This window comes from Tursiops truncatus, chromosome 5 (assembly GCF_011762595.2).
Source record: "Tursiops truncatus isolate mTurTru1 chromosome 5, mTurTru1.mat.Y, whole genome shotgun sequence".
NCBI lineage: Eukaryota > Metazoa > Chordata > Mammalia > Artiodactyla > Delphinidae > Tursiops > Tursiops truncatus.
The window spans coordinates 92,543,379-92,615,467 of NC_047038.1; the positions used below are offsets into that span (position 1 = coordinate 92,543,379).

At 39.8% G+C, this 72,089-nt stretch overlaps 1 pseudogene; it reads right to left on the reverse strand.

Moving 5' to 3' along the window:
• Window positions 1-29,236: 29,236 nt before the first annotated feature.
• On the reverse strand, window positions 29,237-30,315 carry LOC101316823 (solute carrier family 25 member 16 pseudogene; annotated as a pseudogene).
• Window positions 30,316-72,089: the final 41,774 nt, after the last annotated feature.

The window sequence follows — 72,089 nt, forward strand, 5'->3', positions numbered from 1 at the left end:
AAGCAAAATTTTGGAAGTCTGAGGTCTTCTGCCAGCATTCAGTAGGTGTTCTGTAGGAGCTGTTCCACATGTAGATGTATTTCTGATGTATTTGTGGGGAGGAAGGTGATCTCCACATCTTACTCCTCTGCCATCTTGAAGGTCCTTGAAATGCCAACCTTGGTTCTGTCAGTCTCTGTCCTTTCTTGTCTTGCTGACACATTGAGAAAACTCACAGGATAGAAGGGCTGAAATACCAGGGGCAGCTCTGATCTCTGCTGAGTAGGGATGGTTGACCAGAAGGAGAGCACAGCAGCAGCCCCACCTGCTGCCCATCAGCATTTTGTCCGATCCACGTGGCCAATTTCTCTGGCACATGATGTTCAGGATCCAGGGGTGAGCCAGGAGCTTCTTATAGTGCAGCGCAGGCTCCTGGTGGGCGACCCCGAGGGCGGGCAGGGCTTCAGCTGGAGGGGTGCCTCCCGAGCAAGGCGGCGGTGTGGCCTTGGGCAGGGTTGGGGGTTGCACTCGGAAGGAAATTTCTTCAAATAGAAACAACATATGCCAAACAGAGGATTAGCTAACTGAAGTCATGGTTATTAACACTAGCCCTTGGGCTAGCATTGGTCATATAGAGTTGCCCAGGGTACCAGTCAGCCTGGATTCAGTGAGCCTCCATCCAAAGAAACAGATCTGAGTCCTGGCCTCCCTGGTCAGTCTGGGTCCTTCCAGCCGCTTAAATTTCAGATGGTCAGTGATCTACCTCTTTTTGAGGCAGGATAAGGATATTGATGGCTGCCACTAGTCGATAGCTACATCTGGGATGGTAGTAAGTTCATGGGGGTCAATAGAAGAATGAAGTGGCATATGGTGGAACGTGAAGACAAGGACAGAGGAATCCAAAAGATTTGGACCCAAGAACAGTGAGGTGGAAATTCAGTAAATAGTTCTCCTGTCTCCTAATCCTTATTCTTGACTAACTTTGGGACAAGAGGTATCCTTATCTCAGGCATCCCATCAATATGGGATAAATGAAAATCCATAGTAATGCAGTAACTCAGGAGTTACTGCCACCTCCTCTGCCCTGGATGGTCATTGTCCTCTGAATGGAGTACCTTTGTGGTATCTTCAGGCATAATATATTCAGATATAGAGGTTTCTTTAATGTGGTGCTTAGGATTTGTGGTGAGATCTGAAAGGGGGGTTTGCATTCTCTGACGTGCCAGTGCCGAGATGGGATGAATGTTTAAGAAATCTTCTGTGGTGTGAAACAGGCCAGCAAAGGAAATTTAGAGGGAACTGGAGTATCTGGAGGTACCATAACCACAATGCTGGTCTAACCCTTGAAGGTAAGAAGGTAGAATTGTTGGATAGGAAGTGAGATAGACTGTGGTGCAATACTAAGTGTCTTGGCGTGGTCAATGGAAACTAAGAGACCAGAAATCACCCCTCAGGATAACCCAGGTCTCCCAGGAATGGTCCTTCCCCAATGTCCCTACTGCACTTAGTTGTTGGTTGGAAACAGCCCGTGGGAGGTATGGCTCTAATGGTCACCACAGTTCCCCTTGTGCTCACATATCCACTTCTCTACCCAGGTTCCCAGGGGCCTCACTTTCAGAGGATGTGAGTGGAGTGAAATACAGCTCCTCTTGCTGGAGTTGGGCATCAGTTGTGACACAAGATCATCTTAGGGGTAAATACACAGCTGAGTGTATATTCCGTGGGTTCATGTTTTGGGATGTTTATAGCAAACAACTACCAGAACAGAAGAGCTTTTCTTGGCCTCCTGGATTCATGTAATATTTCTCAGGTGGGGAGGATAACTGATCAAGCACAGCAAATGAAACAATTTGAGCATGAGATGTGGACCTTGTGAGGAAACTCCGAGAAGACCACAGCTCATCACCATCCCCCGGTACACTTGTGTGCAGCTGAACTTGCTGGTGTCACCCACAGGTTCATTGTATTGGGTTGGCAATTTGTACACTGCCACTTGAGTAGTGACATTTTGCGAATCATTGTAACAAATTACATATGGGAAGTTCAGATGGCAAGGAATATTTAACTTGTCTTCAAAATGTTCTGAATTTTGGGGTTTTCCAGGGAAGCTGAATATTCAGGTAGAACATTAGTTAAAATGCTGTTTCTGTCAAGACAGTTCTTATAAAATCCTATGTTTCTGACTACCTTAGGGCTCTAGTCTCTTACCACATCTGGAAGTTATGGGTGGACATCTTAGGTAATTCAGCTTGGGTTTTCGACTAGGTATAAAACCCAGTTCTGACTCAATCTAGTAGATTTTCTAGACACCATTAAACTTACATGAGCAGAGAATGCCTCTACATCATTTTTAGGTCTCCTGGGAGAGATAGTAGTACAGAGTTTCAATTTCTGAATGTTCTAGTGATGGAACATGGAAATATAGTAACTCACTTCCCTCTACTGGTGGTGACTGTATTGGGATCCTCCCTGGAATGAAAGAACGTGTACAGCCAGTTCTTGAACTCTATCGAGACCATTGGATGGCCCTTGAATGTACTATAAGTCTAGGAGGAAGACCAACTTAGCTTTTTAGACATCTGTGTTTAGATAGACACATAGAATAGGCACAGTGTACAGATGAAAGAATAGGTGAGGAGATAACGTATCAGAGGATACAGTTGGACCCTAGGCCTGCTAAAATGTGTAAGACTTGTCATGTCATTAGAAATTAGAGGAGTCTGGAAATCATGGTATGTTCTAGAGATGCCAGAACTGGGCAGATCCCCTCATTTGACAGGGTGTAGATTGGGAAGGACTTTGACTAGATGACCAGGCATCGGGCTAGGAAGAGTAGAATCATGTTTCTCTGTGTCCCTCTTATCCCCTGTTGTAGGATGGATTGTTCAGAATTGGATATTGAGGTGGAATTTGGCATGAAGAGCCCTTCTTAGAGATGAAATCCTGTGAAAGGAGTGGGAAAGGAAGTGGGATTAGGAAGTGGTTGCAGTTCAGTCTAGGCACAGCAGAGCCGTGTCCAGGCCAATGGGAGCATTGGCATGTGTATGGCTGTCCAGGGTTGCTCGATGGTGGCCTGATGGCTGGCTGCTCTATGGCTTCTGCAGTCAGTTAGTGGGTGTGGGCTGCCACGGAAGGGCATGGCTTTGCAGCAGAGACAAACTCGGGAGGAGGGGACAGCCAACAGCACTCCCAGGAACTGGAGCAAAAAGACCTTCCTTGAAGTGAGTTTTGGAAGGCTATACCAGGTCATCCATATCCAGTGACATTGTGAACTTGACTATTCTGTGTCAGGCCTGCTATTACACATGGATGTGCTCAGAACAGTTTCCTCCTGAGGGTGACTGCCTTTCCTACAGAGTCTCCTAAATGAAATCTGAGCTTTAGTTACTGGATTCTTGGCAAGTGAGACAGAAGCCATGGGGGAGTATAGTTGGTGCAGTTTCACTTCCTACTTAGAATAGAACTAGGGACAAGAATAGAACTAGGGACAAGAATAGAACTAGGGACAAGTAGTACTTGAACTTCCTTTCTTCATGCCTAGAAAATAATGTAGGAAAATGTAGTTCATAAGATTCTAACTCGGGACTGTCCTAGAGCACATATGGGAGGAATAGTCTGTGTGTCTCAAGTGTAACCTCTAACTTGTACAAAATGAGATAGTTCAAATGCTGTTTTCTGAGTCCCCTGTGGTTTGGACCACATAGAAGATTTGTTTCCCTGCCCAGGCCAAATGGTTCAAGGTCCTAGACCCTTTGGTAGAAGGCAATGTGCAATGGTTACCCTGTGTGTGTCAGTGGAAGAACCTTTCCAATGAAGAGAAGCAAGGTAGAAGCCTTTGTGTGCCTTGTGTTAACAAGTCTTCAACTTAAAGCCTGAACTGTAACAGAAGAGAAGAACAGGAGGAGGAGATTTATAAGGGCTCCTATTGTAAGTTTGGGGGCCATGTGAGTTGTGCATAAGTACCAGTGATTTCTTAAAAGACCAGTGACTCTTTATGGTCGCAGCTCCCTGGACACAAATCTTTTTGTTTATAATGACATTGTAAAGAGATGGGACATCCTGGAAGCTGCGTTTAAACGCAAGGTGGAAAAACCACCTCCTGACCCATGTCCTGAGTAGTGCCAGCCCTCATTTTCTACGGTTCATCACTTTCAATGGACTCTCCTTATAGTTCATCAATGCAGGATAAAGTCTATTTGTACCGAGATAGGCTGGTTGCCTTAATCAGCTGAGAAATTTTGACATTGTTTTTTGAAAATGGGTTGGGGGAAAGTGGGAATAATATAGAGAACCTTCCAGGGAGCAGAGCAGAATGACAAAGACGCAGGCAGGCCAGGGCCTTGCTAGAGCATTCTCTGCCTGAGATGACCATCCTCTGTACTGCCATAGAGATCTCCTCCTAAACTTAGGAACTATTCACTTAGCGCAGAGAGCTACCTGCTATTATCCCTCAGGGCAGAGCTGTCCAATAGATAATGTGAGCCACATATATTAAATTCTCCAGGGGCCACAATAAAAAATGGAGTAAAATTTACAAATTCTTGCATTTAGTTAGACTTGCAATCAAGTCTTAACTACTCCCACTTGCTTGTTAGAATTGTGGGATTCACTGAGAATCTTGTGGCCCGGGTACCACTTCCCTGCTTACTGCTAGAGGAATTGTCCTATAGGCTTTTGACAATTGGCCCATGAAAGACCCGTGCCTCCTAAAACTTTCTAATTCTTAGGGAACTTGGTAAGTGTTCTAAAAGGCAGAGTGAACTCTAAGTGCACCCATTCTAGAGGCTTAGAGGGTTTTTTCTGGCCCAGAGGAGGTAGCATTCATTTTAGGTTGGCATAAAGTTGACACTTGGTGGAGGTTATACCTCTTGGTTGAAGAAAAATAGTAGCTCTTCAGAGAATGTTTTAGAGGTGACAGCAGGTATCGTGTCAGCTGTGGCAGGCTCCAGTGCCCACATAGGGACCACAGCAGAATAGCAGCAGTGTCCACCGAGGTGAGGGCCCACTGGGTAGGAGGTGTAATCAGCAGAATCTGGTGGGTTTGGCAAGTGTGGGGAAATTAATTGATGGAACTCCTGGGTTTCCTTGCAGGGAACCTTGGGGAATGATGGTGTTCTATAGCAGGAGGGGATCTGCTCTCTGTGCAAAGACAGCTATTTTCCAAAGTAAAACCACTTGACAATAGAGACTCCTATAGAGAGAAGGATTCACTTTACAGTACTTGATTGGATGAGATGTAAACTGAACTGCTATTGGTTACTTTGCCAAGACTGGATTCCCACTCTCAGGGAAGCGTCTTCACCTCCTTCATGTCACTAGGTCCTCTTCTTTGCTAGAATAGTTCTCTGGAGTTGAGAGATCTGTTTTACTACTGTAGCAGCATAGTGACTGGTATGATTGTGTAACCTTTGAATGAGTGTCCTTGTGTTTGTCTCTGAGAGACTGTATCTCATCTCCCTTATATCTGGGTGACTATTTGAAGGAATTAGAGCCAAATGTTCAAAATCAGGTCCAAGTCCATCCATGTTGTTGCAAATGGCAAAATTTCATTCTTTTTTATGCCTTGGTAGTATTCTATTACATATATATACACACCACATCTTCTTTATCCATTCATCTATTGATGGACACCTAGGTTGCTTCCTTATCTTAGCGATTGTAAATAATGTTGCATGTATCTTTTCAAATTAGTGTTTTTATTTTTTCGGATACATACCCAGGAGTGCAATTGCTGGATCATATGGTAATCCTATTTTTGGTTTTTTTTGGAGAAAACTTCATGCTGTTTTCCACAGTGGCTGCACCAATTTACATTCCCACCAACAGTGTACGAGAGTTCCCATTTCTCTGCATCCTTGCCAATGTTTGTTATTTGTGGTCTTTTTGATGATAGCCATTCTGACAGGTGTGAGGTGATATCTCATTGTGGTTTTGATTTGCAGTTTCCCTGATTAGCAATTTGTGTTTGGTTTTAGATAGTTTTACTGTGTCTTGGAAAAGATTATTTTGGATGGAAATTTTGAGGTGACCTGTTGGTTTTATGCTTGGATGTCTAAATCTCTTCCCAGATTTGGGAAGTTCTGAGCCATTATTTAAATAAGCTTTCTACTCTTTTTTGCCTCTGGGACCCAATGATATGGGAACCATCAAAGGAAATAATATACATAAGTCCCATAGGCTTTCTTTACTCCTTTTCATTCTTTTTGCTCCTCTGATTGGATAATTTTTTTTTTTTTTTTTTTTTGTGGTACGCGGGCCTCTCACTGTTGTGGCCTCTCCCGTTGCGGAGCACAGGCTCCGGACGCACAGGCTCAGCAGCCATGGGTCACGGAGCCAACTGCTCCACGGCATGTGGGATCTTCCCGGACCGGGGCATGAACCCGTGTCCCCTGCATCGGCAGGCGGATTCTCAACCACTGTGCCACCAGGGAAGCCCTGATTGGATAATTTTAATTGATCTTTCTTCTGGCTTACTACTTGTTCAAGTCTGCCATGAAACTCCCTATTGAATTCTTCAGTTTAATCATTGTATTCTTCAGCTCTGAAACATTTTTGGTTCTTTTTTATTCTTTCTCTTTGAACTTTTCAATTTGCTCTTGTTTTCCTAATACCATTAAATTGTGTTCTCTTGTAGTTCTCTGAGCATCTGTAGAAAAATTATTTGGGATTCTCTGTCTGCCACTTCTGGGGTCTGCATTACTTTGGGGCCTGTTACTGGAATTTTACTGTATTCCTTTGAGGGAGACATGTTTCCCAGATTCTTAGTGATCCCTGTAGCTTTGAATAGGTGTCTGCACCTTGGAAAAAGCAATCACCTCTTCCAGACTTAATGGTCTTTGGTAAGGGAAGCTTTCACTTGCAGGTGGGATAGGTTGGATCATGTTATGTCCCTGGGTCTAGTGGTGCAGGGTACAATGGGGGGTATGCGGTGGCACCAGATCTGGGGGGGCCATGATCTCTCTTTGGTTTAGGCTGCTGGGGTCCTTGGCAAGCACTGCAGGGGATCTCTGTGGCTGCAGAGATCTAAGGGGACACTTCTACATCTGCTAGCTAGGGACCAGGGTAGGCAACTCTGATGGCTAGAGACAGTAGTTAGTACATTCTTGGCTGTGGGGACCAGCTGAATGTGCCTATGTAGTGGCAGAGGCCAATTGCAGGCCTTTAAACCTCTATCTTAAAAACAAACCATAGTGATGGGGGCCAGAGCAGGCAGCAAGTGTTGGGACCAACTATGGGCTCACTGGCGGCTGCCGGGGCCCCGGCTGTCAGCTTAGTCTTCCCTGGGGCATGCACACTGCAGTGAAGGCTGCTGTGTGTTGGGCTGGGGAGGTGCAGGTGCACAGCTGGAGCGGCTAGCTACAGGTGGGTGTGGTGATGCCAGCTGGTTACAGAAGGCAAGGCCTGATCCAGACCCACAAGCAGCTCAGGAGGCTCTGGCTCTCAGTACACTCACCTGTGGCTGTACACGCTCTGAACCACGGCATGCACACAGCAGTGGAGGCTGATTACAGGTGTCAGGGCGGTGGCGTTCAGGAGCACAGCTGGAGGGCTCACCCTGAGTGTGGGCATGGCAGTAGGGCAGCAGGGGCCATCCTGGGGGGGCCCTAGGTTGGCTTCTTGCATTCACACAAGTGCAGCAGCCCGAGCTGACTGCTGGGCTCCAATGAGGGCAGGGAGGAACTCAGGCAGCTGGAGTTTTATACTTGTGTGGCTGCAGAGAGTTTGGTTGGCTACCAGTGTGGGTCCTGGCCTCCCGCAGGGGAGCAGGGAGGGACTCAGGTGGCTGGCGTGAGCAAACAAGACTACTTGTGGGGCAAAAGTGGGTGGAATCTGCAGGGGCTCTGTAATGGCTGCTGACTGTTGGTTTCTTCAGTGGTGAAATCAGCTGGGTTTGTCTGCAGAGCAGGTCGCTGAGAACGCCGGTGCTCCTGCCGCATGGCTGCTGTAGATAGCCCTCGCTTTACTTTGTTCCTAGCCATCTCTATGTCTCACCTTTGCTGGTCTCTGGGTGGAGTGGAACTGAAGTGAGACCCTCAGGCAGCGCCCCAAAGGCTTGAGAAGCTGATGGCTCACCCTGCTTTCCTTTCCCAGCAGTGGGAACTCTTTCTAGTTGAGGAGTTAGCTCTTAGTGCTGAGCAACGCCTGCCTGGGGGAGGGATGAGGGAGGCATCCTTCTCTTGTGTAGTTTTTCCTGGGGTTTTTATTCTACTGTATTGCTAAAGCTGCCTAAGTAGACTCCAGAGCTCTCCCAGAGCTGTTTCTGTTCATGGAGAGCTGTCTAATAGTTGATCTTTGTTGGGGGACAGAGAGTGGAGTTTCCTGTGTTGCCATTTTGGTGATGTCACTCAAGATTAAGTACGGTTTAAAGTGATGTACAGTTGACCCTTGAACCACACAGGTTTGAACAGTGCAGGTCCACTTATATGCAGATTTCTTTCACTAAATACATACTACAGCACTAAACGATCTCCAGTTAGTTGCATCTGCAGATGCAGAACTGCAGCATAGAGGGCCAGTTGTAAAGTTATATGTGAATTTTTGACTGGTGGAGCGTTGATGCCCCTAATCCCCATGTTGCTCAAGGGTCAACTGTATGTGTGCCAAGTTGACAAGGGGTGGACACACTTTTGGTGTGTCAACTTGGCCAGGCTACAGTCCCCAGTTATTCAGTCAAACATTAGTCTAGATCTTTCTGTGAAGTTATTTATGGATGTAGTTAAAGTCCATAGTCAGTTGTCTGTAAGTGAGGAAGATTATGTTAGATAATCTTATGGGGCTGATTGAACCAGTTGAAAAGATTTGAGAGCAGAGCTGAGGCTTCTCTGAAGATGAAACTCTGTGGACAAGTTTCATCCATACCTAACAGTTCCAGCCTACTCTTCCTGACAGCCTGCCCTAAAGATTCTGGATTTGCCTTACTACCACTGTATAACTCATTTCCTTGCAATCAGTATCTTAATATATATCTCCTACCGGTTCTGTTTCTCTGGTTGAACCCTAACTAACACATCCTCTTAAGTATATGATATAACTTCCAAGATTAAAAAAATTTTCCCATAACAGTAATTCCAACCACACGGGGGAGAATGAAATGACTTACATAATCTTACAGGTATGAGCCTTTGACGTCAGCTGTCCCACGATTAATCCCTTTCTGCCATCTTGTGGTGATACTTGAAAGGTTACAGTGATGACTTCTTAAGGAATACTCCTGAAAATCCTTAAGCAATTCTGCTGAGTCACCATCTCATAGGAAAATAGGGAATGACGCCAAGATTACAGTCAGGTGACTTACATTTCTCTGTTTTACCAATAATGGGAGTTGAGTATCTAAACACACAATGTTACCTTCCTAGCTGAAAACAAAATACTTTATAGAATGTGAACATCTGTGGCAGCAGTCAGAATAAATATTTTTTTATATCAAAAGTTCAGACTTAGAAAAGCAATACCTTCTCTGCAGAAAAGCTTAATATATTTCTCAAAGTTCAAAGTCCCTCCTTTCTCCCTATCCACCTGAAAAAACAGGTGTTTGAGTGAACACTCAACAGGTGTTCACTGTCAAAAGGTCATGCTGGGCTTCCCTGGTGGCGCAGTGGTTGGGGGTCCGCCTGCCGATGCAGGGGACATGGGTTCGTGGCCCGGTCTGGGAGGATCCCACATGCCACGGAGCGTCTGGGCCCATGAGCCATGGCCGCTGAGCCTGCGCGTCCGGAGCCTGTGCTCTGCGGCGGGAGAGGCCACAGCAGTGAGAGGCCCACGTACTGCAAAAAAAAAAAAAAAAAGGTCATGCTTCAGAAGACTGAGCAAATGCAAATGAACATAAAGGATTTTAGAAGCACAAGAATTACCTTGCAGAAGTTTGGTCATATTGTACGTATTTTTATGTAATTTCCGTTTTATACTCAGTATATCATGGTCATTCTTTGATGAAGATTGGCTTATTCCTTAACTCATGCCCAGTATTCTGTAGTATGAATGAACCATCATTTAATCTTCTCCTTGATAGACACCAAGCTCAGAAGGTCTTAATGTTACCACCTTCTGACCAAAAACTTTCTGCGGCAAAATTCATGAAGCCTGGGCAACAATCATCATGGCTCCGGTTTAAGATGACATTAAGATGGTAAAAGGGAAATCTTACGGGAGGAGGGTAGAGAATGACAAATGACCACCAGACTACTCAGAGCCACCTTGATTCTCAGGAGCTGCTATATGTGTTGATTCAAAGGCAGATAACTGAACTGGAAGGACAAGATTCTCTCAGTGGAGGCCCCTGTGACTGGTTCTTGGAAACACATCTCAACAATGCTGGTGACCTTAACAGCCCTCATTTCAGTGCACTACTTCACTACCCTAAACTAAGGAGATTCAGCTCATTCTTTGCAATAGGAGGGCCATGTAAATAAGTGCCATAAAGTGAATATGCTATAAATGGAACATGAGAAATGGCTAAATCTTTTAGATGTACGCTATGTACCATGTACATAAGCACAACTAATCTTCATGCCAACCCAATGAAGTAAATGCTGTCATCTCCTCATTCAGAAAAAGGCAATCAGCACCCCTTCTAGGAAGCTTCCGAATGCTGACCTTGGCCTCCTTGCTACCTATGTACTCCTTTGAGACACAGATGGGCTGTGTAATTGGCCAAACTGCCAATGGTTAATAAAAAACCACGAGAGAGGGGGAAAGTGGGAACCTTTAGTTCTACTGAAAGGTAGGTTGCCAGATAAAATACAGGATGGATGCCCTGATAAACTTGTATTGCAGGTTAACAGTGGATAACTTTATAGTAAAAGTGTATATACTAAAAAACTGATATATGTATAAAAATGGGTATATTTACACAGAGTTTCCTCTTTTTCTGTGGGCCCATGCTGAAGAGCAATCACTGGATAAGGGCCAACACAAAGGATGCAAACTCCCAGGCACATCCAGGTCCAGAGTACAGTGACAGGCCTCAGAGGAAGAGACAAGTGTGAGCTATTGGAAACCAATGCAAACTGAAATTGGGAGAGACAGAAATGCTAAAAAGGGTTCAACTGAATCCGGATGGAACACCAATAGTGTGTGCTAGAGTCCAGCCACCATCTTGAAGATGTGACAGGTAGGAATAAACTTAAAGTGAGACTTGAATAGATGTGAGAAGTGCACAAGGTGGTCACAGTTTTGGGGGGAAACCTATAACAATGTTAGTAGACTAGCTACAGCCCCCACTGCTGCACTTGGTCCTGAGGCCATACATAATTTTTATTTTTCTTCCTTTACATTCTAGATTACTTGCCCCTTTGTCTAGTATTTTTGCTGGACTAGAGCACTTGTCTGGTGGCCCAGACCTTTATCCTGAGTCTCTTATTACCAGAAGGGGCCATTGCCCTCATGGATGGATATATATGATCCTAGCCATGTCACTACTATTTCTACCATCAGCTCTGGCCTAAAGAGAGCCACTACTGACTCTCAAACAAAATCACATATTGCAGGAGAAGGAACTTCCCAGTGATGATAGTATCCCATATGCATCCACACATTGCTGATGGCCTTGGTGACACAGTGCTTTAGTGTGAATTGCTGGTTCAGGAGTGTTTTAATTTTTACATATTTGAATTTTCCAGTTTTCCTGTTGTTTTCTAGTCATACCATGTGGTCAGGAAAGATACCTGGTATGACTTCAACCGTTTAAAATCTTCTGGGACTTGTTTTGCAACCTATCCTATGATCTACCCTGGAGAATGTTTCTCGTGTGCTAGAGAAGAATGAGTATTTTGCTGCCCTTGGTTGGAATTTCTGTAAATATCTGTTAGGTCCATTTGGTCTAAAGTATACTTCAAGTTCAATGTTTACTTACTGATTTTCTGTTTGCATGATCTATGCATTGTTGAAAGTGGGGTATTGAAGGGCCTTACTATTATTGTACTGTTGTCTATCTCTCCCTTCATATCTGTGAGTGTTTGCTTAATGTAGTTAGATTCTCTGATGTTGGGTGCATATATATTTATGATTATTATAGCCTCTTGATGAGTTGACCCTTTTATCATTATACAGTGACTTTCTTTGTGTCTTGTAATAGTTTGGATTTAAGTCTGTTTTGTCTGTTTTACCTGATATAAGTATAGCTACCCCTGCTCTTTCGGTTTCCACTTGCATGAAATACTTTTATCCATCCATTCACTTTGAGCATATGCATGTCCTTGAAGCTGAAGTGAGTCTCTTGTAGGCAGCATATATTTCGGTCTAGTTTCTTTTTTTTGTTTTGTTTTAATTCATCCAGTCACTTTGTGCCTTCTGATTGGAGGATAATCACTTACATCTAATGTAATTATTGGTAGGTCAGGACTTACTGTTGCCATCTTGTTAACTATTTTCTGTGCTTTAGTAGTTCCTTTGTTCTTTTCTTCCTCTCTTGCTGTCTTCCATTTGAATTGATAATTTGCCATAGTGGTATATTTTGATCCTCTTTATCTTGTGTGTATCTACTATAGGTTTTTGTTTTGTGGTTACCCTGTGGCTTACTTGAAACATTTTATAGATATAATAGTCTATTTTATGCTGATAGCAACTTAACTTTGATTGCATACAAAAACTCTAACTTTTTACTCCCCCAAACAACTTTGTTTTTAATGTCACACATTACATATTTTTATGTTGTATATTTACTAAAAATTATGTAGCTATAGCTATATATATATATATATATATATATATATTTTGGTGGTACATGGGCCACTCACTGTTGTGGCCTCTCCCGTTGCAGAGCACAGGCTCCGTACACACAGGCTTAACGGCCATGGCTCACAGGCCTAGCCGCTCCGCAGCATGTGGGATCTTCCCAGACTGGGGCACGAACCCATGTCCCCTGCATCGGCAGGCGGACTCTCAACCACTGCGCCACCAGGGAAGCCCTATAGCTATTTTTAATACTTTTGTCCTTTAACCTTTAAATTTTTTTTGAATTTTATTATTTTTTATACAGCAGGTCCTTATTAGTTATCTATTTTATACATATTAGTGTATATATGTTAATCCCAATCCCCCAATTCATCACACCACCACAACCCCCTACCCCCGTTTTCCCCCCTTTGTGTCCATATGTTTGTTTTCTACACCTGTGTCTCTATTTCTGCCTTGCAAACTGGTTCATCTGTACCATTTTTCTAGATTCCACATATATGCGTTAATATATTTGTTTCTTTCTTTCTGGCTTACTTCATTTTGACAGTCTCTAGGTCCATCCATGTCTCTACAAATGACCCAATTTCGTTCCTTTCTATGTCTCAGTAATATTCCATTGTATGTATGTACCACATTTTCTTTGTCCATTCATCTTCTGATGGGCATTTAGGTTGCTTCCATGACCTGGCTATTGTAAATAGTGCTGCAGTGAACATTGGATGCATATGTCTTTTTGAATTATGGTTTTCTCTGGGTATATGCCCAGTACTGGGATTGCTGGATCATATGGTAATTATAATTTTAGTTTTTTCATGAACCTCCATATTGTTCTCCATAGTGACTGTATCAATTTACATTCTCACCAACAGTGCAAGAGGGTTCCCTTTTCTCCACACCCTCTCCAGCATTTGTTGTTTGTAGATTTTCTGATGATGCCCATTCTAACTGGTGTGAGGTGATACTTCATTGTAGCTTTGATTTGCATTGCTCTAATAATTAGTGATATTGAGCAGCTTTTCATGTGCCTCTTGGCCATCTGTATGTCTTCTTTGGAGAAATGTCTATTTAGGTCTTCTACCCATATTTTTGTTGGGTTGCTTGGTTTTTTGATATTGAGCTTCATGAGCTGTTTATATATTTTAGAGAATAATCCCTTGTCAGTTGATTCATTTGCAAATATTTTCTAGCATTCTGTGGGTTGTCTTTTCATTTTGTTTATGGTTTCCTTTGCTGTGGAAAAGCTAAGTTTAATTAGTTCCCATTTGTTTATTTCTGTTTTTATTTTCATTACTCTAGGAGGTATATTGAAAAAGATCTTGCTATGATTTATGTCAAAGAGTTTTCTGCCTATGTTTTCCTCTAAGAGTTTTATAGTATCCAGCCTTACATTTTGGTCTTTAATCCATTTTGAGTTTATTTTTCTATATGGTGTTAGGGAGTGTTCTAATTTCATTTACATGTAGCTGTCCAGTTTTCCCAGCACCACTTATTGAAGAGACTGTCTTTTACCCATTGTATATCCTTGCCTCCTTTGTCATAGATTAATTGACCATAGGTGAGTGTGTTTATCTCTGGGCTTTCTGTCCTGTTCCATTGATCTATATTTCTGGTTTTGTGCCAGTACCATACTGTCTTGATTACTGTAGCTTTGTGGTATAGTCTGAAGTTAGGGAGTCTGATTCCTCCAGCTCCACTTTTTTCCCTCAAGATTGCTTTGGCTATTCAGGGTCTTTTGTGTCTCCATACAAATTTTAAGACTTTTTCTTCTAGTTCTGTAAAAGATGTCATTGGTAATTTGATAGGGATTGCATTGAATCTGTAGGTTTTTTGTTTTTTTTTTCTCAAAAAGGACTAAGCTGGTTTTAATGGTACCGTGAGCTGCTTTCCCCCAGCACATGGAGCAGAAGCTCTTATCTTACAGAAAATCTTTTAGAAACCATACACAGACTCTAGCAAAACCCTAACCATTTACATTTCAGTCTGAATAAAGCACAGCTGTGGGAGTGCTCCAGACAGTGATTGGTTGGTCTCTGAGCATGGCCTTGGGGACAGCTGGGTAGTATAGTCATTTTCACAATATTGATTCTTCCAACCCTAGAACATGGTTTATCTATCCATCTGTTTGTGTCATCTTTGATTTCTTTTGTCAGTGTCTTATAGTTTTCTGAGTACAGGTGTTTTATCTCCTTAGGTAGGTTTATTCCTAGGTATTTTATTGTTTTTGTTGCAGTGGTGAATGGGATTGTTTCCTTAATTTCTCTTTCTGATCTTTTGTTGTTAGTGTATAGGAATGCAAGAGATTTCTGTGCATTAATTTTTTATCCTGCAACTTTACCAGATTCACTGATTAGCTCTAGTAGTTTTCTGGTGGCATCTTTAGGGTTCTCTATGTATAGTATCATGTTATCTGCAAACAGTGACAGCTTTACTTCTTCTATTCGAATTTGTATTCCTTTTATTTCTTTTTCTTCTCTGATTGCCATGGCTAGGACTTCCAAAACTGTGTTGAATAATAGTGGCGAGAGTGGACATCCTTGTCTTGTTCCTGATTTTAGAGGAAATGCTTTCAGTTTTTCACCATTGAGAATGATGTTTGCTGTGGGTTTGTCATATATAGCCTTTATTATGTTGAGGTAGGTTCCCTCTATGTCCACTTTCTGTAGAGTTTTTATCATAACTGGGTGTTGAATTTTGTCAAAAGCTTTTTCTGCATCTATTGAGATGATCGTATGGTTTTTATTCTTCAGTTTGTTAATATGGTGTATCACATTGATTGATTTGCATATATTGAAGAATCCTTGCATCCCTGGGATAAATCCCACTTGATCATGGTGTATGATCCTTTTAATGTGTTGTTGGATTCTGCTTGTTAGTACTTTGTTGATGATTGTTGCATGTATATTCATCAGTGATATTGGTCTGTAATTTTCTTTTTTTGTAGTATCTTTTTCTGGTTTTGGTATCAGGATGATTGTGGCCTCATAGAATGAGTTTGGGAGTGTTCCTTCCTCTGCAATTTTTTGGAAGAGTTTGAGAAGGATGGGTGTTAGCGCTTCTCTAAATTTTAGATAGAATTCACCTTTAAACCATCTGGTCCTGGACTTTTGTTTGTTGGAAGATTTTTTTTTTTTTTTTTTTTTTTTTTTTTGGGTATGTGGGCCTCTCACTGTTGTGGCCTCTCCCGTTGCGGAGCACAGGCTCCACACGAGCAGGCTCAGCGGCCATGGCTCACGGGCCCAGCCGCTCCACGGCATGTGGGATCCTCCCAGACCAGGGCATGAACCTGCGTCCCCTGCATCGGCAGGCAGACTCTCAACCACTGCGCCACCAGGGAAGCCCTGTTGGAAGATTTTTAATCACAGTTTCAATTTCATTACTTGTGATTCGTCTGTTCATATTTTCTATTTCTTCCTGGTTCAGTCTTGGAAGGTTATACCTTTCTAAAAACTTTTCCATTTCTTCCAGGTTGTCCATTTTACTGGCATAGAGTTGCTTGTAGTAGTCTCTTAGGATGCTTTGTATTTCTGCAGTGTCCATTGTAACTTCTCCTTTTTCATTTCTAATTTTATTGATTTGAATCCCCTCCCTCTTTTTCTTGATGAGTCTGGCTAATGTTTTAGCAGTTTTGTTTTTCTTTTCAAAGACTCAGCTGTTAGTTTTATTGATCTTTGTTATTGTTTCCTTCATTTCTTTTTCATTTATTTCTGATCTGATCTTTATGATTTCTTCTGCTGACTTTGGGTTTTTTTTTCTGTCCTTTCTCTAATTGCTTTAGGTGTAAGGTTAAGTTGGTTATTTGAGATATTTCTTGTTGCTTGAGGTAGGATTATATTGCTATAAACTTCCCTTTAGAACTGCTTTTGCTGCATCCCATAGGTTTTGGGTTGTCATGTTTTCATTGTCATTTGTTTCTAGGTAATTTTGGATTTCCTCTTTGATTTCTTCAGTGATCTCTTGGTTATTTAATAAAGTATTGTTTAGCCTCCATGTGTTTGTATTTTTTACAGATTTTTTTCCTGTAATTGATATCTAGTCTCATAGCGCTGTGGTCAGAAAAGATACTTGATATGATTCCAATTTTCTTAAATTTATCAAGGCTTGATTTGTGACCCAAGATGTGATCTATCCTGGAGAGTGTTCTGTGTGCACTTGAGAAGAAAGTGTAATCTGCTGTTTTTGGATGGAATGTCTTATAAATATCAATTAAATCTATCTGTTCTCTTGTGTCAATTAAAGCTTGTGTTTCCTTATTAATCTTCTGTCTGGATGACCTGTCCATTGGTATAAGTGACGTGTTAAAGTCACCCACTATTTTTGTGTTACTGTTGATTTCCTCTTTTATAGCTGTTAGCATTTGCCTTATGTATTGAGGTGCTCCTATGTTGGGTGCATATATAATTGTTATATCTTCTTCTTGCATTGATCCCTTGATTATGTAATGTCCTTCCTTGTCTCTTGTAACAGTCTTTATTTTAAACTCTATTTTATGTGATATGAGTATTGGTACTCCAGCTTTCTTTTGATTTCCATTTGCATGGAATATCTTTTTCCATCCCCTCACTTTCAGTCTGTATGTGCCCCTAGGTCTGAAGTGGGTCTCTTATAGACAGCATATATATGGGTCTTGTTTTTGTATCCATTCAGCTAGTCTGTGTCTTTTCGTTGGAGCATTTAATGCATTCACGTTTAAGGTAGTTATTAATATGTATGTTCCTATTACCATTTTCTTAATTGTTTTGGGTTTGTTGTTGTAGGTCCTTTTCTTCTCTTGTCTTTCCCATTTAGAGAAGTTCCTTTAGCATTTGCTGTAGACCTGGTTTGGTTGTGCTGAATTCTCTTAGCTTTTGCTTGTCTGTAAAGCTTTTCATTTCTCTGTGGAATCTGAATGAGAACCTTGCCGGGTAGAGTCAACTTGGTTGTAGGTTCATCTTGGTTGGAGGTTCTTCCATTTTCTCACTTTAAATATATTGTGCCATTCCCTTCTGGCTTGTGGAGTCTCTGCTGAGAAATCAGCTATTAACCTTATGGGAATTCCCTTGTAAGTTATTTGTCATTTTTCTCTTGTTGCTTTTAATAATTCTTCTTTGTCTTTTCCTAAATTTTTTAATTAAAAAATTTTTAAACATCTTTATTAGAGTATAATTGCTTTACAATGGTGTGTTAGTTTCTGCTTTATACCAAAGTGAACCAGGTATACATATATCCCCATATCTCCTCCCTCTTGTGTCTCCCTCCCACCCTCCCTATCCCACCCCTCTAGGTGGTCACAAAGCACCGAGCTGATCTCCCTGTGCTATGTGGCTGCTTCCAACTAGCTATCTATTTTACATTTGGTAGTGTATATATGTCCATACCACTCTCACTTCATCCCAGCTTAACCTTCCCCTCCTCATATCCTCAAGTCCATTCTCTACATCTGCATCTTTATTCCTGTCTTGCCTCTAGGTTCTTCATAATCATTTTTTTTTAGATTCCATATATATGTGTTAACATATGGTATTTGTTTTTTGCTTTCTGACTTACTTCACTCTGTATGACAGACTCTAGGTCCATCCACCTCACTACAAATAACTCAATTTCGTTACTTTTTATCGCTCAGTAATATTCCATTGTATGTATGTGCCACATTTTCTTTATCCATTCATCTGTCAGTGGACACTTAAGTTGCTTCCATATCCTGGCTATTATAAATAGAGCTGCAATGAACATTGTGGTACATGACTCTTTTTGAATTATGGCTTTCTCAGGGTATATACCCAATAGTGGGATTGCTGGGTCTATTTTTAGTTTTTAAAGGAACCTCCATACTGTTCTCCATAGTGGCTGTATCAGTTTACATTCCCACCAACAGTGCAAGAGGGTTCCCTTTTCTCCACCCCCTTTCCAGCATTTATTGTTTGTAGATTTTTAATGATGTCCACTCTGACTGGTGTGAGATGATACCTCGTTGTTTTGATTTGCATTTCTCTAATGATTAGTGATGTTGAGCATCCTTTCATGTGTTTGTTGGCAATCTGTACATCTTCTTTGGAGAAATGTCTGTTTAGGTGTCCTGCCCATTTTTGGATTGGGTTGTTTGTTTTTTTGATATTGAGCTGTATGAGCTGCTTGTAAATTCTGCAGATTAATCCTTTCTCAGTTGCTTCATTTGCAAATATTTTCTCCCATTCTGAGGGTTGTCTTTTCATCTTGTTTATGGTTTCTTTTGCTGTGCAAAAGCTTAAGTTTCATTAGGTCCCACTTGTTTATTTTTATTTCCATTTCTGTAGGAGGTGGGTCAAAAAACATCTTGCTATGATTTATGTCATAGACTGTTCTGCCTATATTTTCCTCTAAGAACTTTATAGTGTCTGGCCTTACATTTAGGTCTTTAATCCATTTTGAGTTTTTGTGTATGGTGTTAGGCAGTGTGTTAATTTCATTCTTTTACATGTAGCTGTCTAGTTTTCCCAGCACCACTTATTAAAGAGGCTGTCTTTACTCCATTGTATATTCTTGCCTCCTTTATCAAAAATAAGGTGATGATGTGTGCCTGGTTTTATCTCTGGGCTTTCTATCCTGTTCCATTGATCTATATTTCTGTTTTTGTGCCAGTACCATACTCTCTTGATTACTGTACCTTGTAGTACAGTCTGAAGTCAGGGAGCCTGATTCCTCCAGCTCCATTTTTCTTTCTCAAGATTGCTTTGGCTATTAGGGGTCTTTTGTGTTTCCATACAAATTGCAAGATTTTTTTGTTCTAGTTATGTGAAAAATGCCATTGGTAGTTTGATAGGGATTGCATTGAATCTGTAGCTTGCTTTGGGTAGTATAGTCATTTTCACAATGTTGATACTTCCAATCCAAGAACATGGTATATCTCTCCATCTGTTTGTATTGTCTTTAATTTCTTTCATCAGTGTCTTATAGTTTTCTGCATACAGGTCTTTTGTCTCCTTAGGTAGGTTTATTCCTAGGTATTTTATTCTTTTTGTTGCAGTGGTAAATGGGAGTGTTTCCTTCATTTTTCTTTCTGATCTTTCATTGTTAGTGTATAGGAATGCAAGAGATTTCTGTGCATTAATTTTTTATCCTGCAACTTTACCAGATTCATTGATTAGTTCTAGTAGTTTTCTGGTAGCATCTTTAGGATTCTCTATGTATAGTATCATGTCATCTGCAAACAGTGACAGCTTTACTTCTTTTCTGATTTGGATTCCTTTTATTCCTTTTTCTTCTCTGATTGATGTGGCTAAAACTTACAAAACTGTGTTGAATAATAGTGGTGAGAGTGGGCAACCTAGTCTTGTTCCTGATCTTAGTGAAAATGGTTTCAGTTTTTCACCATTGAGAATGATGTTGGCTGTGGGTTTGTCATATATGGCCTTTATTCTGTTAAGTTCCCTCTATGCCTACTTTCTGGAAGGTGTTTTTCATAATGGGTGTTGAATTTTGATGAAAGCTTTTTCTGCATCCATTGAGATGATCATGGTTTTTCTCCTTCAATTTGTTAATATGGTTTATCACATTGATTTTGCATATATTGAAGATTGCTTGCTTTCCTGGAATAAACCCCACTTGCTCATGGTGTATGATCCTTTTAATGTGCTGCTGGATTCTTTTTGCTAGTATTTTGTTGAGGATATTTGCATTTATGTTCATCAGAGTTATTGGTCTGTAGTTTTCTTTCTCTGTGACATCTTTGCCTGGTTTTGGTATCAGGGTGATGGTGGCCTCGTAGAATGAGTTTGGGACTGTTCCTCCCTCTGCTGTATTGTGGAAGAGTTTGAGAAGGACAGGTGTTAGCTCTTCTCTAAATGTTTGATAGAATTTGCCTGTGAAGCCATCTGATCCTGGGCTTTTGTTTGTTGGAAGATTTTTTTTTTTTTTTTTTTTTTTTTTTTTTTTTTGTGGTACGTGGGCCTCTCACTGCTGTGGCCTCTCCTGTTGCGGAGCACAGGCTCCACATGCGCAGGCTCAGTGGCCATGGCTCACGGGCCCAGCTGCTCCGTGGCATGTGGGATCTTTCCGGACCGGGGCACGAACCCGCCTGCATCGGCAGGCGGACTCTCAACCACTGCGCCACCAGGGAAGCCCTGTTGGAAGATTTTTAATCACAGTCTCAGTTTCAGTGCTTGTGATTGGTCTGTTTATATTTTCTATTTCTTCCTGGTTCAGTCTCGGAAGGTTGTGCTTTTCTAAAATTTTGTCCATTTCTTTCAGGTTGTCCATTTCATTAGCATATAGTTGCTTGTAGTAATCTCTCATGATCCTTTGTATTTCTGCAGTATCAGTTGTTTCTTCTCTTTTTTCATTTCTAAATCTATTGATTTGAGTCTTCTGCCTTTTTTTCTTGATGAGTCTGGCTAATGGTTTATCAATTTTGTTTATCTTCTCAAAGAACCAGCTTTTAGTTTTATTGAGCTTTGGTATTGTTTTCTTCATTTTTTTCCATTTATTTCTGATCTGATCTTTATAATTTCATTCCTTCTGCTAACTTTGGGGTTTTTTTGTTCTTTCTCTAATTGCTTTAGGTGTGAGGTTAGGTTGTTTAGTTGAGATGTTTCTTGTTTCTTGAGGTAGTATTGTGTTGCTATAAACTTCCTTCTTAGAACTACTTTTGTTGCATACCATAGGTTTTGGGTCATCATGTTTTCATTGTCATTTGTTTCTAGGTATTTTTTGATTTCCTCTTTGATTTCTTCAGTGATCTCTTGGTTATTAAGTCATGTATTGTTTAGCCTCCATGTGTTTGTATTGTTTACAGATTTTTTTCCCCTGTAATTGATGTCTAGTCTCATAGCATTGTGGTCAGAAAAGATACTTGATAGTATTTCAATTTTCTCAAATTTTGCAAGGCGTGATTTGTGACCAAAGATGTGATTTATCCTGGAAAATGTTCCATAAGCACTTGAGAAGAAAGTGTATTCTGTTTTTGAATGGAATGTCCTGTAAATATCAATTAAGTCCATCTTGTTTAATGTATCATTTAAAGATTGTGTTTCTTTATTTTCATTTTGTATGATTTGTTGACTGGTGAAAGTGGGATGTTAAAGTCCCCTACTATGATTGTGTTACTGTAGATTTCCCCTTTTATGGCTGTTAGCATTTGCCTTATGTATTGAGGTGCTCCTATGTTGGGTGCATAAATATTTACAGTTGTTATATCTTCTTCTTGGATTGATCCCTTGATCATTATGTAGTGTCCTTCTTTGTCTCTTGTAATAGTGTTTATTTTAGAGTCTGTTTTTTCTGAGATGAGTATTGCTACTCCAGCTTTCTTTTGATTTCCATTTGCATGGTATTCCTTTTTCTAACCCCTCACTTTCAGTCTGTATGTGTCCCTAGGTCTGAAGTGGGTCTCTTGTAGACAGCATATATACGGGTCTTGTTTTTGTATCCATTCAGCCAGTCTGTGTCTTTTGGCTGGAGTATTTAATCCATTTACATTTAAGGTAATTATCGATATGTATGTTCCTATTACCATTTTCTTAATTGTTTTGGGTTTGTTATTGTAGGTCTTTTCCTTCTCTTGTGTGTCCTGCCTAGAGAAGTTCCTTTAGCATTTGTTGTAAAGCTGGGTTGGTGGTGCTGAATTCTCTTAGCTTTTGCTTGCCTGTAAAGCTTGTCATTTCTCTGTTGAATCTGAATGAGATCCTTGCTGGGTAGAGTAATCTTGTTTGTAGGTTTTCCCCTTTAATCACTTTAAATGTGTCTTGCCACTCCCTTCTGGCTTGCAGAGTTTCTGCTGAAAGATGAGCTGTTAACCTTATGAGGATTCCCTTTTATGTTATCTCTTGTTTTTCCCTTGCTGCTTTTAATATTTTTTTCTTTGTATTCAGTTTTTGATAGTTTAATTAATATGTGTCTTGGCGTGTTTCTCCTTGGATTTATCCTGTATGGGACTCTCTGTGCTTCCAGGACTTGACTATTTCCTTTCCCATATTAGGGAAGTTTTCAACTATAATCTCTTCAAATATTTTCTCAGTCCCTTTCTTTTTCTCTTCTTATTCTGGGACCCCTATGATTCAAATGTTGGTGTGTTTAATGTTGTCCCAGAGGTCTCTGAGACTGTCCTCAATTCTTTTCATTCTGTTTTCTTTATCTGCTCTGTGGTAGTTATTTCCATTATTTTATCTTCCAGGTTGCTTATCTATTCTTCTGCCTCAGTTATTCTGGTATTGATTCCTTCTAGAGAATTTTTAATTTCATTTATTGTGTTGTTCATCATTGTTTGTTCACTCTTCAGTTCTTCTAGGTCCTTATTAAATGTTTATTGTATTTTCTCCATTCTATTTCCAAGATTTTAGATCATCTTTATTATCACTACTATGAGTTCTTTCTCAGGTAGACTGCCTATTTCCTCTTCATTTGTTTGGTTTGGTAGGTTTTTACCTTGCTCCTTCATCTGCTGTGTGTTTCTCTGTCTTCTCACTTTGCTTAACTTGCTGTGTTTGGGGTCTCCTTTTCACAGGCTGCAGCTTCATAGTTCCCGTTGTTTTTAGCATCTGCCCCCAGTGGCTAAGGTTTGTTCATTGGGTGGTGTAGGCTTCCTGGTGGAGGGGAGTAGTGCCTGTGTTCTGGTGGATGAGGCTGGATCCTGTCTTTCTGGTGGGCAGGGCCATATCTGGTGGTGTGTTTTGGGGTGTCTGTGACCTTATTATGATTTTAGGAAGTGTCTCTTCCAATGGGTGGGATTGTGTTCCTATCTTGCTAGTTGTTTGGGATAGGGTGTCCAGCACTGTAGCTTGCTGGTTGTTGAGTGGAGCTGGGTCTTAGCATTGAGCTGGAGATTTCCGGGAGAGCTTTCCCCATTTGGTCCACCAGAGACCTCCCAGCTCCATGTAATATCAATGTCCTGAACTCAGGTCCCCCACATCAGAGACACAGGCCTGACCCCGGCTGGAGTACCAAGACCCTTTCAGCCACATGGCTCAGAAGAAATGGGAGAAAAAAAGAAAGGAAAAATAATTAAATAATTAAAAAGAAAAAAAACAAAGAGCAACCAAACTATAAACAAATCCTCCACCAATGATAACAAGCGCTAAAAACTATACTAAAAAATATAAATAAAAATACACTGAAAAAAAAAAAAAAGACAGACAGATCCCTAGGACAAATGGTAAAAGCAAAGCTATACAGACAGACTCACACAATGAAGCATACACATACACACTCACAAAGAGAAAAAGGAAAAAAATATATATCGTTGCTCCCAAAGTCCACCGCCTCAATTTTGGGATGATTCGTTTTCTGTTCATGTATTCCACAGATGCAGCGTTCATCAAGTTGATTGTGGAGATTTAATCCGCTGCTCCTGAGGTTGCTGGGAGAGATTTCCCTTTCTCTTCTTTGTTTGCACAGCTCCTGGGGTTCAGCTTTGGATTTGGCCCTGCCTCTGCATGTAGGTCACCTGAGGGCATCTGTTCTTCACTCAGAGAGGACAGGGTTAAAGTAACAGCTGATTAGGGGGCCCTGGCTCACTCAGGCTGCGGGGAGGGAGGGGTACGGAATGCGGGGTAAGCCTGCGGCGGCAGAGGCCAGTGTCACATTCCAGCAGCCTGAGATGCGCCGTGTGTTCTCCCGGGGAAGTTGTCGCTGGATCATGGCACCCTGGCAGTGGCGGGCTGCACAGGCTCCCAGGCGGGGAGGTGTGGATAGTGACCTGTGCTTGCACACAGGCTTCTTGGTGGCTGCAGGAGCAGCCTTAGCATTTCATGTCCGTCTCTGTAGTCCACGCTGATAGTCATGGCTCACGCCTGTCTCTGGAACTCGATTAGCTGGTGCTCTGAATCCCCTCTCCTTGTGTACCCCAAAACAATGGTCTCTTGTCTCTTAGGCAGTTCCAGGCTTTCTCCCAGACTCCCTCCCGGCTAGCTGTGGCGCACTAGCCCCCTCAGGCTGTGTTCACGCAGCCAACCCCAGTCCTCTCCCTGGGATCCGACCTCCAAAGCCCGAGCCTCAGCTCCCAGCTTCCACCCACCCCAGCAGGTGAGCAGACAAGCCTCTCAGGGTGGTGCGTGCTGGTCGGCACCGATCCTCTGTGCGGGAATCTCTCCGCTTTGCCCTCTGCACCCCTGTTGCTGTGCTCTCCTCTGTGGCTCCGAAGCTTCCCCCCCCACCCCCCATCTCCGCCAGTGAAGGGGCTTCCTAGTGTGTGGAAACCTTTCGTCCTTCACAGCTCCCTCCCACTGGTGCAGGTCCCATCCCTATTCTTTTGTCTGTTTTTTCTTGTTTCTTTTTCCCTACCCAGGTACGTGGGGAGATTTTTGCCTTTTGGGAGGTCTGAGGTCTTCTGCTGGTGTTCAGTAGGTGTTCTGTAGGAGCTGTTGCACATGTAGACGTATTTGTGATGTATTTGTGGGGAGGAAGGTGATCTCTACATCTTACTCTTCTGCCATCTTGAATGTCTTTCTCCTCTTTGTCTTTAATTTTTGTCAGTTTGATTACTATGTATCTTGGTGTGTTTCTCCTTGGTTTTATCCGGCCTGGGCTTCTCTGTTCTTCCAGGACTTGGGTGGCTATTTTGTCTCCCATGTTAGGGAATTTTTTGACTATAGTCTCTTCAAATATTTTCTTGGGTCCCTTCTGTCTCTCTTCTCCTGGGATCCCTATAATGTGAATGTTGGTGCATTTAATGTTGTCCCAGAGGTTTCTTAGGCTGTCTTCATTTCTTTTCATTCTTTTTTCTTTATTCTGTTCCCTGGCAGGAATTCCACCCTTCTGTCTTCCAGGTCACTTATCCGTTCTTCTGCCTCAGTTATTCTGCTATTGATTCATTCTAGTGTATTTTTCATTTCAGTTACTTTATTGTTCATCTGTTTGTTCTTTAATTCTTCTAGGTCTTTGTTAAACATTTCTTGCAACTTCTCGATCTTTGCCTCCATTCTTTTTCCAAGGTCCTGGATCATCTTCACTATAATTATTCTGAATTATTTTTCTGGAAGGTTGCTTATCTCTACTTCATTTAATTGTTTTTCTGAGGTTTAACATTTCTTCATCTGGTACGTAGCTCTTTGCATTTTTATTTTATCTATCTTTCTGTGAATGTGGTTTTCTTTCCACAGGCTGCAGGATTGTAGTTCTTCTTGCTTCTGCTGTCTCTCCTCTGTTGGATGAGGCTATCTAAGAGGCTTGTGCAAGCTTCCTGATGGGAGGGACTGGTGGTTGTTAGAGCTGGGTGTTGCTCTGGTGGGCAGAGCTCAGTAAAACTTTAATCTGCCTGTCTGCTGATGGGTGGGTCTGAGTTCCCTCCCTGTTGGTTGTTTGGCCTGAGGCGACACAGCATTTGAGTCTACAGGCTCTTTGGTGGGGCTAATGGCAGACGCCAGGAGGGCTCATGCCAAGGAGTACTTCCCAGAACTTCTGCTACAAGTGTCCTTCTCCCCACAGTGAGCCACTGCCACCCCCGCCTATGCAGGACACCCTCCCACACTAGCAGGTAGGTCTGGTTCAGTCTCTATGGGGTCACTGCTTCTTCCCCCTGGGTTCTGATGCACACACTACTTTGTGTGTGCCCTAAGAGTGGAGTCTCTGTTTCCCCTAGTCCCGTCAAAGTCCTGCAATCAAATCCCACTATCCTTCAAAGTCTGATTCTCTGGGAATTCCTCCTACAGTTGCCAGACCCCCAGGTTGGGAAGCCTGATGTGGGGCTCAGAACCTTCACTCCAGTGAGTGGACTTCTGTGGTATAATTGTTCTGCCGTTTGTGAGTCACCCACCCAGCAGTTATGGGATTTGATTTTATTGTGATTGTGCCCCTTCTACCATCTCACTGTGGCTGCTCCTTTACTTTGGATGTGGGGTATCTTTTTTGGTGAGTTCCAGTGTCTTCCTCTCAATGATTGTTCAGCAGTTAGTTGTGATTCCCATGCGCTCGCAAGAGGGAGTGAGCACATGTCCTTCTACTCTGCCATCTTGAACCAATCTCCTCTTTAACCTTTTTGAATAAAATTTATTTTTAATATCCTATGTATTCTATAACAGACATAGAATGCAAAATTTTATTTTAAAAATCTGCAGTCCTTTTATTGGTAACCTGAGATATTTATTTTATACATTTAAATTTTCTTGAGATTTGATGACAGTATTTAGATACATTTGTAACCCAGAAATTAAAATATACAAAATAGTTCTAGGAACACATGTATTTTTACCTGTGTGTACACTTATAAATCATACAAAGGTACATATTTATTTTAAACTAAAAACTTTGAAAGTGAAACCAGTTCATCTAATTTTTACCAAGGTATGACAAGAAATATTTTATGCAAAAAATAAAAATTGAAGCAGAAATAAGACTTTCAACTTATGATTTTTTAAGACATTAGAAAACTATTCTACAAATTGCTATTTCTGAGGAGAGAACCATAACTGTTTCTCTTGTGTTTTAGTCATGCTTATGATAAAACAAAAAGTACTCTAAACACAACAAATGGAATTCTTACATTTTAAACCATTTTAGTATAAAGGATAGCAATTCAAATCATATTTTACATTTCTACTTAAGTTTACATTGCACTAAAACTATTTTACAGGGATGAACTAGTTGATGTATCATGACATAATACCTTAGAAATGCTCTTTGATGTTCACATCTATATTAGTGGATATTTCACAGTCCACTTAGATGATTTGGTGTATACTAAAAAATTTAACAGAAACAAATCTATAATGCTAATCTGCTTTAAGAGCTAAGATACTCAGTATTTATTACTGCCTTTGGGAAATACACTTTTTTTAAAGTTATTTAATTAATTAATTATGTCTGTGTTGGGTCTTTGTTGTGCACAGGATTTCTCTAGCTGTGGCGAGCAGCAGCTACTCTTTGTTGTGGTGAATGTCCTTCTTGCAGTGGCTTCTCATTGCAGAGCATGGGCTCTAAGCATGCAGGCTTCAGTAGTTATGGCATGTGGGCTCAGTAGTTGTGGTGCACAGGCTCAGTAGTTGTGGCACATGGGCTTAGTTGCTCCACGGCATGTGGGATCTTCCTGGACCAGGGCTTGAACCCATGTCCCTTACATTTGTAGGCAGATTCTTACCCACTGTGCCACCAGGGAAGTCCCAATACATCGACTTTCAAAAACACATTTAAATCACTCATAGAAACTGGAAATAACATTTGTGCAATTCCTGAAAATTCTTATTGTTGAGTCTCCACACAGCTACTTTTTAAATACAATTTTTATTAAGAAATGAAGAGAAAGTGTCCTTTTATTTAGTAGAGAATTACAAGAAGAGCAATATTAATAATAATACTTCAGTGTTGGCTTCTAAGCATGCTTCATATAACTTAAATTTTCAGTTCCCGTGATTCTGCTGCAATATAACCAAGCCTGTTTATAATAAGAACGGATGCCAGAGTCTTTGAAAATCATGATTACAATTAAAAACTAGAATAGCGGGCTTCCCTGGTGGCGCAGTGGTTGAGAGTGCACCTGCCGATGCAGGGGACATGGGTTCGTGCCCCGGTCCGGGAAGATCCCACATGCCGCGGAGCAGCTGTGCCCGTGAGCCATGGCCGCTGAGCCTGCGCGTCCAGAGCCTGTGCTCCGCAACGGGAGAGGCCTGTGTACTGCAAATAAATAAATAAATAAAAACTGGAATAGCATGATTAAAGCTAATGGCAACCTCTTTTTAAAATTATAGTTGATTTACAGTATTGAGCTAGTTTTGGGTGTATGGCAAAGTGATATATATATATATATATATATCTGAATATATATATTTCAGATTATTTTCCATTATAGGTTATTATAAGATATTGAATACAGTTCCCTATGCTATATAGTAAATCTTTATTGCTTATCTATTTTACATGTACTAGTGTGTATCTGTTAATCCCAAATTCCTAATTTATCCCTTCCCCCTTCCCTTTCCCTTTCCCCTTTGTTTTCTGTCTGAGTCTGTTTCTCTTTTGTATGTAGACTCATTTGTATTATTTTTGGATTCCACATATAAGTGATATTACATAATAATTGTCTTTGACTTACTTCACTAAGCATAATATTCTCTAGGTCCATCCATGTTGCTGCAAATGGCAATATTTCATTCCTTTTTATGGCTGAGTAATAATTCCATTGTATGTGTGTATATATGTACATACATATATATGTATATATGTTATATATGTTATATATATATATATATATACACGCACACCACATCTTCTTAAGCCAATCATTTGTTGATGGGCACTTGGTTTGTTTCCATATCTTGGCTGTTGTAAACAGGGCTGAACATTGAGGTGCGTGTATCTTTTACTTTGTCTTTTCTGTATATATACCCAGGTGTGGGATTGCTGGGTCATGTGGTAGCTCTACTTTTCGTTTTTTCAGTAAACTTAATGGCAACCTCTTGAACCATTTTAAGTTAGTTCTACTTCCAAATAGCACATTTAAAAAAATTATTATTTTTTTGGCTGCATTGGGTCTCCGTTGCTGCATGTGGGCTTTCTCTAGTTGCAGTGAGCGGGGGCTACTCTTTGTTGTGGTGCACGGGCTTCTCATTGTGGTGGCTTCTTTTGCTGTGGCGCGTAGGCTTAGTTGCTCTGTGGCATGTGGGATCTTCCTGGACCAGGGCTCGAACCCGTGTCCCCTGAATTGGCAGGAGGATTCTTAACCACTGCGCCACCAGGGAAGCCCCCAAATAACACTTTTAGCCAGCAACAGCATACATTTTTCTCAATGCTCTAAGATATAACTTTTGGCATCCAAAAGTATAAGTAAGCACTTTTGTGATGAATAAAAAAATCAAGTGCTAAAATACCCATGGTTTCCTGTGACAGGGTATATATTCCCCTTCAAGTAATGTTCTCCCCCCAAATTAACATTTTATTTCTCCCTCGAAGAGGAAGGAAAAGAAATCACAACAACCTTTTTTAGTTGAGGAGAAAAAACTGCTTGATTCGTTCATGTACTGTAAAAGCAACTGCTTGAGAAAGAACACAGTGAATGTAATTAAGAGAGAAACCATGATATCCTTTTGAATTCTCTGCCGTATAGACATACTTTACAGTCACCTCCATGGTATGGCACTTTTCAAATCCTGGAAGAACAGTCCTTAACTGCATTCACTGATGAGTTACATCAAATGGGTCGGATCTGTCTGTGTTATTGCTCCAGCAGCACCACCATAATGTAAGTTTATGTGAGTGTTCAAAACTCAGACGTTAGGGTAGTCTGAAGGTCTGTGAAGAAGGGTGGGAACATGGGAAAGGTACCAAAAGTAAAAAAAAAAAAAAAAAACTTGCACGAGGAGCTGTTCCTAATACAGCAGGCATCAGGCCTCTGTAAAATGCAAGGCACCTTCCTTTGCATAAATTGTTTTGAATGCATGAATAATTCCTGTATAGGTATGCGCTAGGCCTACTCTAACCACGTGAAGAGGGTAAGTACCGATAACTGCTGTTAAACCTGCTATCGGTGCAGCCATTCATCTGTGCACAGACCAGAAACTCCCAGCTTTGTAGTAATTAATGTTCTATAATGCTCAAATGCGATAAACTGGATCACACCATAGGGAACGATTTGGATCATCACCGCACCATTCCCTTTATACAACCCCCAAGGTATCCCTCCTTTGGGGAACAGCACGCAATGCAGCAAACACTCCCAAATGTTTGTAATGGTGATTGTGAGCTGGTAATAAAACCTTTGCCTGATATAAAGGAGCACCTGTTTGGGCACAGCATCCAGCAACACCTGCAGCCAGGAAGGAGCACGGCCAGGAGAAGTCTCGGCTTGCGATGGGCCCTCCAGCTTCTGCTGCCTGCCGCATCGCTAGAGGTAGGGTCGCCACAGCCAGTGCTGCCTCGGGAGATTTGGTTGCCAAATTACAAGCCAAGGGCCCTAGCCATGGCCAGAGCGGGCGGTGACAGGGCACCAACCGCCTGTCAGGAGGGGCGGAGTCTGTCCTTTAACCTTTATACTAGAGTTATGTGGTTATATGCCATCACATTATAGTATTAGAGTATTCTAAATCTGACTATATACTTAGCTTTACCAGTGCAATGTGTATTTTCACGAGCTTACATATTAGTAGTTAGCATCCTTTCATATTAACTTGAAGAACTTTTTTCAGCATTTCTTCTAAGGCAGGTATAGTGGTGATGGATTCCCTCAGCTTTTGGTTGTTAAGAAAAGCTTTCTCTTCCCTTCATTTCTGAGGCATAACTTTGTTGGGTAAACTCTTCTTGGTCGGCAGTTTCTATGTGACCATGCTGGCGCCTTGATTTTGGACTTCCCAGGTTCCAGAACTGTGAGAAATATGTTTATAAGCGATCCAGTTTGTGGTTTTTTGTTACTGCATATCCTGAATGGACTCTATCAATCAAAATAGAATTGTTTATTGAAATTCTTTTTCTCTTGTAATGTCTTCTCCCCCCCTTCATATATTACACACTTTGGTTTTGGTGATTGTTCCCCTAAGCACTTTTATGCACATATATGTACCTCCTTATATACAGATATCTTGTCCAAATTGATCAATAAGATCATAATTGCACATGTTCAATATTTTTTCCCACTAAACAGGACATGGACAGGTTTCCAAATCAGTATATAGTTACACTTCAGTATTTTTTAAATGCTGTATAAAACTAGATAGTATGGATATCATGATTTTTTTCTAAACAACCTTTTCCATGTAATGAAAATCTTGGCTATGTCCAGTTTTTAGCTCCCGTAAGCCTGTTCACTGGAAAAGCAACAAAACTATTTAAGGATACATATATATATACACATATATATATATATACACACATATGTGTGTGTATATGTGTGTGTATATATGTGTGTATGTATGTGTGTGTATATATGCGTACATGTGTGTGTGTGAGTGTGTGTGTGTGTGTATATATATATGTATATAAAGAAAGATTCCCAGCAGTGTAATACAATCCTTTCAATTTAAGGAACTGAGCTCCAGAGGGCAAGAACTTTATCCAAGGCCAGATTTAAACCATGACTGATGCCAGTGATCATAAAATTTCCATGAAATCCTGCCAGCCTTTCAGCTTATATAGTTAATAAGGAAGAAATGACTCTTACTAATGTAATTGATTTCTTGAGAATAATTTTTGAAATCCAAGGCAGTAATTATCATGCATTTTCATCTTGTCACTCTTTTGCTAAGTATTGTTCTTAATCGTCAGGGACATTCTTGTTGGCAGGATGAACATTTACAATTATTTTGTAGAATAGAGAATTGAGCCCCTGGGACTTCAGATGCTTTTTTCTTCTCTTTCTCCTCTCTTCTTCTTTCCCTTCCCTCCCCCTCCCTCTCCCCCCTCCCTCTCCCTCCCTCCCTCTCCCCCCTCCCTCTCCCTCCCTCCCTCTCCCTCCCTCCCTCTCTTTCTGTCTTTTTCCTTCTTTGTTTCTTTCTTGGTTATTTGTCATAATACCCAAGGCATAATTTGAGTACTCTCGTACAATAGCCTATGTCTTGGGGTTACAAGAGAACTCTGAACAATGGGAGAGACAACAAGGAAATCAATGCTCCACAGTACGGATAGGGTTAAATAGATAGCATGGCTGCAGGAGAAGGTGAAAAGTCAGCTCTACTTGGAGATGGACATAGTGGGTGATGCTTGAGTTGATAATTGAAGGATGAGTGGACATTTATCAAGTGGGGAGGGCATGCTAGTCATAAGGAACAGCATGTAAGTGCTTGGCGTTCTGAAAATAATTCGTATAATCAGGCAAATGTCTATTTTCTATCCTGGGATTGGCAGGAGTTGCAGTGGGAAGTAAGAAAACCCAAATCACAGAAGGCCTGCCCCCTGTTAAAAACTCAGACTGTCCGCCTCCAATCTTGTCTCACATTGCAGTAATCATCTAGATGAGAGATGAGGGCCTAAGCTATGGAATGAGACATGATAGATGTGAGAGATTTAAAGACTGAATCAATGCCAGCTGAAACCTAGCCAGGGTCCTAGTGCTGTTGAATCTCAAACTAATTGGGAGACAATGGTCAGCCAAGAGATGGGAAAATTGGTAGTTATCCAATTTCTTGTCTGATTCAAGATTTCCTGAGTTACTTGATATATCCATATCCAAGGCACTTTTTCAGGGACAATAGAAGGCATTTAAGTACACTAATACTTGGGATTCTAAATTTCTTTTCAGGATAGTGTGAGAGTGGTCAAAACTTATAAACCACAAACCTAAGGAAGTAATGGGTTAGGGATAAAGTTCAAAGCTTGAATCCTGGTCATTCCTAATGTGAAAGGTTGCTAAGACTTGAGTCTTGGTATAATTTTTCAATGTAAAGGCACACAATGAATGATCTCTACTTTGCTTGTACTATATCATAGTAATTGAGATATCCTGAGCTAATCTCTTTGCTTGTGTTTCAAAAGGGAATAATATAGAGGCACATTAATACCATCCCCACTCCTAAAATTCTCCCCTACCTTCTTTCTCTCACTTCACCAATGTGAAGCTCTATTCTATGTCCACACCAGCAGATTCCTGACTAATCAATTTCAAAAGTCTAAATGAATGATGTTCAGCTTAAAAACAAACTGGCCTGCTGGCCCCTGTAAACAGAAAATAAACTTAGTTCCATGAACGGCCCAATACCTTCTAATTTTCAGGATCCAGAAGGATCAGGCTCAGAAAATGTATAAATGGAGGCAGAGCTGAAAACTCCCCAGAGAAACAACTGAAGATACAGGCATCAGTGCTAGGACCTCACGTGGCAGGCAATTCCACCATCAATAAATCTGAAACAAGCAACACCAAGAAATAAGGATACTGGAGAATTTTGACATTTTAATTAGTAGATGCAGCAAAGTGGATTCAAAATTTCATATGCAAGCATTTGATTAACAGAGCCCAGGTCATGTGCCCATGCCCGGTTACCAAGATGACAAGGAAAAGTTGAATATACTTTTGGACTTCTAGATTTGTAGCAGGAGGTAGCTCTGTTAGATACCAAGACTCACACAGGATCCAATAAGAAGGGGTTCATGCTGGGTATAATCTGTTGCCACACTAATGCTGCATTAAAAACGACACCAGACTTAGTGGCTTAAAACAACCATTTATTATACTCACAAGACTATGGGTCCACTGGGTTGTTCTGCTGGGTTTAGCTGGGCAATTCATTTGGTCCTGGCTGGGCTTACTCTGGTGACTGGCTTGCTGTTGGCTAGTCTAGAATGGTCTCAGCTGGCGTTACTGGCTCTGTTCTATGTATTTCATCTTCCAACCAAATTCCCTAGGCAAATTCTCATGGCAACTGCATGGGTCTAATACCTAGGCTTGGAGTTGGCACACTGTCAGTTCTACCACATTCAATTGGCCAAGGTCCACATCCAAGGAATGGGGAAATTGTGGTTCCTCCCATGAAGAGGTAGAGCCTAAGACCAATTCCAAAAATAGCCTCAATTCTCCACCTCTCCTATATCTATGCTTTTTTTTTTTTTTTTTACTTTTAGAATGATGGGCAAAGTATCTTGCCTACCACTTTACCTAGCCATCCAGCTTCTTTTCTATTCTCTGCTATTATCAGTAATTATAGGTAAACATGTATGCATGGTTCCTTTTTCACACAAATGGTCATATATTCACACCATTTTGTGCTTGATTATTTGCATTTCATGTAACTTGAAGTATATCCCATATTCATAGGTGTATATATCTGTAGCGTTAATTCCTAAAAGTAGAATTACTGGGTCAAAGTGTATATGCATTTTAAAATTTGAGAGTGACAAACAGCACTCCATAAGAAACAGCACTTTTATATACTTTCCCACCTAGAAATCTATGCAGTTGTTTTCCCCAACTCCTTGCCAAAATGCCAATCATCAAACCATTTTATATTATAAACATTATTTTTAAAAAAGGTATTTTAGTAAATTTTAAAATTTCAAATGTACAGAAAAGTTGCAATGACAGTAAAGTACAGCATATCCCCATCATCAAGATTCCCCAATGATTAACGTATTTGCTCTGCAAGCATCTCTATATGAATATCTATTGCCATTATTTGTTTTCTGAGCCACTTGAAAGCTAGTTGCTAACATGATGCCCTGTCACCTCTAAATCTAGTGTATATTTCTGGAACACAAAGACCCTCTCTTACTTATAAAGCAACAATGCAACCATCCAAATTAGGATATCAACACTGATAGAAAACTACTGTCCAGAAGTGATGCTGTGTTCTTCTCAGTGTATCACATCAGGAGGCACATGACATTGACCCATCCCACTACTGTTTATGTTAACCTTGATAACCTGCTCAAGTTGGGGTCTGAATTACAGGTGAAGCCTGCCATTTCCCCCTTCTGATGTCCTTCATAATTGAGAAGTATTTTGTGGGAAGATTTCTAATAAGAAATGGGATATTGGCCTAGTTTCAAATTTCTATCTACCAGCCTTCACATCCATTGATAATTCCCACCTGAACCAATCAGCATTGTAATGGTTGCCAAATGGTTTGTTATTTTCCTCATTTCTTCTACATTTATTAGTTGATACTCAACTGTAAGGGAAAGCATTTCCTTCTCTCTCATATGTTAATATCAATATGTACTTCTACAATTTTATTCAATGAATTGTAATCCATTACTGTCCTTTTTAAAAAATTTTATTATTTTTAATTGAAGTACAGTTGATTTACAGTATTATAGTTCAGGTGTACAGCATAATGATTTACTATTGCACATTCCACTTCATAATAGGTTATTACAAGATAATGGGTATAATTCCCTGTGCTATACAGTATATCCTTATTGCTTGTCTATTTTATATATAGTAGTTTGTATCTGTTAATCCCATACTCCTAATTTTTCCCTCCCCACATCCCTCTCCCTTTTGGTAACCATAAGTTTGTTTTCTATCTCTGTGAGTCTTCTGTTTTGCATATACATTCAAATGTATTTTTTTAGATTTCACATATATTATACAGTTTTTGTCTTTCTGTCTGACTTATTTCACTAAGTATAATACTCTCTGTGATCATGCACACTGCTGCAAATGGCAGTATTTCCTTTATGGCTCAGTAATATTCCATTGCATATATGCAGCATCTTAATCCAGTCATGCGTTGATGGGCACTTGAGTTGCTTCTGTCTTGGCTACCGTATTGGGTTGGCCAAAAAGTTCGTTCGGGGTTTTCCGTAACATCTTATGGAAAAACCCGAATATCTTATGAAAAATCCAAAGGAACTTTTTGGCCAACCCAATAACTAGCATTGCCACAAACATTGGGGTGCATGTATCTTTTCGAATTAGTGTTTTCATTTCTTCTGGATATATACCCAGGAATGGAATTGCTATGGTAGTTCTATTTTTAATTTTTTTTTTTGTGGTACGTGGGCCTCTCACTGTTGTGGCCTCTCCCGCCACGGAGCACAGGCTCCGGACGCGCAGGCCCAGCGTCCATGGCTCACGGGCCCAGCTGCTCCGCGGCATGTGGGATCTTCCCGGACCCGGGCATGAACCCGTGTCCCCTGCATCGGCAGGCGGACTCTCAACCACTGCACCACCAGGGAAGCCCCTATTTTTAATTTTTTAAGGAACTCCATGCTGTTTTCTATAGTGGCTGCACCAAATTACATTCCCAGCAATAGTGCAGGATGGTTCCCTTTCTCCACATTCTCGCCAACATTTGTTATTTGTAGACCTTTCAATGATAGCCATTCTGGCCGGTATGAGGTGGTATACCTCCCTGTGGTTTTGATTTACATTTTTCTAATAATTAGTGATGCTGAGCATCTTTTCATGAGCCCATTAGCCATCTGTATGCCTTCTTTGGAGAAATGTCTATTCAGGTCTTCTGCCTATTTTTTTTTATTGGGTTGTTTGTTTTTTTGTTGTTGAGTTGTATGAGCTGTTTGTATATTTTGGATGTTAACCCTTTATTGGTCATATCATTTGAAAATATTTTCTCCCACTGCATAGACTGTCTTTTCATTTTGTCTGATTTCCTTTGTGCAAAAGCTTTTAAGTTTAATTAGGTCCCACTTGTTTAATCTTGCTTTCATTTCTTTTGCCTTAGGAGACTGATTCAAGAAAATATTTCTATGATTTAAATCAGAGTGTTCCATCTGTTTTCCCCTAAGAGTTTTATGGTTTCAGGTCTTACATTAGGTCTTTAAACCATTTTGAGTTTATATTTGTATATGGTGTGAGGGAATGTTCTAATCTCATTGTTTTACATGTGGCTGGCTGTCCAGTTTTCCCAGCACCACTTTTTTAAGAGACTGTCTTTCTTCATTGTATAGTCTTGCCTCGTTTGTCATAGATTACTTGACCATAGGTGCGTGGGTTTATTTTGGGCTCTCTATTCTGTTCCATTGATCCATGTGTCTGTTCTGGTGCCAATACCATGCTCTTTTGATTACTGTATCTTTGTAGTGTAGTCCGAAGTCTGGGAGGGTTATACCTCCAGCTTTGTTCTTTTTTTCTCAGGATTTCTTTGGCAATTTGGGGTCTTTTGTGGTTCCATACAAATTTTAGGATTATTCTAGTTCTGTGAAAAATGTCATGGGCATTTTGAGAGGGGTCACATTAAATCTGTAGATTGTTTTGGGTAGAATGGCCATTTTAACAATATTAATTCTTCCACCCTGAGAGTATGGGATATCTTTCCATTTCTTTGAAACATTCTGAGTTTCTTTCATCACTGATTTATACTTCTCAGAGTATAGGTCTTTTTCTTTTGATGCAATTTTAAATGGTTTTTCTTTACTTTCTCTTTCTAATATTACGTTATTACAGTAAGTCACCTACATATGAACCTTAAAGTTGTGAACTTTCAAAGATGCAAAAGTGCATTTACATGTCCAATCATGTAAGTTAGTTCATGTGTCTGGCATACATTGTCACATGTGTGCATTCTCTACAAGTGATTGTGCTTTTGTGTACTTTACTGTATAGTACTGTATAGAGTACAGTACAGTATCTTTATTTCAAGCCCAGGATATCCCAAGGCAAGCATAAGAGTGGAGGTGATGTAGCTAGTACTACTGCACTTTTCAAGGTACTGTACTGTAAGATGAAAAATGTTTATTTTTTGTGTTTTTTATGTATTATTTGTATGAAAAGTATTATAAACCTATTACAGTACAGTACTATATAGCCGATTGTGCACCTACTCTAACTTCGTTGGACTCACAACAAATTGGACTTACAAACCCGCTCTCGAAACTGAACTCGTTTGTATGTAGGGGACTTACTGCAGTATATAGAAACACAGCATATTTCTATATTAATCTTATATCCTGCAACCTTGCTGAACTGATTTATTCTAATAGATTTTGGGTGGAGAATTTTGGGTTCTCTATATAGAGTATCATGTCATCTGCAAATAGTCACAGTTTTACCTCTTCCCTTCCAATTTGAATACATTTTCTTTTTCTTGTCTGATTGCTGTGGCTAGGACATCCAATTGCTAGAAGTGGTGAGAGTAGACATCCTTGTCTTATTCCTGAATTTAGAGGGAAGGCTTTCAGCTTGAGTATGATGTTGGCTGTGGGTTTGTCATAAATGGCCTTTGTTATGTTGAGATATGTTCCCTCTATACCTATTTTGATGAGAGGTTTTTTTTGTTTTGTTTTTTTTTTTTTTTTTTGCAGTACGCAGGCCTCTCACTGTTGTGGCCTCTCCCATTGCGGACCACAGGCACTGGACGCGCAGGCTCAGTGGCCATGGCTCATGGGCCCAGCCGCTCTGTGGCATGTGGGATCTTCCCAGACCGGGGCACAAACCCATGTCCCCTGCATTGGCAGGCGGACTCTCAACCACTGCGCCACCAGGGAAGCCCTTGATGAGAGTTTTTATCATGAATGGAGGTTGCATTTTGTCAAATACTTTTTCTTCATCTATTGAGATGATCATATGATTTTTATCTTTCCTTTTGTTAATGTGGTGTATCACATTGTGTGATGTGTGTATGTTGAACCATCCTGTGACTCTGGGCTGAATCCAACTTGATCATGGTGTATGATCCTTTTAATGTATGTATTATCCTTTTTATGTTAGATTTGGTTTGCTAATATTCTGTTGAGGATTTTTGCATCTATAGTCATCAGAAAAAAAAAGAATTACAAGCCAATATCTTTGTAGTGTCTTTGTGTGGTTTTGGTATCAAGGTGATGGTGGCCTTGTAAAATGAATTTGGGAGTGTTCCCTCCTCTTCAATTTTTTGGAGTAGTTTGAGAAGGATAGGTATTAGTTCTTCTTTACATGTTTGGTAGAAGCTGTCTGTTCCTGCGCTTTTGTTTGGGTTACAAATTCAATCTTATAGTGATCAGTTTATTTAAATTGTCTTTTCTTGAGTCAGTCTTAGCAGGCTGTATGTTTCTAGAAATTTTTACATTCTTCTAAGTTGCCAATTTGTTGACATACAACTTTTCATAGTATTCGCTTATGATTTTTTTAGTATCTCTGGGATATCAGTTGTTGTTTCTTTCATATTTTGTTTATTTGGGTTCTCTTTTCTTTGTGAGCCTGGCTAAAGGTTTATCAATTTTATCTTTCCCAAAACCAGCTCTTGGTTTCATTGATCTCTTTTATTGATTTTTTTCACTTCTATTTTCTTTATTTCCTTGTTGATCTTTATTATTTCCTTCTGCTGACTTTGGGCTTTGTTTGTTGCTTTCTAATTCTTTTAGGTGGTAGGTTATATTGCCCTGAATTGTGATGAACTTCTCTCTTAGAATTGCTTTTGCTGCATCTCATAGGTTTTGGAAACTTGTTTCCATTTTTATGTCTTGATGGATTTTCTGATTTCTTCATTGACCCATTGGTTTTTTAGTAGCATGTTGTGTGTAGTCTGTGTTTGTACTTTTCCTTTTTTTTTTTTCCTGTAGTTGATTTCTAGTTTCATACCATTGTGGTCATAAAAATACTTAGTATAATTTCTATCCTCTCAAAATATGTTGAGGGTTATTTTGTGACCCTAGGATGTGATATATCCTGGAGAACGTTCCATGTGCACTTGAAGAATGTGTATTCTTTTTTTGGATGTAATGTCCTATAGATACCAATTAAGTCCAACTAGTCCATTGTGTCACTTAAGACCACTGTTACCTTACTGATTTTCTGTCTGGATGATCTGTCCATTGATGTCAGTAGGGTGTTTAAGGTCTCCTACTATTGCTGTATTATTAATTTCTCCTTTTATGTCTGTTAGTATTTGCTTTATATATTTAGGTCCTCCTGTATTGGGTGTGTATATATTAAACAGTGTAATATCCTCTTCTTGTATTGATTCCTTTATTATATAATGTCCTTCTTTGTCTTTTTTATAGCCTTTATTTTAAGTCTATTTTGTCTGATATGAGAATTGCTATCTCTGCTTTCTTGTTGTTTCTGTTTGCATGAAATGTTTTTCCATTCCCTCACTTTCAGTCTGTGTGTCTTGAGGTGAGTCTCTTGAAGACAGCATATTTTAAGGGTCTTATTTTGTTTTATCCAGTCAGCCACCTATGTTTTTTGATTAGAGAATTTAGACCAATGATATTTAAAGTAATTATTGATAAGTATGTCGTTATTGCTATTTTATTACTTGTATTCCAGGTGTTTTTGTAGTTCTTCTCTGTTCATTTCTTTTTGTTTCTCTCACTGTCATTCGATTTTTTTTTTTGTAGTATGCTTGGGTTTCTTTTTGTTTTTTTGTGTGTCTATTGTAGGTTTTTTTTTTTTTTTTTTTTGTGGTACACGGGCCTCTCACTGTTGTGGCCTCTCCTGTTGTGGAGCACAGGCTCCAGATGCGCAGGCTCAGCGGCCATGGCTCATGGGCCTAGCCACTCCATGGCATGTGGATCTTCCCAGACTGGGTCACGAACCTGTGTCCCCGGCATCGGTAGGCGTACTCTCAACCACTGCACCACCAGGGAAGCCCCTACTGTAGGTTTTTGATTTTTGGTTACCATGGGTTCATATGTGTTGACCCATAATTATATCTACTTGCTTTGAACTGATAGTCAAATTCAAACACATTCTAAAAGATCTACATTTTTACTCTCCTCCGTCAATTTTTCTGATGTCATGTTTTATATCTTCATGTTTATCCTTTTAGTGTTTACTGTAGTTATAGTTGCTTTTACAGTATTTTTTGTCTTTTAGTGTATGTACTGGCATACTTAACACATTATTGACTGGGGGATTTTTGCAGAAACTAATACCTGTGGCTAGTGATTTGTTACGTAAGTGAATACTGAAACACCTGCATTTGAGTAAATATCAATAACTTTTTTTTGCATTTAACATATTTATTTGAAACTTTGTACATGTCTTACTAAAGCATTCTAATATTTTGTTAGAGTGTGTTAGGCAGTATAGCAGGCACCTCGGTGTGGGGGAAACAGAACATCTGTTACAAATATACCATGTTTCACTGTGTTTTCCCCAGAAGAGCAGACTCTCCACTTTCTGGTAGCATTTTGTTTTAGTCCTGTGGGTATTATTTCCTCTAGAATATGTTCTTTTATTTTACCTGATGACAAGATGGATCTTTGTGGGGGGCTCTTTTAGAAATACCATGAGAAGGACCAGGGTGGGACTACCACTACAATCACCAGAATGGTCAGTTACCCATTCTCTAGTTACTGCTAACAAAAATTGCTTGTAAGTCATTTTATTCTGTGCATTTAGGCTACAATAAATTTTAAATGCATTGAATAAACTGCAATTACTCAAATAGAAACCCACTTTCTTATACCATTTTCAGGTTTTCCAGAGGATATTGAAGTTTGCCTGATATTGATCAGATCGATCAACTCCTTTCATACATTTATTATACTCTAATATACAAGTGGGCTTAGTCATCTGATGTCTAGTCCTCCTGTCTTCCTTTCCTGTAGATGCTGTGGAGGCATCATGAATAGTTATCACCATGTGGAGTAGCCTCTTGTCTTTCCATATAAGAAGAATCATTTCTCTCTTACATAAAAATGTCATTTCTTCCCTCTGTAGATTTTTAGATTTCTCCTTTAGTTGGTTTGGTAGACCACGATTCTCTCTCATAGTCCCACAAACTCTGGTTTTATTTTTCAACAATATTTCAGATGTGGACACACTGTTGTAATAATTGTCTTGGTAAATATGGTGCCATGAACCAAGATGAGGTTGTAGGACTGATAATATTGTTTATTGCAGTTTCTTTCCCTCACTTGTGTAAATCTCAAAGTTTCACTAACCATCCTGACCAAAATTCCATATTTTTAAGTTTTCCAGAATTATATGTTTTGAATCTGTGTCATCCACCTCATCGTTGCCTCATCAAGCGATAGCTCTTGTTTGGGTATACAGATCGACTGAAATTTTGGTAGAAAATAATCCAAAAGAGGTTTAACTTTGAAATTCTGTCTGCAGGAAGTGAAGTTTCCAAGTTATTGTAAAAGTGAAGAAATATTATTATTTGTTTGAACCTTCTTGTCATAATCTTTGGAAAGATAGGTGTTTTAAATAAGGGATCAGTTGACCAGTATTCTCTCCAGTGTGACTTTATTTGTCCCATCAAAATAATTAATCCAAGAAACTTCTTCATGTCATTATTGGTTACATCAGTCCATTTTAGAGCCTTATCATACTTTTTATATGATTTTTCATTCTGTTGGTAATACAAGTTTGTTTGAGAGGCGACCAATTTGAAAAAGTCATTACCAAAAATTAATACTGTTATTTCACTAACACACACTTTGCAGGTTATTACATTCAATAGTTATACCTGACACATATGTAACAAACATCTTCTAGTTTTCCTGAAATGTCTTCAATCCACTCTTCTATAGAAGCAAAGGAGCATTCTCCAGCTCTGTGAATTTCATTTTCACTTTCTGTATCAGAATCAATCACTAAGGTTTTTTATCTTTTTCTTGGTCTAATATTCACATCGTCTGAATCAGAACTATATTCTGAAGAACGATCTTCTGAGACACTAGTATATATGTCACTCGGACAGTCAGAGAAAGCATCTGCATAAAATTCTTCACTCAAAATTTTGCGATGTGTCGTTTTTGAAAATTTTATGGTATAAAAAACCTAACCGAGTGAGGTTTTGACTATGAAATGTGAATGACTATGACAATTATAAGTTGTATAATAAACCTCTTGATCAATTTTAAGCTTTAACAACTTCTCATGGTGATGTTAATTGTATCACTCTCTAAAAATGTATTGATATGTCTCTGGTCAGTAATACACCTTTTGTTGCCCGAATGTTATTATGTCTCCGGTCAATAACGTGTTAAGTGATCTTCAATCCTTACTATATATTTGCTTTTTCTATTTGGATTTTCTGTTTCCTGTATATTCTTACTTCTTTTCTATTTAGATAAGACCCTTCAGCATTTCTTTTAGGGTAGGTTTAGTATTGCTGAATTCTTTGAAGTTTTGCTTGTCTGAGAAGTTCTTTATCATCTCTCCTTTGGGTAGGGTACCCTAAGTTGTAGGTTTCTCCATTTCAGGGCTTTGCAAGCCAGAAAAGGGTGACATGATATATTCAAAGCTTCTGCAGAGAAATCAGCTGATAGCCTTATGGGGGGTTCCCTTTTATATGACTCTTACTACCTTTAGAATCCTCTTTAAATTTTGCTATTTTAATTATATGTCTTGGTGTGGGTCTGTTTGTGTTCATCATTTTTGGGACCCTCTGTCATTCCTGTACCTGAGTATCTGTTTCCTTCTTTAGGTTTGGGAAGTTTTTAAAAAAAATTATCTTCTTTATTGAAGTATACTTGATTTACAATGTTTCAGGTGTACAGCAAAGTAATTCAGTTTATACATGTATGTTCTTTTTCAGATTCTTTTCCATAATAGGTTATTATAAGATATTGAATAGAGTTCCTTGTGCTATACAATAGGTCCTTGTTGTTTATCTATTTTATATATAATAATGTGTATTTGTTAATCCCCAATTCCTAATTTATCCCTCCCCCCTTTCCCCTTTGGTAACCATAAATGCATTTTCTATGTCTGTGAGTCCATTTATGTTTTGTAAATAAGTTCATTTGTATCATTTTTTTAGATTCCACATATAAGCAATATCATATGATATTTACCTTTCTCTGTCTGACTTAAACTTCACTTAGTATGATAATCTCTAAATCCCTCCATGTTGCTGCTTGGGCATTCACAAAAACAACCAAGAATTAGGGTATGGGTTGTACAATAAGGTTAATCTCCTATATAAGGACAGTCAGGACAAACAACCAAGAATTAGGGTATGGGTTGTACAATAAGGTTAACCTCCTATATAAGGACAGTCAGGACTGGGAGAGGTGGCTGTTTATACAGCTAATGCATATACAACACAGAGTGTCAAGCAGAATAAACAGGAATATGTTCTGAACAAAAGAACAAGATAAAATCTCAGGAAAAAATATTAGTGAAACAGATAAGTAATATACTGGAAAAAGAGTTCAAAGTAATTGTCATAAGGACACTCACCAGAGTCAGGAGAACAATGCATGATATGAGAATTTCAACAAAGAAACAGAAAATATAAGAAAGTACCAAACTGAAATCATAGAGCTGAAGAATAACTGAGCTGAAAAATTCAAAAGGGGTTCACTAGCAGGCTAGATAAAGAAGAAGAGAGGATTAGCAAACTCATTTTACCAGGCCAGCATTACTTTACTTTGATACTAAAACCAGAAAAGGACACCACAAGAAAAGAAATTATAGGGCACTAGCCCTGATGAATATAGATGCAAAAGTACTTACCAAAAATATTATTAGCAAACCAAGTTCACCAATACAGTAAAAGGATCATACACCATGATCAAGTGGAATTTATCTCAGTGATGCAAGGATGGTTCACCATTCAGTTCATTATTGTGATATACCACGTTAAAGTGAAGGATAAAAATCATATGATCTCAATAGGTTCAGAAAAATCATTTGACAAAATTCAACATCCATTTAAAAAGCTCAAGAAATAGAATGTACCTCAACGTAATAAATGCCATATATGATAAGCCTACAGCTAACATCATATTCAACAGTGAAAAACTAAGGTTTTCCTTTAAGACCAGGAACAAGACAAGGGTAACCACTCTTCCTACTTTTATTCAGCATGGTACTGGAAGTCCTAGCCAGAGAAATTAGATAAGAAAAAGAAAAGACATCCAAGTTGTCTTTTTGCATATGACATATACAGAAAATCCTAAAGGCTCCACCAAAAAACTGTTAGAACTAATATTTATTAAAGTTTCAGGGTTCAAAATCAATATACAAATGTCTAATGAATTTCTATAAAGTGTCAGAGAAATTAAGAAAACCATCCCATTTATAATTGCATCAAAAGAGTAACATAGGATTACATTTAAGCAATGAGGTGAAAGACCTGTATACTAAAAACTATAAGACATTGATGAAAGAAATTGAAGACAACACATACAAATGGGAAGATATACCATGCTCATGAATTGGAGGAATGAATATTAAAATAACCCTACTACCCAAGGCAATCTACAGATTCCATGCACTCCCTATCACACTACCAATGGCATTTTTCACAGGAAAAGAACAAATGATTCTAATTTGTATGGACTCAGGAAAGACCCTGAATAGTCAAAGCAATCTTGAGAAAAAAGAATGCAGCTGGAGGTATCACACTCTCTGATTTCAGACTATACTACAAAGCTATAGTAATCCAGAGTATGCTACTGGCACAAAGCCAGACACACAGATCAATGGGACAGAACAGAGAGCCCAGAAATAAAACCACATTTATAGGGACAATTAATCTACAACAAAGGAAGCGAGAATGTACAATAAGGAAAAGACAGCTCTTCAATAAATGGTGTTGGGAACCCTGGACAGCTATATCAAAAGAATCAAATTGGAAGAGTATCTCACACCATATGCAAAATACACTCAAAGTGGATTAAAGACTTAAATGTAAGACCTGAAACCATAAAACTCCTAGAAGGGAACATATGCAGAACACTCTTTGACGTTGGCACAGCAATATTTTTCTGTCTCCTCAGGCAAGGGAAACAAAAGCAAAAGTGAACAAATGGGACTACATCAAACTAAACTGGATAGACACTTTTTTTTTTTAACCAAAGAAGACATACCAGTGGCCAACAGACATATGAAAAGATGCTCAATATCACTAATCATCAGAGAAATGCAAATCAAAACCACAAAGAGATACCACCTCACACCTCTCAGAATGGCAGTCATCAAAATGACAATAAAAATTGTTGGCAAGGATGTGGAGAAAAGGGAACTCTTGTTCACTGTTGGTGGGATTTGTATATTGGTACAACCACTATGAAAAACAGTACAGAGGTTCCTCAAAAATTAAAAATAGAACTATGACATGACCCAGTAATTTTACTTCTGGGTATTTACCCAAAGAAAACAAAAACGCTAATTCAAAAAGATACATGTGCCCCAACATTCATTGCAGCATTATTTACAATAGCCATGGTATGGAAGCAACCTAAGTGTCCACTGATAGATGAGTGAATAAAGAAGATGTGATATATATATATATATATATATATAATATATATATATATATATATATATATCATATTATTTAGCATAAAAAATGAAATCTTGTCATTTGCCACAACATAGATGGATTTAGAGAGTACCATGCTAAGTGAAATAAGTCAGACAGATGAAGATAAATACCATATGATCTCACTTATGTGTGGAATCTAAAAAACAACAGCAAAAAACCAAAACAAAATATAAAGAGACTCATAGATATAAACAACAAATGAGTAGTTCAGAAGGTTAGGGATTGGATGATTGGGCAAAATAGGAAAGGGGATTAAGAGGTACAAAATTCCAGTCATAAAATAAATAAACTATAGGGATGTAATACACAGTATAAAGAATATGGTCAATAATATTGTAATAACTTTGTATGGGAACTGATGGTTATTAGACTTATCACGGTAATCATTACATAATGTATGTAAATGGCAAATCACTATGTAGGACACCTGAAAGTAACATAATATTGTAAATAAACTATATTTCAATTAAAAACTCCATATTAGGGCTTCCCTGGTGGCACAGTGGTTGCGAGTCCACCTGCCGATGCAGGGGACACGGGTTTGTGCCCTGGTCCGGGAAGATCCCACATGCTGCAGAGCGGCTAGGCCCATGAGCCATGGCCACTGAGCCTGCGTGTCCGGAGCCTGTGCTCTGCAATGGGAGAGGCCGCAAGAGTGAGAGGCCTGCGTACCGCAAAAAAACAAAACAAAACAAAAAAACCCTCCATACTACCCAAAACAATATACAGACTCAATGCAATCCCTATCCAAATTCCAATGGTATTTTTCATAGAATTAGAACAAACAATCTTAAAATTTATATGGAACAACAGAAGACCCATAATAGCCAAAGCAACATTGAGAAAGAAGAACAAAGCTGGAGGCATCACACTCTCTGATTTCAAATTCTACTACAAAGCTACAGTAATCAAAACAGTATAGTATCACCATAAAAACAGACACATAGATCAATGGAACAAAATAGAGTACCTAGAAATAAACCCACTCATGTATGGTCATTAATTTATGACAAGAGAACCAAGAATATAGAATGGGGAAAGGACAGTCTCTTCAATAAATGGTGTTGGGAAAACTGAACAGTTACATGCAGTAGATGAAACCAGATCACTATTTTTACACCATACACAAAAGTTAACTGCAAATGGATTAATGACTGTAAGACCTGACCATAAAACTCCTAGAAGAACACATAGTAAGCCCCTCAACATTGGTCTTGGCAATGATGTTTTGGATTTGACACCAAAAGAAAAACAGGTGGAACTACAACAAACTAAAAAGCTTTTGCATGGCAAACGAAACAAACAAAATCAAAGGCAACCTACTGAATGGGAAAATATATTTGCAACTCATATACCTGATAAGTGGTTAATATCCAAAATATATATGGAGCTCATAAAACTAGCAAAAAAAAAATCCAATTCAAAAATGAGCAGAGTGGATGCTAAACAATATGCTACTAAACAACCAGTGGATCACTGAAGACATCAAAGAAAAAAAAAAAACCTGGAGACAAATGAATGAAAACACAATGATCCAAAATCTATGGGATACAGCAAAAGCAGTTCTAAGTGAGATGTTTATGGCAATACAAGCCTCCCTCAGGAAACAAGAAAAATCCCAAACAACCTAACCTTATACCTAGAAGAGTTAAAAAAAGAAGAACAAACAAAACCCAAAATTAGTAGAAGGAAGGAAATCATAAAAATCAGAGAAGAAATAAATGAAAGAAACTTAAAAAATTATAGAAAATGTCAATGAAACTAAAAGGTGGTTCTCTGGCTAAAGGTTTATCAATTTTCAGACTCATCAAGGAAAAAAGAGAGCATAAATCAATAAAATCAGAATTGAAAAAGAAGTTACAACCAAACCCACAGAAATACAAAGGAACATAAGAGATTACTATGAACTATATGAAAAACAAAAGAACAAAAAAACAGAACTAGAAGAAATGGACAAATTCCTAGAACTGTACAATCTCCCAAGACTGAACCAAGAAGAAATAGAAAATATGAACAGACTAATTACCAGTAATGAAATTGAATCAGTAATTGAAAAAGCTCCCAACAAACAAAAGTCCAAGATCAGATGGCTTCACACGTGAATTCTATCAAACGTTTAGAGAACAGTCAACACCTATCCTTCTCAAACTATTCCAAAAAAATTGAAGAGGAAGGAATGCTTCTGAACTCATTCTACAAGGCCAACATCATCCTGACACCAAGACCAGACACACAAAAAGAAAACTACAGACCAATATCACTGATGAACACAGGTGCAGAATTCCTCAAAATATTAGCAAGCTGAATCCAACAATACATGATAAGAATCATACATCATGATCAAGTGGGATTTATCCCACGGATGCAAGAATTTTTCAGTATCTACAAATCTTAATGTGCTACCACATTAACAGATTGAAGAATAAAAATTATACGGTCATCAACAGATATGGAATAAGTTTTTGACAAAATTCAACACGAATTTATAATAAAAAATCTCCAAAAATTGGGTATAGAGGGAACATATCTCAACATAATAAAGGCCATATATGATAAACCCACAGCTATCAACATACTAAATGGTGAAAAGCAGAAAGCATTTCTTCTAAGATCAAGAACAAGTCAAGGATGCCCACTCTCACCACTTTTAGTCAACAGTTTTTGAAGCCACAGCAATCAGACAAGAAAAAGAAATAAAGACTCCAAATTGGAAAGGAAGAAGAATAAAATTGTCATTGCTTGCAGATGACATGATACTATACGTAGAAAATCCTAAAGACATCACCAAAAAACTACTAGAGCTCATCAAGGAATTCAGTAAAGTTGTAGGATACAAATAAAGAAATCTGTTGCATTTCTATATACTAACAACAAACTATCAAAGAGAAAAATTAGGGAAACAATCCCATTTATAATTGCATCCAAAGGAATAAATAACCTAGGAATAAATCTGACTAAGAAGCTAAAAGACCTGGACTCAGAAAACTCTAAGACACTGATGAAAGAAATTGAAATCAGCACAAACAGTTGGAAAGATATACTTTGTTCATGGTTTGCAAGAATTAATATTGTTAAAATGACCATACTACCCAAGGCAATCTATAGATTCAGTGCAATCCCCATCAAAATACCAAGGGCATTTTTCACAGAACTAGGACAAATAACTTTAAAATTTGTATGGTATACAAAAGACCCCAAATAGCCAAAACAATATTGAGAAAGAAAAACAGAGCTGGAGGTATCATGCACTCTGACTTCAGACTATATTACAAAGCTACAGTCATCAAACCAGTATGGTACTGGCACAAAAACAGACACATAGATCAATGGAACAGAATAGAGAGCCTAGAAATAAACCCACACACTTATGGTCAATTTACCTACAAAAGAATGCAAGAATATACAATGGGGAAAAGATAGTTTCTTCCCTAAGTAGTGCTGAGAAAACTAGGCAGCTACATGGAAAAGAATGAAGTTAGAACATTTTCTCACACCATATACAAAAAATAAACTCAAAATGGATTAAAGACCTAAATATAAAACTGGAAACCATAAAACTCCTAGAAGAAAACATATGTAGAACACTCTGACATAAACTGCAGCAATATATTCTTTTGGATCTTTCTCCTAAGGCAAAGGAAAAAAAAAAATAAACAAATGGGACCTAATTATACTTAAAAGCTTTTACACAACAAAGGAAACCACCAACAAAATGAAGAGACAACCTATGGAATGGCAGAAAGTATTTGCAAATGATATTACTGATAAGGGGTTAATATCCAAACTATATAAACAGCTCATATAACTCAACTTGAAAAAAACAACCAAATTTTAAAATGGTCTTCTTTAAGAAGACCTGGATAGACATTTTTCCAAAGAAGACATACAGATGGCCAACAGATACATGAAAAGATGGTCAACATTTCTAATCATCAGAGGAGTGCAAACCAAAGCCACATGAGATATTACCTCACACCTGTCCGAATGGCTATCATGAAAAAGACCACAAATAATAAACATTGGCAAGGGTGTGGAGAAATGGGAACCCTCAAACACTGTTGGTGGGAATGTAAATTGGTGTAGCCACTGTGGAAAACAGCATGGAGGTTCCTCAAAAACTAAAAACAGAACTACTGTATGACCCAGCAATTCCAATTCTGGGTATATATCCAAAGAAAATGAAAACACTTATTCAAAAAAAATACATGCATCCCAATGTTTACAGACACATTATTTACAATAGCCAAGATATGGAAGCAACTTAAGTGTCCATCAACAGATGAATGGGTAAAGAAGATATGTTATTTATATAGAATGGAATACTACTCAGCCATAAAAAAGAATAAATTTTTGTCATTTGCAACAACATGGTTGGATCTGGAGGGCATTATGCTCAGTGAAATAAGTCAGACAGAGAAAGACAAATGCCATATGTTATCATTTATATGTGGAATCTAAAAAAACCAACCAACCAAACAAAAGACCTGAGCTCATGGAAACAGAGAACAGATTGGTGGTTGCCAGAGGTGGAGGTGGGGGTGGTTGAAATGGGTGAAGGGGGGTCAAAAGGTACAAATTTCCAGGTATAAAGTTATTAAATCATGGAGATGTAATATACAGCATGATGACTACAGTTAATAATACTGTATTGCATATTTCAAAGTAGCTAGAAAAGTGGATCTTGAAGGTTCTCATCACAAGAAAAAAATTCTCTGTAACTATGTATAGTGACGGATGTTGATTGGACTACTGTGGTGATCATTTTGTAATATATACAAACATCAACTCACTGTGTTGTACACCTGAAACGAATTATAATGTTATGTCAATTGTATTTTAAAAAAATTCCGTGGTGTCTTTGGAATCATATCTGGAAGCTTGCCCTAGAGTCTGTTTCTCTCATCAATTCTGTAAATCATTTCACACCCTTTTACGTCCCTGTCTGCTTTTCAAGCAGGAGAAGTCTCAATTGTCTCTGCCTGCACTCTGAATGGATACACATGGTTATTTTTGGACTGAGATGCAACTTTCTTTTCCTGTTCACTTCTGAAACTCCAAAATGTTGTTCTAGTGAAAGTGTTTAACTTCACTAATACTGATGACCACGCTGGAGTTTGAGGGAGGGCCCTGTGAATAGTAACCACTCTTCTTTACCTGAGTTCAGAACAGGTTGGGACATAGAGGAATTGATGATGTGGAGGTCAAAAAATCTCCTTTTTTAGCTGATAAAGCTGTTGGGAGAAATGCAATTTAGGTTTTTGGTCAAAAAGACTTGCAAATACTGCACCCAAAGTTAAATTTACCCACTCAGTACAAGCTAAGCTGGACTCTGGCAGGTCTCCCTAACAAGGTCCAGCCCCTGAAAAGTTGATGGTATAGAAGAGCAGAACAGATGAGAACATATACTCTTCTTCCAGACGGGCAGATCAGAGAGAGAGGAGCATCTCCTACATCCCTCCCCTAAACTCAATCACCAGAGTGCAATCTCCATTCTTCCAGTTTTCAGAAGGAGGAGCTTCCACTTTGGGTGAGTGTTCCCTCCATCTTCCAAAATGTATGTCTCAAAACTTCCCTTCAGTCGTCTCATCCAACTAAGATTTATTTCTTTTCAAGGGTTCTTATGCTTTTTTTCTCCCTCTGATTTATCTTTCTGGGAATAAAAACAATGGTCTGTCTAAAATAGTTAGTTTTATAAAAATAAGTTAATTCAGTCTTGATCAATGATAGGTATAGTGGATGGTGTCCCATGTCACCCAGACACCGCTTCAGGAGTGAAGTATTTTTCACCTACTACTGAGAACACTTAGCTATCAGTCTTCATGTCTTGCCTGAAGAGAGGCACTTTGCCTGAGGGCACAGCCCCTTCCTAGAACAGTCCACATTCAGTGACTGATTATTCCTACTCATTGACGCCTCTGCCCCCTTGATCCAAATGAGAACAATAAGGGGTCATCTCAGCTTCAGAGATTCCTGTCGAGTCTGGCGAGGTCTTTGTGTAACCATACGGTGGTTCAAATTCCCTTTCTGCTGAATCCTTCTTTTCTATCCATCCCTTCCACATGTGTTCAACTTAAGAGCAACATTTAATAAACTTCCTGTACACTATTATTTGTCTCAGAGGCAGTTTCCTGGGGACCCAACCTGCAACAGTTAGTGCCAGGAATGATCCAAGAAAGTCAGTGCTAAGAAAGGATCCTGAAGCTGGGTTGTCACCAGCCAGCTGGCCAGAAGGACCCTGTAGTGAGCTGGATACTGCACACCCACCTCCCAAATTCACGTTCATTCAGAACGTCAGGATGTGACCTTATTTGGAAATAAGGTCTTTGCAGGTGGAATTAGTTCAGGATTGAGGTGTGACCATGGTAGATTAAGGTGGGCCCTAAATCCAGTGAGAGGTGGATTATAAAGATAAGAGAAGAGGACATAGAGGAGAAGGCCAAGTAAAGATGGGATCAGAGATTGGAGGGATGCTGCCACAAGCTAAGGAACATCTGGAGCCATCAAAAACTGGAGGAGGCAAGGAAGCATTCTTTCTGAGAACATTCAGAGAGAGTATAGCCCTGCTGACACACTGATTTTGGACTTCCAGCCTCCATAATTATGAAAAAATAAATTTCTATTGTTTTAAGCCACGCAGTTTGTGGTCATTTGTTACAGCAGCTCTAGGAAACTAGCACAGACCCCATCATTGATGATGCGTGGAGTACTGATAACCCCTGGCACAAGGCTGAATTATTAAAAGGTTGAAATTGTTAAAATGTTTGCTGATGGTGAAGTGGAAGGAAATGAACTAGCAGGTGCACTGGGTCAGGTGTTTGAGAAGTATGGGGAAATACTAACCACATGTACAGTGGAATTAGGTGGCTTTTGCTAAATGCAATTGGTATTTTGGAAAAATAACAGGAAGTTGAGTGTTTAATCAGTAACTAAAAGGTAAGCCAGAGGCCCTCTTTATAGCATCTAAAGAGGCTCTTGTCTCCTTCACCAGAAGCCAGAGAAAACAGAGGACTAGGCTCTGGACTTAATCATAAATATAGAAGAGCTCTGAAGAAGATTCACTTCGCAGCTAGGCAAGTATGCAATGCCAAGGTCAGGGTCCTAGTTGGGACAGAATGGGGTCATCTTCAAATCCCTGGATTCCTCGGAACCCACGATCCTGCAGAACTTATCCAGTCTTCCCTATTAATGGGATTCATGGTGATGCAGAACCCCAACACCCCCGCTCCAGATCTATACTCAGTCAGTAAGTAGATTTCAATCACAACATAACCCAGTTGGGGATGTGCTAGGCTGGCTAGGCTGATCAGGGAGAAAAGGTACTCTACCCCAAAGGAAGTTTCTTGGGTGAGAAAGATGCCATGTGGAATCCATATAAGTCTCAATGGGAGAATCACAATGCAGATTGCTAGGGTTCTGGACAAGGTCATTTACAGCAAGAACTGTACACTGTTTGAAAAACAGCTTCTGGCTTGCTACTGGGCCTTGATGTAGATGGAGCATCTGAATACGCTATACCAAGCAACTATACAGCCACACTGCCCTTCATAAATTTGGGTTAAACCAGAACCCACAAATCTTTAGATTGGGTAGATGGAATGGTACTCCAGGATCAAGCATGAACAGAGCTGACGGACAAAGCATCAAAACAGATAGCCCAGACCTCGTCACTGTTGCACTAGTGCCTTACCCTCGGGTCACACCCTAGGCAGCATCAGGGTCCCTTATGACCAGATGTAGAAGTAGGAGAAAAAAGATGTCAATCCTTTGAAGAGTTTCAGCTGGCCTAAACTGCTTCACAGGATGGCACGGAGGAGACACTGTCTACCAGAACATTGAGTATGAGCTAATGAGAAGGGCGTCAGCATCGCTAAGAAGTTCAGTGGTGGCTGCCTTTGTAGGCCAGAGGTGACAAATGGAGATGCCACTACAGGACTGGCACCACTGAGAGCAAAAAGCATGATCAGATTCTGAAACAGTAGAGGCAGGAGATAGCGCATAAGCATCAGAAATCCAGTGGACACAATCATTGTCATCAGCAGCGTGGTCAGAGTGGCAGCCAGAGGGTTGCAATCCGGCTCAAAGAGATCTGAACCATGAGGACACCCTGTGGAATGTGGCATGGACCCACTATATAGATGACATCAGGCAAGAAATTTATTAGAGAAAGTGCCTATCAGGGAAAATGGCGGAGCAGCCGGGTGAGGCTGAGAGAGCCATTAGGCTGCATTGCATGTCTAACTCCAGAGGGAAGAAGTAAGGTTGCATGGAAGCTTCTTAGACTGAGTGCAACTCTAAGGAAAGTTTGGCAAGGCCACTGCAGGGTCCTTGAGCCACTTTACTTCCCTGCCTGTCCTGCCAGAGCGTCCAGTGTGAGGAAGATCAAGGGTTATTTGTCCCAGATAGTGGGGACAAGATGGCAGCTCCACTATTGCCTTGGCTTTGGGAGAATTTCAATTCCATGCACATATATTTCAAGAACAAATTAACCTGGTTGTGGAATTCATTAGACAGTGGGGTTGCTATTAATCATCATCTGGCGTCTCTTTAAACTGAATGGCTTGCTTGGGATTTAATCAGGCAATAACAAAACGATGATAAAAATCGCAACTCAGGTTTTTTTTTTTTTAATATTACATAACTTGAGACATTAGAGTGATTCCAGATAAATTAAAATTGGGCAGCACCCTTCTTTTGGATGAACTCTATTAATCAAGTGTATTTCATAATTATTGTTTATTTGATCATCAAGCCCTCAGGGTGAGTTAAAGATTTTAATTTCCTGGGAAACGTATGCCAAAGTATGAAATCAAGAAGACTGCTATAAAAGGCAAAGGATATCTAAAATGATGGGGCTACCACAACTGGTCAGTTCATAAATAATATTTGTATGATTTTGCAGGCTGGTTGCCAGTAATTATGTCAGTTACTCCTACTAAGGAAATATCTCATTCCAAGATATTAAAGTTAGACCTTACTACAGAAAATCCATTAACTTCATCCTAACTTTATAGAAGTTTGATAAAAACTCATTAATCAAATTGTATAGACCTGGAATATCTTTGGAAGGATACTCTATTGGAGGGTCATGGCAGTCAAGATTATGAAGTAGATTAATAGTGTTTGTTGTGTTAGAATTTGTTTACTATATCGTACTAATTTTAAAATTAAAATCAAAATCAAAGCTATAAGTCATGGTTGGTACAATTACCACTTTAAAATCACATAGTATTTTGACACTATGATATACTTAATGTAGGAAGTATTGGATTTACATGTGAACATAGGTATATACTGTGGCTTCTGTTTTGTTAAAACCCGGACCTATCTCTTGGAGACCCTTTCTAGGATAACCTAACCATAGCTAATGACCCTTTCTAGGATAACCTAACCATAGCCAATGTGGAATGACCCAGGTTTGGGGAAATATGCCAAAGCACCACTAATTCCACAAGACCACACCATAGTGATCCTATGAGGCCGCACCATGAGTCCACACTGTGAGGGAAAGACATTTCCACATTAATTCTGGGGTAAGACTAGGGAAAGTGAAGAGGCTTGGAGTACTTCTGCTGGTGGGGGTGAGATCCACGTGGAGACAGACAAGAGCAAGAGGGAACACCCAATCTCCTCCTGGTGTCAACAATGGCACTGTGGAAACACTCCTTCCTGAGCAGCTGGGACCCAGGGCAGCAGCGTCTACAGTGGGCCTCCAAACTTCAGGGGGGTAGGTCTGAGTTCTGCTCCTGCTACTGAGTGGCAAGACTGACATTTTGGACATGGAATTACTGTTTTGCCTTCCTGAATTTGAGAGGGGGACAGTCATGGGGGCCACTGTGTCCAGCAGAGTGACAAGTGATGAGCTCATCAGTTTAAGTAATGGAAAGAAGCAGCTTGCAATGGGCAGGCGAGGAGGAGAAAAATCTGAGATAATTAATCCAGGGTACATGTGCGATAGTACATTTGCAAATAGCTAGAAGTCTGTGTCCTCTTCCCTATTTGACAAAAACAAACAAAACCAAAACACCAAAATCAAAACAAACCTGTGGGGAATAGGCCAATAACTTTGCCTTTAAAGGAAGTGTAACATAGCTACAAGCTAGGGACCTTGAAGGATTATCCTCTATAAGCCCCAAGTTCAGTAACTTTATAGGCTAGCAGGGAAAGCTTCCTCCAAAACAATCTCTGCTGGTCACTTAGTTCAGGAGCCCCATGGACTGAGATCTCATTCTGGGGAGCCCAGAACAAGATATTTTAGCCTCCTGTGTCTGGGGTCTCCAACCCCATGTAGGAAACAACCCCATCAGTGCTAGATAAGACATGTCCTCCCATTGGAGCCTGAGTCTCTGACCTTTGAATAAGGCTCCAAGTTCCTGATAGGCAAATTACCAGGAGAGTCAGTTATTATACTCTTATCAACTGAGGAAAAATTATGCCTGTTACTCAAGGGATGCAAAGCCTCTCCTAGCAGGCAACTTCGTCAGACAATTTTCATGAGGGGCTTTATAGAGCAAGAGCTGAGGGATATAGTAAGCAACATCTCCCATGTTGCTGGAACAAAGGGAGTAATGGATTCCATTAGCCTGTTTTTTTTTTTTTAATACCATCCCTTGATGAAAGCTGAAGGCACAACACCAAAGTATAACACAGCAAACGTGATTGTGTGTGAGGCCAAGAAAATATTGTACAAGTACATGAGTGTTCTATTCAGTCTGAGGATGGAATGCACAATAACAAGAATTGGATGTGCTGCTTGACCTGTAATCAGTTCTCCACAAACATCACTTTTCTCCATTAGTCTTTTGGAAAGAGGAAGCAGATGATTTGAAATTAAGCTCTACTAAGGGTGTAGAGGGGAATTGTTTTGCTTGTTCAAAGTTCCTCCAATACGTTAAAGAACCAAATGAGCATGGGCTAAAGTTAATATCCCAAATTATGGTAATTAAGCAGATTCACTAAGCCCTCTGAACCAGATGAATCCCCATCTCTCTTTCGTTTGGGATAGACTCGGAGGTCCACACAGGCAAAGCCAGAGTCTTTCATGTCCCAAGTCTACTGGATAATCCGTTATAAACTGGAACCCGCTTCCTACACAGTTAGACTTTCAGGCCATAGGCTCTTTTGACCCACTTCTAGAAACCTATGTCTGGCAGTTTCTTTCAACTCCTGAAGGCCTGCTTGTTCTCAGGGATTATATCTGCCCGTTGGTATCTGGGTACTTCTGGCCAGAGGAACAGAAATCTTTCCCTTTTGTGATCCTGAGGGAATTCCTGAGGCAGAGCTGGCGATGACGTAGATTCTGGCAGATGTTGCAGGCAAGAGCCAGCTCCACCCAAGAGAATCCCCTGTGCCGTAGGGTCTGGGAATGAAGAATGAGAGAGGATAGTGTCTATGGATTCAGCTGGCTTAGACTTTAGACTAGAGTAGATATTTAGCGCTTTTGGTCTCAGCTCCTTAGCTTTGATAGAGATGTTGAATATGTCAGTTAGCCAGTCTCTCTGTTGGAAAAGTAGACGTCTTATGCCTGCTGCAGCTTACTGAACGGATTAATAACTCAACAAAAGACTCCTTTATATTTATATGGAGTCATCCATCAGAAATCGAACTCCCAAAGCTACTGTATAAAAAACCCAACCTAACCCTGGTTACTAGGAGAGACTGATTAGAAGTCCACATGAAGACAAGTATTCACCCAAATTAAGACAGCACTTTTTAAGATCCCTTTCAGATGACTCGTTGGATCAGCTAAGTGGATGATAAAATAATGAGGTCTAGGATCCAAAGTTGATGTCTATGGGAGAGATGCATCTGGACTCTGAGGGAGGTGTGGTCTTTAGATGGGTCCCCAGGGCAGTACTAGCTGTTGATTCTGTAAGTTGTAGGCCTTATAAGATGTGGAGGCACGGTGGTCAGGAGTGTCTCTCCAATCCTGGCTGGCAGTGTAGATGGGGAATGCACACAACTAAGCCCAAGGGTGAACTGCTGGGGCACACCCGTGGGACCAGGTTTAGTGCTTTGGCCAGGAGATGGCAGTGTCTAATCACACAGCAGAGCTCATGGAGCCCTGAGCCACCTTGGCTGGATGGAACCACAACTGGGTAGCTTCTGAGAAGGCTTTCTGAGAAGAAATGACTAGCCATGACCGACTAATGCAGTCTTAGGACATCTTGTGTTCTACAGCTATGGGTAAAGATACATAGTTCTTGGGAGGAGAATGACCAGGTTAATCTAATTGACCCAATCTGAGGCTGATTAGCAGAAAGAAGACCCCAAGAAGTGGGGGAGAGGCTGAAAGGCTAAAGCAGAGCAAGACACACTGGAGAAGAGGTAAGAGTTGGACCAACAGGTGTAGGTTTCAGAAGAGAACGAATCCCAGGGAGGCGAGAGAAAAGATGGGTTCTGTCAGTGGGGAAATTGTGGGGACCACATTTCAAAGCACCAGTATGCATGGCTCTGTTGACCTCTCCTCTCTCACAAAATAGATTATGCCCCAAACATATACTGAGCTAACATAGCTGGCAACCGGTGGGCAAGACACAGATGGTCCCTAATCTCTTGGATCTCTGTTTTCTCGTTAAGGCACGTGACCACTTTTACCTGCCTTGGGAGGGGTGTTCCTCACAGTGGTTCAGTAATCCTACCTGTATGGGTCCCTCCTCTTTGGAGGCTGCTATTTTGCCAAAAGCATGATGATGCCTGGTTTATATGCACTGTTTTGGGGTCTGCTAAAATGGAAATGGTAATGGTAGGGGGAGGGCTTTTATGAGATAAGAGATACTATGTGCCATAGAAAGAAAATAACATGCTATACCATAGGAACTTTGGTTCTAAAATATAAACCCAGTGAACTTCTAGGTGATTTGCCTAGAAGCTAAACTATCTAAGAAAATAACTTACTAGAATAGTGGTTTATAATTATGAAACAGTGGTTTTAAATACTTATTAAATATACTTTTACTTATTAAAAACATTAATACCTTATGGCCTTGGGTTCCAATTATTTTGCCTTATTGTCATACTAATATAATACCAATACTTATTAGTGGTTTATACTTGTTAAATGGTTTTTAGATGACTCCACTTGGTAACCAGTGACTTGCTGGCACATTCTAACACTGACAACCTCATCTGGAGCACATGAGTAAATAACTTGTCCAAGGTAACTCAGCTCTGAGAGATGAACTAACTCTGGATCCCAGAACTCCTGATTTAGTCCAGAGAACTTTGTTCATACACCATGATACAGTCTAGTTTATGTAAGCAGAAATTGCACCCATGGACTCTTTCAGGTCTCATGGGTTCACACACTATAAGCTATAGGAGTTTTGAATATTAGTAAATTCTCTGGAGCACTCCTTTGTGAGAAGGAAACCAAGGTGAAGAGACCTGCTCTGTTGTGTCCATACAGAACCTTGCTCAGAGCAATGGGGCTGAAGAAATTGGTGCTCCATTTCCCCCTACTAGCCTGGAGGTTCTTCACTAGGTGTCATTCGAGACACCCAACTGTAGAACATGAATCATGCTTGAGGCCAATCAAAAATACTGCAATGCCCATTGTGGGCACTGTTTTCTCCTAAAGATGTAAGACCAATCTTGACCTTCTTAGATATTTGTGTTTCAGAGCCAGATGGATGTCAGGCAAACAGAAAAGCCCCTGGGGGAGGATCCAGCACTAGGCAGGAAGCCAGACCATGGAACAAAATACTCAGCCCCCAAGGCCACAAGGAACTTTTCACTTGTAATGGAATTCATGACTAGAGGGGTCTTTGGGGGTATCCTGGTGGTAACTTTGGAAAGCCCTATAGTGGGGTCAGATCTGGGTAAAACATGCTATCAAGGGTCTCTAGTGTTTTGCTTTCAGAATACCCTGTTCTCAGATATAGCTTAACTTGTCAAACTGTTGAACTCACTCTGATTCCTTAAGCCACTGGAGCAGCTCACATCCAGACAACATGGCATCCCTTATGTGCACCATTATGTTTTGTTTAAACACAACAGCTTTAAACCAAAGGAATGACCTATTTTGAATATTTAGAGTTTAGAAGAATGGGCCATAGCATTTTCCTGATGCCCCATGGTACATGCCCTCAGCCACTTATGACTTCACACCTGAGGGGGTATTTATGTCTTATTCACGCTGGCAGTATGCTCCCCAGGCTCACACTGGACCTCTTCTGAGGGGCGTGGCTTTTGCCAGTCCAGGCTTTTTTCTACGTGCAGCCTGGAAGAGTTAAAGAGTTGTTTCTGGGGGCAAATCTGAGAAGCATACAAATCCTTCTGCAAAGGTGAAAAGCTGAATGGTGGACTTCAATATTGCACCTCATGGTGGCTTTTCCTTCTTTTCTATCTGAAGCTTCCCCTTATACACTCCTGTTTTCTGGGTGTAGGCAGTTTATATAGGAGGCAATCCCAAATCCTTATCTCAGGCTCTGCTTTTAAGGAAACCCTAACTAAGACACAGGCCCCAGCTTCAGGAGATTTAGGTCACTCAGAAAAAAAGCCTATAATTTTAAAAAGTGAGTGAGGGAAAATTACATCATAAGCTATAAAACCACAGTAAGGCATCATTCAGTAATGGAAGAAGACACCAGAGGTGAAAATAATTCTTGACCTCAGGGAACTTCCATTCAATGTTTTAAGTTTCCTCCATTAGTGAAGGAATAGAAAAATTGGCTTCTGACATGCACTGCATACTTTTTGCTGTTTGAGCCTTGCCATAATTCCTCATTTGGTGGACTTTTTTCTTATCTTTCTTTTCAATCTTATAGGAGCCAGTGAATCCTGGTGCCTACCATGCCTTTTGCTTCCCTCTGCAGCTGCTCCTCTTTCATTCTTTTAAAGGGTGGCTTTTGCCTCAACTGTAAAGGAGATCGAAGATTATATGATGATTCTGATTGAGAGGCTGAGGGAGACTGTCTTAAGAAACTGGCATCCTGTTCAGAGGGTTCCAGTCCAACTTGGTGACATCAGAGGCTCCTGAACTTACCTCCTCCCACAGGCACACTAATCTACAGATACGCATGGAAGAATTCCCTCTGAAAAAAAATCCAGAAACGGAGTGACTCCTACACTAAGGTGAATGAGAAAAAAACCTACATCAAAAAGGACAGGCTGAGACATACTCACCATAAACTCCACCCCTGGCACAGTACCCTACAATCGGAAGGGAACTCCCAACTCCCAGCTTCGCCCTGAGGAGTGAAGGGTTTAGACCCAACATCTCACTCCCCAACTTTTAAGACTTCAACCTGGGGGGTGGCCCCCCCACCCACCCAAACACCTAGCTCAGAAAGCCAACAGGGCTTGCATCCACGAGAAGCACCAGATTACAGCAAACAAAGAAACAGTTTTTAACAGGCTCTTGAGGACTCCCTATGGCTATCCCCCCGCCCCCCCCCACCCCTGCAGGGCTCAGTATAGAGGCAGCAATCAGAAATGCCCATCTCACTGTCTTTCCCTGAAATAGGACTATTTGCATATCTTAAAAGGTGCGGCCTGAGGGTCAGGCTCCTAATTTAGCCCACATCTAGGGTGACTGTGGTTCTCCCTGGAGACTAGGGAGGCCATTGGGAGCCATCTCTGGATCCTCCCTCTGCTCTGCTACAGGTCACTAATATCTCCCTGAAAGAAGCGTTTGCATGTGTCTGGAGCCCTGGCTTTTTTAGCTCTTGCCCAGAGGATGCAACCTTTGATCACATGGCTCTGGTAGCCAGTGGGGCTTGTGTTCATGGATCCCACGGGACTGTAGCAAAGAAGACTCAGTTCTTAACCAGCCATCCACGCCCACCCCACCAGGACTCAGTGCAGAGGGAGTAGACAGAACCACCCAGCTCCCAGTCTTTCTCTGACAGAGGTCTACTTGTATACTTTAGAAGCTGCTGCCTAAAGGTCCAGCTTCCAATCAGCCAGCATCTAGGTGTTGACTAAGATCCTCCCCCTGGATACTGATAAGTATTGGAACACCCTAAAACACTGGGAGCCACAAAGACAAAGAAGGCAGCTTGGACCATCATAAATGTTTGAGAGATAACCAGGAACTAGGGCTGATAAGATTCCTTTCCTACATAAGATCACTCCTGGGAGAAGTAGCTATTTTATCTGAAGTGCAAAAACCAACACAGAAAGTCAAGGAAAATGAAGAAAGGCAGGAATATGTTCCAAACAAAAGAACAAGACAAAACTCCAGAAACAGACCTTAATGAAACAAAGGTGATTTACATGATAAAGAGTTCCAAGAATGGTTATAAATATGCTCACCATGTTAGGAGAACAATGCATGAACAAAATGAGAATTTCAACAGAGATAGAAAATATAAGAAAGTACCAAACAGAAATCACAGAACTGAAGAATATAATAATAGAACTGAAAAATTCAATAGAGAAAGTTTGAAAACAGACTAGATGAAGCAGAAGAAAGGATCAGCAAACAGGAAAACAGGGCAGAGGAATTCATTTAATCAGAGCAGAAAAAAAAAAAAAGAGTGAAGATAGTTTAAGGGACCTATGAGACAACATCAAGTGGACCAACATTCGCATTATAGGGGTCCCAGAAGGAGAAGAGAGAGAGAAAGGGCAGAAATTACTTGAAGGAATAATGGCTGAAAACTTCCCTAACCTGGGGAGGGAAAGAGACATCCAGATCCAGGAAGCCCAGAGAGTTCAAAATAAGAAAACACAAAGAGACTCCGCTAGGAATGTTATAATTAAGATGACAAAAGTTAAAACAAGGAGAGAATCTTAAAAGTAGCAAGAGAAAAACAACTTGTTACATATAAGGGAACCCCATAAAACTATCAGCTGATTTTTTCAGCAGAAACTTTGCAAGCTGGAAGGGAATGGCATAATATATTCAAAGTGCTGCAAGGAAAAACTGCCAACTGAGAATACCTTACATGTCAGAGCTGTGCTTTAGCATTGAAGGTAAGATAAAGAGTTTTCCAGACAAGCACTAAACCAGCCTTATAAGAAATATTAAAGGGACATCTTTGAGCTGAAATGAAAGGACGCTAATTAGTAACAGAAAAACATAAAATCTCATCAGTAAAGTAAATATATAGTTACATTCAGAATATTCTAATGTTGTAATGGTCGTGGTAAATCACTTACAAACCTAGTATGAAGATTAAAACACAGGAGTAGTAAAACTAACTATAACCACAATAATTTGTTAATGGATACATAAGGTAAAATGATGTAAACTGTATCATAAAAAATATAAAACATGGAGGGGGGAGAGTAAAGATACAGAGCTATACTATGTGTTCAAACTTAAGTTGTTATCAGTTTAAAATATACTGTTACAAACAGAAGGTATTTTATATGAGTCTTGTGGTACCACAAGTAAAAATCTATAGTAAATACACAAAAGATAAAGAAAAAGAGACCTAAGCATACCACTACAGAAAAATCATTAAATTACAAAGGAAGAGACAAAGAGGAAGAAAAGAACAAAGGCATTACCAATAGCCAGAACAATTAACAAAATAGCAACAGTAAGTCCTATTGATAATTACTTTTAATGTAAATGAAGTAAATTCTCCAGTCAAGTGACATAGAGTGGCTAAATAAATTTCTCAAAAGACCCAACTATGCTGCCTGTAAGAGACTCACTTCAGATGTAAGGACACATAGAGACTTAAAGTGAAGGGATGGAAAGAGATATTCCATGCAAATGGAAACCAAAAGAAAGCAGAGGTAGCTATACTTATCAGATGAAATAGACTTTATAACGAAGATTGTAATAAGAGACAAAGAGGGTCATTTTATGATGATAAAGGGGTCAATCCAACAAGAAGATATAACATTTGTAAATATGTATGCACCCAACATAGGAGTACCTAAATATGTAAAGCAAATATTAACAGATCTAAAGGGAGAAATAGCAATACCAAAATATTAGGGGACTTCAATACCCCACTTACAGCAATGAATAGATCATTCAGGCAGAAAATCAATAAGGAAACATTGGACCTAACACTTAACTAGACAGACTTAATGGACATTTACAGACCATTCCATCCAAAAGCAGCAGAATACACATTATTCCCAACTGCACGTGGAACATTCTCCAGAACAGATGATATGTTAGGCCACAAAACAAGTCTTCATAAATTTAAGAAGATTGAAATCACATCAAGCATGATATGCTGATATGTTAATGAAAAATTGCAAATATGTGGAGGTTAAAGAACATGCTACTGAACAAACAACTGATCAAAGAAGAAACTAAAAGAAAAATCAAAAACCCTTGAGATAAATGAAAATGGAAATGGGATTCAGCAAAGGCAATTCTAAGAGGGAAGTTCATAGCAATAAACGTATACATTAAGACATAAGAAAGATCTCGAACATCCTAACTAACATCTCAATGAACTAGAAAAACTGAGCTCAAAGTTAGTAGAAGGAAGGATAAAACAAAATCAGGCAGGTATAAATGAAGTAGAGACTACAAAGAGAATAGAAAGATCAATGAAACTCTGGTTCTTTGAAAAGATAAACAAAATGCACAAAACTTTAGCTAGATTTATTAATTTAAAAAAAGAGAGGACTTAAATAATAAAGGTAGAAATGAAAGAGGACGCATTACAAACAACAGCACAGAAATACAAAGGCTCATAAGAGACTACTATGAAGAATTGTATGCAAAAAAAATTGGTCAACCTAGAAAAATGGATAAATTCCTAGAAACATACAACCTACCAAGATTGAATCATGAAGAAACAGAAATCTGACCAGACCAATAGCTACTAAAGAGACTGACTCAGTAATCAAAAACATATCCCAAAAGAAAAGTCCAGGAACATATGGCTTCAGTAGTGAATTCTACCAAACATTTAATTAATGGAATTTTATCATATTCTTTTTATATTTTTATTATATATTATATAAATATATAATTATGTATTATTTGTTATATTTTATGTAATATAATTATATACTATTTATTATATTTTATAGTATATAACATTATAACTATAATATAATCAATAAATTATGTTGATATTAATGTAATTAAAACCAATCCTATCAAATTCTTCCAAAAAATAGAAGAGAAGGGAATGCTTCCACATTCATTTTATGAGGCCAATATTACTCTGATAACAAAACCAGACAAGGGCACTACAAGAAAAGAAAATTACAGGCCAATATCCCTCATGAACATAGGTGCAAAAATCCTCAACAAAATGTTAGCAAACCTAACTCAAAAGCACATTAATAGGATCATACACCATGATCAAGTTGGATTTATTCTAGAGATTCAAAGATGGTTCAACATTTGTAAATCAATCAATAGAATACACCACATTAACAAAATAAAGGATAAAAATTATATGATCATCTCAATAGATGCAAAAATGCATTTGAAAAATTCAACATCCATTTATGATAAAAATTCTCAAAAAAACTGGGTATAGAGGGATTGTACCTCAATATAATAGAGATCATATATGATAACCCACAGCTAACATCATACTCAATGGTTAAAAGCTAAAACAGTTTCTTATAAGTTCAGGAAAAAGACAATATGTCCACTGTTACCACTTTTATTCAACATAGTATTGGAAGTAATATAGTAGGAAAGGGTGATGGTGGAATTTGAACTCTTGCAATCTTAAAACAGAGCTCCTGGCCAGAACAATCAGGCAAGAAAAAGAAATAAAAAGCATCCACATAAGAATGGGAGAAGTGGGCTTCCCTGGTGGCACAGTGGTTGAGAGTCCGCCTGCTGATGCAGGGGACATGGGTTCGTGCCCCGGTCCAGGAGGATCCCACATGCCGTGGAGCAGCTGGGCCTGTGAGCCATGGCCACTGAGCCTGTGCATCCAGAGCCTGCGCTCCGCAATGGAAGAGGCCACAACAGTGAGAGGCCCGCGTACAGAAAAAAAAAAAAAAAGAATGGGAGAAGTAAAACTGTGTCTATTTGCAGATGACGTGATATTTTATATAAAAACCCTAAAGACTTCACAAAACAAAAACAAACAAAAAAGACTTCACCAAAAAACTGTTAGAACTAATAAACAAATACAGTAAAGTTGCAGTGTACAAAATGAACATATAAAACCAGTTATGTTTCGATACACTGACAACAATCAGAAAGAGAAATTAAGAAAACAATCCCATTCACAATTGCATCAAAAAGAATAAAATACATAGTAATAAACTTAATCAAGGAAGTGAAAAATCTGTACACTGAAAACTGTAAGGTACTGATAAAAGAACCTGAAGAAGATACAAATATGTGGAAAGATATTCCATGCTCATAGATTAGAAGAATTAATATTGTTAAAATGTCCATACTGTCCAAAGCCATGTACAGATTCAATGCAATTCCCATCAAAATTTCAATGACATTTTTCACAGAAATAGAACAAACAATCCTAAAATCTGTATGGACCCACAGAAGACCCATAATAACCAAAGCAATACTGAGAAAGAAGAACAAAGCTGGAGGCATCACACTCTCTGATTTCAAACTATAGTACAAAGCTACAGTATTCAAAACAGTATGGTATTGTCATAAAAACAGACGCATGGATCAATGGAACAGAATAGAGCACCTAGAAATAAATCCACTCATGTATGGTCATTCATTTATGACAAAGGAGTCAAGAATATAGAATGGGGAAAGGACAGTCTCTTCAATAAATGGTATTGGGAAAACTGAACAGCCACATGCAGAAGAATGAAACCAGATCACTATTTTACACCATACACAAAAACTAACTGAAAACAGATTAATGACTTGAATGTAAGACCTGACCATAAATCTCCTAGAAGAAAACATAGACAGTAACCTCCTCGACATTGGTATTGGCAATGATTTTTTGGATTTAACACCAAAAGAAAAATAAACAAGTAGAACTACAGCAAACTAAAAACCTTCTGCATAACAAAGGAAACCATCAAAACAATGAAAAGACAACCTAGGGAATGGGAGAAAATACTTGCAATTATATTTGATAAGGGGTTAATATCCAAAACATATATAAAGAACTCATAAAACTGAATGGCAAAAAATAATAATTCAATTCAAAAGTGCACAGAGGAACTGAACAGAAATTTTTCTGAAGAAGGCATCCAAGTGGCCAGTGGGTTCGTGAAAACGTGTTCAATATCACTAACATTCAGAGAAGTTCAAATCAAAACTACAATGAGATATAACCTTACACCTTTTAGAAGGGCTATCACCAAAGGGACAAGAGAAACGAGTGTTGGTGAGGATGTAGAGATAAGGGAACCCTTGTGTACTGTTGGTGACAATGTAAATTGGTGCAGCCACTGTGGAAAACTGTATGGAGGCTCCTCAAAAATTAAAAATAGAACTACTGTATGATCCAGAAATTTGATTTCTGGGTATATATGTGAAGAAAATGATATTGCTATGTCAAAGAGATATCTGCACTCTCATATTCATTATATCATTATTCACAATAGCCAAGACATCAAAACAACCTAAGTGTCCATGGACAGAAGAATGGATAAAGAACATGTGGGAAAACATACAATGGAATATAGTTGACCCTTGAACAACATAGGGGTTAGGGTGCCAAACCCCTGCAGCCAAAAATCCATGTATAACAGTCAGTCCTCTGTGTCCACTGTTTTGCATCCATGGATTCAACCGACTTACAGATTGTGTAGTACTATAGTACATTTTTATTGAAAAAATCCACATATAAGTGGATCAGCACAGTTCAAACACATGTTTTGCAAGGGTCAACTCTTACTCAGCCACAAAAAAGAAGGAAATCCTGACTTTTGTGACAGTATCAATGGACCTGAGGGCATTATACTAAGTGAAATACAGACAGAAAGACAAATACTGTATGATATCATTTACATGTGAAATGTGAAAAAAAAAAACTAATAGAAACAAAGAAAAGATTGGTGGTTGCCAGAGGAGGGGGGGTAGGGCATGGGCAAAATGTGTGAAAGTTGTCAAAAGGCATAAACTTTCAGTTATAACATAAATAATTCCTGGGGATGTAATACACAGCATGGTGACTATAGTTAATACTGCTGTATAGCATAGTTGAAAATTGCTAAGGGAATAGATCTTAAAAGTTCTCAGAACAAGAAAAAAATGTATAACTATGTGAGATGATGGATGTTACATAAACTGATTGTGGTAATCATTTTGCAATATAAACACATATCAAATCATTATGTTGCATACCTTAAACTAATATAGTGTTATATGTCAACTATATCTCAATGAAATTGGAGAAAAAAACAAAAAGAAACTGGAACCCTGTGCAGCCCTGGGGATGTCCCCTCAGATCTCCTTTCATGAAAGAACTTACCATGGAGCTCTGAGGAAGGCAGCTGCTGACAGCCTCTCTGCAGTGCCTTTGGGATCTAACCCAATGTTGGAGCAGTTCCCAGCCAATGAGTTAGTACAGTGAAAATACAAGGGCCTGCCTGGCCATTTCTGACCAACTCCACAGGGGGTAATCTTTGCTCCAGAGCCCCTTTGAGTTGCCCAAGATATCTCTGGCTATGTAATGTTGTGCAAAAACCTTCTGTGCCTAATCCTGGTTCCTCCCCTTCATTTATCACAGGTGTTACCCCCCAATAAGCCTCTTACACTCCTAATTTCACCTCAGCATCTCTTTCCTAGAGGATCTGAACTGACACAATTGGTACCAAGAATGGTCTGAGAAAGCAAGATATGTTTCGGGGACTGGATCCCTCATTTCCCAGCTGGTAATGCGAACCCTATCCTGGTTGTTATGTGAGACATGGATAATCTATGGGTGTGTGGGGGGATGGGCAAACTCCAGACCAAGGGCCAAATTCCACCTTGCCACCTGTTTATTGTTGTTTTAATTTGTATGGAAAAGTCTTTATTTTACCTTCAGTTTTTTTTAATTAATAGACTTTTTTGGGTGCAGTTTAGGGATACAGAAAAATTGAGCAGAAATCCCCTCACCTCCCCCCAAGTTAGTCTTATTGTTAACATCTTGCATTAATGTAGTGCATTTGTTACAACTGATGAGGCGATATTGGTTCAATATTATTAACTAAAGGCCATAGTTTACATTATGGTTTACTTTTTCTTCTGTGTGTTCAATGGCTTTTGACTAATGTAGAAACACATGTATCCACCATTATAGTATGACACATAATAGTTTCACTGCCCTAAAAATCTCATGTGATTTATCTATTCATCCCCAAATCATTGGCAACCACTGATCCGTAGTTTTGCCTTTACCAGAGTCATATAGTTGGAATGATACAACCACCTGTGTTTTTTTTTTAAGTTGTATTGGATCTCAGCCATGTGCATTCTTTTTTTTTTTTTTTTTTTTGCGGTACGCGGGCCTCTCACTGTTGTGGCCTCTCCCATTGCAGAGCACAGGCTCCAGACGTGCAGGCTCAGTGGCCATGGCTCACGGGCCCAGCTGCTCTGTGGCATGTGGGATCTTCCCGGAACCGGGGCACGAACCCGTGTCCCCTGCATCGGCAGGCGGACTCTCAACCACTGCGCCACCAGGGAAGCCCTGCATTCTTTTATATATTGTCTATTTTTGCACTACAACAAGAGAGCTGAATAGTTGCTACAGAGACTGGTCTCAGAAGCCCCAAAGTACTTACTATCCAGCCTTTTACAAGGAGTCTCCTGACTCCTGTTCTATGGCACAAGGTGGCAGCCCAGTTGCTAAAATTTTCTCCAGGTTAACTTAGTGGAATGTTTTAGTAGAGGAGAACAGTCTGGCCAGAGCAATCATTCAACTGTTTGAGAAGCAGGCATGGGTAGGTACAGCAGAAAATGAAAATGAGGACAATAGAACTGGCTGGCTGGTACTAAATCACATTGAGCCACTAGATAGAGAGAGGAACAAGCTGAAACAGTTAATAAACCATTAAAATCAAGTGTGGAGGCCAGAGAACTTCTTCAGAAGCTTCCAAAAAGCCCTATTTCCTAAAGTGAAAGAGCAAAAGAAGTGGAAGACCAAACTCTGGATTTAATAGTTAGAGTTGCTGAGAAGCAAAGTTGACTGAATGCTCAACTGAGGCAGGTCTCTTATACCAAGGTCAGGGCCTGGTTGGACAGACTTGGAACCATTAGTATGGGATGGAACTACGTTACTCTTCATACTGCCCTGAACCCTTAGAGACTGCAGAATTGGCTAGCTCACCCTTCCCTTTCCTATGAAGAGAGTTACCTCTTACCCTAGCCCCCACCCTCACCCTCAAGGCAGCAGAAGCTCTACCATAAGATCTGCCCCCATTTTCCTCTGGCAGCCAGGCTGATACCTGGGGTTAAGCATTACACAGCCAGGTAGATATGGGCCTGCAAGAATTAGCCAACATGAACCAGCAGGGGTCAGGAGAGCACCCATGGTTTTGGATTTGAGTGTGTTGACCTAGGGAACCAGGACATTAGACCAGATAAGGGAGAGTTTTCTGACTTGGTGGCACTACTGCTGATACTGGATTTAATACCCTGGCAAGGGCTTCCGGGGATGAAGCAAACTTAATGCTATGGTGACTCCTAGAAGCCTGGAAAATGCAAGGGCCCATGCTGAGCCAAGTTGAAACACCTTAACTGCAATGACAGACAGTAGAAGAAGGAACTAAAGAAGCCCAAGGACATGGGCATACTGGATTAAATATATTTTGTGATGATAAAATACCTACCATGGAATGATGTTCCATGGGACAGCCCCAAAGACACTCATTCACCAAGGTCATTAGCAATGTACTGGCAAGAGGGTCACCAGCATCAATAAAAAGTTCAACAGTCACTCTCTTCTGAAGGCCAGTTGCAGACAGTAGGAGGTGCATTTAAAGGTCTTGGCTCGTTTCTCATAATGGAATGATGGAGCTCCTGAAGCAAAAGAGGCCAGGTGGCAGCCCTCAACCAGCAAAAGCCAGGGTGTCATGATTATTATAAAGCCAGATAAGGCTGGAATGGCAGCCAAGTGGAAATGACCTCCAGAGAGTTGAGATGTGTAACATCTCACAGAACACAGCGTTCATAGAAGCAGTATACATGAGAATCAATGAGGGCATTGATTAATACGTATAATGAGAAGAATGAACAAATGGATGACAAGAAGGCTGAGAGTGGTTACCCCGATTAAAAAGTCATAATGTCTGGCACTGTCCCCAGACGGAGCCCAAATTACTCTGCCAGTTGATATTTGTTAGCCTTTGTCATCTGCCACCCCAGAAATGACATGATGGGCATATAGATAGAGGGTCCACAGTGGCAGAGATGGAGGCCATGAGTGGACCCAGCAATGTGGACTCTCACTCAATAAGGCCAATCTAACTACTGGTGCTTCTGAATGTTTAACCTGCCAGCACTATAGACCGACGCTGAGCCCCTGATATAGAGCTATTTTCAAGGAGACCAACCAGCCATTTGGAGGCAAATCAATTACACTTCAACCCTTCGGTCTCAGAAAAATGAGTGAATCACTCTCACAGGAATAGCCATTCCTGATATGGGTTTGCCTTTCTTGCCCTCAGCACCTCGTTCAGCATCTGTATCCAGAGTCTCACAGAGTTCCTGATCCACACAACACAGTATCTGACCGAGGTCTCCCATTACAGTGAAGGAGGTATGGGAGTGAGTCATGACCATGGGATTCCCTAGTCACATGGCTCTGTGCCATCCAGAATCAGCTGGTCTCAGAGAGCTTTGGAAAGGCCTGCTAAAGGCAGAACTGAGGTACCTTTCTCCAGAATACATTGTACATATCATAGAGAGATTTCTCTATGGTACTGTGACTCCAACAGGGAGCACATTTGGCCCGGGAGCCAAGAGTTGGAAGCAGAAATGGCTTTACTCATCATTATCCCCAGTATCTCACTAGGGAACATTATGCTTCTCATCCTCACAAATCTGGGCTCTACCATGTTGGAAGTCCTAGTCTCCAAAGTAGGCGCACTCTTGCTTGATAATACAGAAAGGGTCCCAGTGAGCTATAAACTATGGTGGCCACCGAGGCA